Source organism: Humulus lupulus, chromosome 6 (genome assembly GCF_963169125.1).
Source record: "Humulus lupulus chromosome 6, drHumLupu1.1, whole genome shotgun sequence".
NCBI classification, from domain to species: domain Eukaryota; kingdom Viridiplantae; phylum Streptophyta; class Magnoliopsida; order Rosales; family Cannabaceae; genus Humulus; species Humulus lupulus.
This window is the reverse complement of record NC_084798.1, coordinates 161,577,892-161,649,980: the sequence shown is the minus strand read 5'-3', so window position 1 is coordinate 161,649,980 and position 72,089 is coordinate 161,577,892. Positions and strand designations below refer to the sequence as shown.

The 72,089-nt window shown below is 40.7% G+C and overlaps 2 protein-coding genes and 1 non-coding gene across 3 annotated transcripts in view; 1 reads left to right on the top strand and 2 right to left on the bottom strand.

The window, feature by feature from the left end:
• Positions 1-11,808: 11,808 nt before the first annotated feature.
• On the top strand, positions 11,809-11,915 carry LOC133787273 (small nucleolar RNA R71). The gene has a single exon (XR_009872303.1). It is a non-coding gene; the product is annotated as a small nucleolar RNA R71 (small nucleolar RNA).
• Positions 11,916-48,302: 36,387 nt separating this feature from the next.
• On the bottom strand, positions 48,303-50,002 carry LOC133785623 (uncharacterized). Its single transcript, XM_062224842.1, has 4 exons — positions 49,665-50,002; positions 49,272-49,556; positions 48,737-49,127; positions 48,303-48,590 (listed from the first exon to the last, which is right to left on the bottom strand). Exons 1-4 carry the CDS (start codon positions 50,000-50,002, stop codon positions 48,303-48,305), a joined length of 1,302 nt encoding a protein of 433 aa, XP_062080826.1.
• Positions 50,003-70,508: 20,506 nt separating this feature from the next.
• Positions 70,509-72,089, bottom strand: part of LOC133785622 (7-dehydrocholesterol reductase-like) — a 3,046-nt gene continuing 1,465 nt past the window's right edge. Inside the window, exons 4-8 of the mRNA XM_062224840.1 lie at positions 71,783-71,908; positions 71,615-71,679; positions 71,253-71,334; positions 71,089-71,171; positions 70,509-70,755 (exon numbers count right to left, since the gene is read on the bottom strand). Coding sequence (XP_062080824.1) covers positions 70,689-70,755; positions 71,089-71,171; positions 71,253-71,334; positions 71,615-71,679; positions 71,783-71,908 — 423 coding nt within the window. The 3' untranslated portion in view covers positions 70,509-70,688. The remainder of the gene's footprint in view (positions 70,756-71,088; positions 71,172-71,252; positions 71,335-71,614; positions 71,680-71,782; positions 71,909-72,089) is intronic.

The window sequence follows — 72,089 nt, the reverse complement described above, 5'->3', positions numbered from 1 at the left end:
CAAGAAGTTTCAAGACTTCAATCTTAACTACTTCTTTCATCGTTGGGTTCAATATTCTTTGAGGGTCACAACGTGGTATAGCCCTGTCTTCCAATTGAATGTGATGGGAGCAAATTAAAGGACAAATACCTTTGACATCAGTTATCATCCATCCTAATGCATCTCTTTGTTCTTGCAACACATTGATGAGTTGGCACTCTTGTGTGGCATTGATCTTGGAAGATATTATGACAGGAAAAGTGTTGTTAGCTCCCAGGAAAACATGCTTAAGACCCTTGGGAAGTTGGGCCAACTTTGGTTGAGAAGCTTTTTCAATGGAGGGTTTTGGTATTTCTCAATCTTGAGGGAGTTCCTCAAAGATTGGATTCCAAAACATGGTTCTTCTAGCCTGTGAGTATTTAAAGATTTCAGGGTTGATTTTAGACTCATCGGGCTCAGAAATTTCTGAAATTTGGAACACGTGATTAAAATGATTAGATGAGTATTTTTCTTTGACCTCTTTCAAAATAAGTGTATCGACCAGATATGATTGGAAACACTCATCGTTATCAGGTCGTTGTTTTCCAATGTGGAAAACATTCACTTCTAGAGTCATGTTCCCGAAAGATATTTTCATTAGACCACTCCTACAGTTAATGAGTGCATTTGTTGTTGCGAGGAAAGGTCTACCGAGAATGATGGGAATTTTGGACTCTATACTCACTTCAGATTGAGTGTCCAAGATGAGAAAATCAATAGGGTAATATAATTTTTTCTATTTGAATTAGAACGTCTTCTACTATTCCCTGAGGTTTCTTGACTGATCAACTAGCCAGTTGCAGCACCACAAATGTGAGCTTGAGTTCTTGTAGACCTAATTGCAAGTATATTGAATATGTCATGAGATTTGCACTTGCTCCTAAGTCTAGAAGGGCTTGACCAAATTCATGTTCCCCAATTTGGCATGAGATGGTGGAACAACCAAGATCTTTGTACTTAGGCGGTGTCTTACAGTCTATTACCAAGCTAGATTGTTCTGCCAAGAATGCAGTTTTCTTGACATGGTGCTTTCTTTTAATGGTACACAAATCCTTGATAACATTGGCATAAGCCGACACTTGTTGTATCACATGTAATAATTGCAAGTTGATATTCTCTTGTGATAAAAGGTCTAGGATTTCACCATGGTTTTCCAATACCTTTCTAGAGGATTTCAAAGCTTGAGGAAAGTGTAATGCCCTGGATTCCCTATTATGGTTAATGGCTGGATTAGTAAGCCGGGAGGGCCATAACTATTTAATTATGCCATTAAATGTGTTTATGCATGTTTATGAGAATTATATTATAATATGATGTTAAATGCATGCATGTGGGTCCACATTTGTTTACAGGGGTGTTTTGGAAATTTGGCCCGTTGAGGGTATAATTGTATATTTGTATGTGCGTTAATGATATATTGTGAGACCACATTATGATTTGGATTGGTTCGAGTATTTCGACATGAGACGATCTTTAAACATGATTTATCGGTTTGGTCATAACAGGTTTGAGCTCGGGGCTCGGGGTGAGTCTCGGGGTGTTACTTATGACTAAAGCGTTACTGAGGATTTTAGGGTAACGGGTTATGAGTTATTGGTGTTTGAGGATTTTGAGATTAGCGGGAATTGGGAACCGTTAATTATAATTAACGGGATAGGCGGAAAGTACCAATTTTACCCCTAGAGTAGCTTGGAAGGCTTTAGATGACACAAGGGCAATTTGGTCATTTTAGGGGTGGATATATGAGACTTTTATGACTGTAGAAGGTGGTAGAATAAACAGAACAAAAACAGGGGTTTGCCTCTTCCTTTCCCGTACATCATCTTCTTCACTTCTCTTTTGAGGGTTTTGAGTTCTTGGTGGAGATTTAACCAAGGGAGATTGAAGGGCTGGGTTGGAGCACTTGTTGAGCTTGTGTGGGAGGTTTAAAGCTAGTCTCAAGGTGAGTTTTGGCCATTTAGCACAGCTAGTACTCTGTTTTACCTTTGGTTTTTAATTCATGATTTTTGATGTGGGAAGTGAGAATCAAAAGGGGTTTTAGTGTTAGTTTGATTAGGGTTTGATGTGAGTGAGCTAAGGGTGTTGTTTGGGGATTTAATTGTGGGTTAGGAAGAGGTTTTATGAAGGTTTGAAGGACTGGTTTGAGAGGGAATCGCACAGGGGAAAATCTGGTTCGTGCGTGGGCGTTCTAGCTGGTCTGGGCTGGGCGCCACGACCCTTGGTGTCTGTCAAGAGGGAGCCCTTCTGTCTGAAGGGTGCGCCGCGGCGCAGCAGGGGAGGGCCGCGACCCTTAAGGCCAATTTTGTCAAAATGTGGTTTTTAGCTTGGGGATTCAAACCATAGGCCTCGGGGTTGGACCTAGTACCCGGTTGGGTAGTATTTGATGTCTCGGGGGCTGGGATTTGGTTTGGGAACCCTCAGTTATCATTTTTATTGATGAATTCTATAATTTGGTTATGACCAGGTGATCGTCAAGGATTTTAAAGGTTGATCGTTCTCAGGGGTCGTTCATATTATAATTCTCACTCGAACCAGAGGTAAGAAAACAGTGTATGAATACAGTTGCACCCTGTATAGGTATATGACATGCATGATTTGATATTGGGGCATGTTGGTTGGTATATGTGGACGTGGATTGTATATTAAATTATGATGTATGCTGATTACCTATTTAAGACACTGACTAGTCAAGGACCGATTCTAAAGTCGGGAATCTCGCATTGAATGGCTCTATGGCATTAATGCTAGACCGACACTGACTTAGCCTTTGTCACGTGGCTAAGGGACGTTGTCCACAGTTTTGACTCTAGAGTCGTGAGGAAGGTTATGTTGGGGACCAATCACCATGCACCTGTCCTGAACAAGCTTATGAAAGAATCACCGATCAGTTAAGCCCTGGTGACCTTACCGTCACATGGCTAGAGGGAGCGATGCTCATTATTGTGACTTTTGGCTATTGTCACCTATTTGTTGGACTGATAGTCCTGAATGGTTATTATGATCGTTGTTGATATTATATCATGTTTTATTATGTTTTCTTGCTGGGCCTTGGCTCATGGGTGCTATGTGATGCAGGTAAAGGGAAGGAAAAGCTTAACCAACCCTGAGTGGAGAGCTTGGGCGATGTGGTGTACATACAGGACCGCTTGACTGCCACGGTCAAGGAGTTCTAAGAGGGACTAGGGGTTTACCCTACTTTTGCCGCTTAGGCCGGCGGGGATTGTAAATTTGAAACTGTAGCGACTCTTTTGTATTATGGACATCTTGTAAACATTCTGAAAGGCTCATGAGCAGTTTATTTACTTAATGAAATGTACCCTTTCCTTTTTATTGGTTTTTCACCTTAACCTGTTAATAGTACCTAGATCACGTTTTTAACCAAAGGACTCGGGTAGCGAGTCAAATTTCCGGTTCACTGTTCACCGTAACTGTTCTGGGGTAACTAGGGTGTTACAACTTGGTATCAGAGCAATGCCAAGGTTAGGGTTCCTGTAGACTGGCTGGGTATGTACACACATCACCGAAGGCAAGCTCGACTCATGGTTTGGTAACTATCTATGGGATAACATGTATAATTGTTTAAATGTGATATATATGCTTTACCTGCGTGCATGAGATACAGTGTTGAGCTTGTGCCCTGAAATATCATATCTTCAGCAAATGTGTACTGATTAGTACTGAGATTGCTGGCATCTGCTTATTAGTATGGTTGTTTATGAGTTATTATGTGATCCATGCTCAGTGCTGAATGCCATGAACATGTATCTGATTGTGAATATTGAATGAATGTGGAATGTGATTATTATCTGTTTGTTCATGGACCGTAAGGCGGAAAGAGGTTTAGTTATTACTACCTGACTGGCCGTGTTGATTGTTGTTTCAGTAAGGTATTAGTGATAGAATGAACCCAGAACAGACAGGCACCTTAGCTGGCCAGAGTGGTCATGGTCAGAATAATGACAATAGTCAGGGTCAAGTGAATGACCAATCTCAGGTTCCACAGCCAGCACCTGCAAACTGGCAGCAGATGTTTAATGATTTGCAGGCTATAGTGATAAAACAGGGAGAGGAGCTTCGTCTCCTAAGACAGCAGCAAGTGCCTGTGGTCGCCAGTGTTGTAGAGGCACCTTCTGTGTCGGTGCCAGTTATTGGGCAACTGCCTGGGGTTGAAAACAGATTGGAACCTCTTTATGAGCGGTTCAGGAAACAACAACCTCCTGTGTTCGAAGGCAGTGCTGATCCAACCAAAGCTGAACAATGGATGAGCATGATTACCACTGTTCTTGACTTTATGAAGGTAGTTGGTACTGAGAGGGTGGCCTGGGCTGCCTATATGTTTCGGGAAGATGCCCGGATTTGGTGGGAAGTGGTTGGCCAGACCAAGGATGTTAATCTACTGAGCTGGGAGGAATTTCAGACCTTGTTCAATGAAAAGTATTACAATGACGCTATTAGAGCGGCGAAGGCTGATGGATTTATGAGGCTACTTTAGGGAAGCTTATCAGTAACTGAGTATGCCTTAAAGTTTGACCGTATGGCAAAGTTTGCCAAGGAGCTGGTGCCCACTGATGGGACCCGGAGAGAGCGTTTCTTACAGGGGCTACAGCCCAGGTTAGCCCGAGATGTGCGCATCACCACTGTGGCAGGAGTGACTACTTATGCACAGGTGGTGGAGAAGGCACTTACAGCTGAAACTGCAGAGATTAAGATCTGGCGTGATAATGCAGCCAGAAGGGATTTCAGGAGGCCAGGTCCTCCATTTATGGGTTCTGGTAGGGGTGTTGGCCCCAGTGATTAGAAGAGGAAGGTTCCTAATACCTTCCCAGTTCCAAGTCCTGACAGGAGACCTCGTGGTATTACAATAGGTCGTCCTGGGGGCAGTGAAGCCTGGAAGTCCTATCCCGAGTGTCCTAGATTCAAGAGGCATCACTTGGGAGAGTGTAAAGCAAGGGCCTGCTTCTCTAGTGGAGCAGTGGGTCATCTCAAAAAGGATTGCCCTAAGGCAAGAAAGGAAGAACCCAGCAAGGCAGACAGCTCGGCCCCAGCGCGAGTGTTTGCATTTACTCAAGCAGAAGCTGAGGCTTCCCCCTCAGTTGTTACAGGTCAGTTTCTTAGTGCAGGAACTGCTTATAATGTATTGATTGACTCTGGTGCTACACATTCCTTTGTTGCTAGTAGTGTTATTGATAGATTGTGTAGACCTTGTGATTTCTATGCTATGGGGTTTGGTACTTTGTTACCCACTGGGGAGCTGGTTGTATCCAGGAGGTGGGTCAGATCTTTGCCAGTGGTAGTAGAGGGCAGAGAGTTGTCAGTGGATCTTATAGAGTTGGTTATGACTGACTTCGATATGATACTGGGTATGGACTGGTTAGCCATGTATGGGGCAACCATTGACTGCAGAAGAAAGATGGTCACCTTTGAGCCTGAAGGTGAGGATCCTTTTGTATTTGTTGGTGCTGTGCACGGACCCCGTATTCCTATGATTTCTACATTGAGGGCTAAGGATTTATTGCAAGGGGTTGCATTGGATTCTTAGCCAGTGTGGTCGATACCACTCAGGTCGTGCCAGTGAGACCAGAGGATACTAGACTTGTATGTGGGTTTCTGGATGTGTTTCCAGAAGATCTGCCAGGGTTGCCACCACACAGAGAGATTGAGTTCGTTATAGAACTGGCCCTAGGGACGGAGCCAGTGTCTAGAGCACCATATAGAATGGCCCCAGCTGAGTTGAAAGAATTAAAGGTACAGCTGCAAGAGCTGTTGGATTTGAGTTTTATTAGACCTAGCTTTTCACCTTGAGGTGCGCCAGTTCTGTTTGTGAAGAAGGAAGATGGTTCTCTGAGGATGTGTATAGATTATAGAGAACTGAATAAGCTGACAATTAAGAACCGGTATCCTTTGCCAAGGATAGACGATCTGTTTGATCAATTGCAGGGTAAGACGGTATTCTCTAAGATCGACCTTCGTTATGGTTATCATCAGTTGAGGGTCAAGGAGGGAGACATACCGAAGACCGCTTTTCGCACTAGGTATGGGCATTATGAGTTTTTAGTTATGTCATTCGGGTTGACTAATGCCCCTGCCGCTTTCATGGATATGATGAACAGGGTGTTCAAGTATTATTTAGACCAGTTTGTGATCGTCTTTATCAATGATATTCTGGTATATTCTCAGACTGAGTCAGAGCATGAGCATCATCTGAGGTTGGTTCTGCAGAGATTGAGAGAACACAGATTGTTTGCAAAGTTCAAGAAGTGTGAATTCTGGTTGTCTCAGGTGTCCTTCCTTGGGCACATTGTCAGTAAGGAGGGGATTAAAGTGGATCCATTAAAGATTGAAGCGGTCAGAGATTGGCCAAGGCCAAAGAATGCTTCTGAGGTTAGAAGTTTCCTTGGATTGGCAGGGTATTACAGGCGTTTTGTGGAGGGGTTCTCAAAGATTGCTACTTCGTTGACTGAGCTGACACGCAAGGGTCAGAAGTTTGTGTGGTCAGACAAATGTGAGAACAGCTTCCAAGAGTTGAAACAGAGGTTGATTACAGCTCCAATTCTGAGTCTTCCTACAGACCAAGAGAAGTTTGTGATATACTGTGATGCTTCTCATCAGGGTTTGGGCTGTGTTTTGATGCAATCAGAGAGAGTTATAGCTTATGCTTCTCGTCAGCTGAAGGAGTATGAGAAGAGGTATTCTACTCATGACTTAGAGTTGGCAGCGGTGGTTTTCGCTTTAAAGATATGGAGGCACTATCTCTATGGAGAGAAGTGTGAGATTTATACAGACCACAAGAGCCTGAAGTACTTCTTCACCCAAAAGGACTTGAACATGAGACAAAGGCGTTGGCTAGAATTAGTGAAAGATTATGATTGTGAGATTCTGTATCACCCAGGGAAAGCCAACGTGGTAGAAGATGCTTTAAGCCGGAAGGGTCCTGGACAGATTCATGGTATTAGGCTGATAGCCAGAGAGTTAGCTGATGATATGACCAGAGCTAGTATAGAGTTACTGGTGGGCCAGTTGGCCAATATTACGCTACAGTCTACGCTGCTAGAGAGGATTAAAGAGGGTCAGTTGGGTGATCCACAGCTGATCAAGATTAGAGAGGATGTCTTGGCTGGAGCATCCAGGGATTATACAGTGTCTGATTTGGGGTTGTTGAGGTACAAGGGGCGGATATGTGTTCCGTTAGACACTGCATTGAGGCGGGAGATTCTAGATGAATCTCATACTACACCTTACTCTTTGCATCCATGCACCACGAAGATGTATCAGGATGTAAGATCATTGTACTGGTGGCCAGGGATGAAGAGAGATGTAGTAGAATATGTGGCTAAGTGTTTGACATGTCAACAGGTCAAGGCTGAGCATCAGAGGCCGGCAGGGTTACTGCAGCCTCTGGATATCCCAGAGTGGAAGTGGGAAGACATCACAATGGACTTTGTGGTGGGCTTGCCCAGGAAAGTTGGTCAGCATGATTCCATTTGGGTGATAGTGGATCGCTATACCAAGTCAGCTCACTTTCTGCCAGTGAGGACTACTTTTACTGTTGACCAGTATGCAGATCTCTATGTGAGAGAGATCGTGCGCCTCCATGGAGCTCCTAGGTCGATCGTGTCAGATCGGGACCCTACGTTCACTTCCAAGTTTTGGAAGAGTTTACAGACAGCCATGGGTACACAACTGAAGTTCAGTACAGCTTATCATCCTCAGACAGATGGGAAATCTGAGAGGACGATCCAGATATTGGAGGACATGCTGCGGGCATGTGTGCTGGACTTTGGTGGGTCATGGAGTAAGTATCTGCTGTTGATAGAATTCTCCTATAATAACAGTTATCAGTCTACCATTGGTGTTGCACCTTATGAGATGCTATATGGTAGGAAGTGTAGATCTCCACTCATTGGGATGAGACAGGTGAAAGGAGATACTTAGGTCCTGAGGCGGTTTCGAGGACCAGCGAGGCAATTGATAAGATTAGAGCTCAGATGCTTACTTCTCAGAGTAGATAGAAGAGCTATGCAGATCCCAAACGCAGGAACGTGGAGTTCCAGGTAGGAGACTATGTCTTCCTTAGAGTCTCGCCATGGAAAGGGGTGAGAAGGTTTGGGAAGAAAGGCAAGCTGAGTCCCAGGTTTGTAGGTCCATTTGAGATCCTGGAGAGGATTGTTCAAGTGGCTTACAGGCTAGCCTTGCCTCTGCCGTTGTCGGCTGTGCATAATGTGTTCCATGTATCCGCTCTTTGGAGGTATGTGTCTGATGAGAGTCATGTTTTGAGTTATGAAGATCTGGAGCTTGAGCCAGATCTCTCCTTTGAGGAACAGCCTGTTCAGATACTTGATCAGAAGGATAAAGTCCTCAAGAACAAGACAATACCTTTGGTTAAGGTATTGTGGAGGAACAGCAAGGTCGAGGAGGCGACCTGGGAGCTGGAGTCAGATATGCGGAGTCAGTATCCCGAGCTGTTCAGGTAAATTTCGAGGATGAAATTTCTGTAAGGAGGGGATAGTTGTAATGCCCCGGATTCCCTATTATGGTTAATGGCTGGATTAGTAAGCCGGGAGGGCCATAACTGTTTAATTATGCCATTAAATGTGTTTATGCATGTTTATGAGAATTATATTATAATATGATGTTAAATGCATGCATGTGGGTCCACATTTGTTTACAGGGGTGTTTTGGTAATTTGGCCCGTTGAGGGTATAAATGTATATTTGTATGTGCGTTAATGATATATTGTGAGACCACATTATGATGTGGATTGGTTCGAGTATTTCGACATGAGACGATCTTTAAACATGATTTATCAGTTTGGTCATAACAGGTTTGAGCTCAGGGCTCGGGGTGAGTCTCGGGGTGTTACTTATGACTATAGCATTACCGGGGATTTTAGGGTAACAGGTTATGAGTTATTGGAGTTTGAGGATTTTGAGATTAGCGGGAATTGGGAACCGTTAATTATAAATAACGGGATAGGCGGAAAGTACCAATTTTACCCCTAGAGTAGCTTGGAAGGCTTTAGATGACACAAGGGCAATTTGGTCATTTTAGGGGTGGATATATGAGACTTTTATGACTGTAGAAGGTGGTAGAATAAACAGAACAAAAACAGGGGTTTGCCTCTTGCTTTCCCGTACATCATCTTCTTCACTTCTCTTTTGAGGTTTAGAGTTCTTGGTGGAGATTTCACCAAGGGAGATTGAAGGGCTGGGTTGGAGCACTTGTTTAGCTTGTGTGGGAGGTTTAAAGCTAGTCTCAAGGTGAGTTTTGGCCATTTAGCACAGCTAGTACTCTGTTTTACCTTTGGTTTTTAATTCATGATTTTTGATGTGGGAAGTGAGAATCAAAAGGGGTTTTAGTGTTAGTTTGATTAGGGTTTGATGTGAGTGAGCTAAGGGTGTTGTTTGGGGATTTAATTGTGGGTTAGGAAGAGGTTTTATGAAGGTTTGAAGGACTGGTTTGAGAGGGAATCGCACAGGGGAAAATCTGGTTCGTGCGTGGGCGTTCTAGCTGGTCTGGGCTGGGCGCCGCGACCCTTGGTGTCTGTCAGGAGGGAGCCCTTCTGTCTGAAAGGTGCGCCGCGGCGCAGCAGGGGAGGGCCGCGACCCTTAAGGCCAATTTTGTCAAAATGTGGTTTTTAGCTTGGGGATTCAAACCATAGGCCTCGAGGTTGGACCTAGTACCCGGTTGGGTAGTATTTGATGTCTCGGGGGCTGGGATTTGGTTTGGGAACCCTCAGTTATCATTTTTATTGATGAATTCTATAATTTGGTTATGACCAGGTGACCGTCAAGGATTTTAAAGGTTGATCGTTCTCAGGGGTCGTTCATATTATAATTCTCACTCGAACCAGAGGTAAGAAAACAGTGTATGAATACAGTTGCACCCTGTATAGGTATATGACATGCATGGTTTGATATTGGGGCATGTTGGTTGGTATATGTGGACGTGGATTGTATATTAAATTATGATGTATGCTGATTACCTATTTAAGACACTGACTAGTCAAGGACCGATTCTAAAGTCGGGAATCTCGCATTGAATGGCTCTATGGCATTAATGCTAGACCGACCCTAGGGTCGAAGAACTTATAAGCGCTTGCCTCGTCTACGAACAGATGACTATAGCCAAGGTATATGACCCCGGTGACCATTTGTCACGTGGCTAAGGGATGTTGTCCACAGTTTCGACTCTAGAGTCGTGAGGAAGGTTATGTTGGTGACCAATCACCATGCACCTGTCCTGAACAAGCTTATGGAAGAATCACCGATCAGTTAAGCCCTGGTGACCTTACCGTCACATGGCTAGAGGGAGCGATGCTCATTATTGTGACTTTTGGCTATTGTCACCTATTTGTTGGACTGATAGTCCTGAATGGTTATTATGATCGTTGTTGATATTATATCATGTTTTATTATGTTTTCTTGCTGGGCCTTGGCTCATGGGTGCTATGTGATGTAGGTAAAGGGAAGGAAAAGCTTAACCAACCCTGAGTGGAGAGCTTGGGCGATGTGGTGTACATACAGGGCCGCTTGACTGCCACGGTCAAGTAGTTCTAAGAGGGACTAGGGGTTTACCCTACTTTTGCCGCTTAGGCCGGCGGGGATTGTAAATTTGAAACTGTAGCGACTCCTTTGTATTATGGACATCTTGTAAACATTTTGAAAGGCTCATGAGCAGTTTATTTACTTAATGAAATGTACCCTTTCCTTTTTATTGGTTTTTCACCTTAACCTGTTAATAGTACCTAGATCACGTTTTTAACCAAAGGACTCGGGTAGGGAGTCAAATTTCCGGTTCACTGTTCACCGTAACTGCTCTGGGGTAACCAGGGCGTTACAGAAAGGGTGCCTTTAGTGGAATTCTTATTGGCATAACATCATCTGGAGTGGACATTGACGTACTCGTTGTCTTAGTTAACGATGAAATCGTACTTTGACCACTTCGAGTAGAGAAGGCATTAACCTCTTTGAAATTTGTATCTAGAGAGGAGGGGGTTTGTGCCATGTGTTTCCCTTTTTGATGGATTAGAGGTAGAGCGAGAAGTCTACCATGCTCTTGAATTGCCAAAGTAGTATTTAGCTTCGTCATTTGGATTTTTATGTCTTTCATTTCCTCTATCATTTGTATGAAACATGATTTAAGCTCTTGAGTTGAGGCTATTTGTGTTTCCGCAAGCATTTGAAAGGTATTCTCAAGAGAATTACTTGACTGCATGTTATTTTGAGGAGTAATGTATGATTTTGGCAGTTGTTGGTTCTCAGGCCTCCATTGGCTCCTAGATGCTTGGTTTGAATCCTTTCAGCTTAAATTTGGATGGTTTTACCAACTGGGATTGTAAGTGTTTGAGAAAGGGTATAAGGCTTCTTGTAATCCTCTAAAGCATTGCATTGTTCCTCGGTTCCTCCTCTTAACTCACCAAGCGTTGGGCACTCTTGTGGTTGATGTTCCGCCCCTCCACAGATGAAGCATGGATCTCGTGTCTCTACCTTTGCAGCCATTTGGATTCCTCTACCTTCTTAAGATTTGAAAGCCTCGAATTATTGTCTCAATGATTCAATTTGGCTTTTGACGTTGTCATCTTCCCTTAATTGGTAGATTTCAGTTGATTGTGGCTTGTCCATAGGACTCGGTCCATTCCATGTGTAGGACTTTTCAGAGAGGTCGTCGAGCTACTAGAAAGCTCCATTGGGATCTTTTTGAAGGAATTCGCCATTGCACATCATTTGTATGAATTGTCATTGTCTAGTTGTGAGACCTTCATAGAAATAGCTGATCAGACGCCGACTTTCGTATCCATGATGTGGGCATTGATTTATCAAATCTCTAAACCTCTCCCAGACCTGATGGAAAGTTTCATGGTCTTTCTGGATGAAGGTAGAGATTTGCTTCTTAAGGTTGCTAGTCTTATGGGGCGGAAAATATTTGGCAAAGAATGCTTTTGTCATTTCGTCCCATGTTCCGATAGATCTAGGCCTTAAGGAATACGACCATATTTTTGCTTTGTCTTTGAGAGAGAAAGGAAAAAAATTTCAATCTCACAATGTTGGTGACATCAGCTTGGTTGTTGAATGTGGCCACCACCTCTTCGAATTCCCATATATGCACGTACGAAATCTCATTTTCCAACCCATGGAAGGTTGGAAAGAGGTTAATCATGCCGAGTTTGAAATCAAAATTTGGCATATTATTGGGATACATTATGCATGAAGGTGTGGCTGTACGCGTATGATGTAAATAATCCTATAGCGTTCTTGGTTGGACTTCATCTTGATGAGCCATCGTGGGTGGTTCAGGAAGTTTTGGTGAATTGGGTGAATTTGAACGAAAGGAAGAAAACGACAAACTAGGAGAGTTTTCTAAAGCATCTACCTGTTGTGTCACGAATCTCCCTAGTGCATCTTTATTTTGTGGCACAAATTTTTGTTATTATTATATATATATTTTATTTTGTAAGTATTATAAGCGCAAGTGCGTAGTAGTGTAATAAGTATACACCAAAATTGTTCCCAGGCCAATTGGAAAGGCTGCCAAGGCACCACTTTAGGCTCAAGAGCTTTTCTAGAACTCCCCGAGGTTCTTAGAAAAGGTTGGAGGGTAACGCTAACATAAACCTTATTTAATAACCAATTTTTCTAAGATAGAACAAGTTAGGCTTTTACTGATTTCCAAAATTACACAAATGTTCTCAATACTTTTTTTTATGCTTTAAAATTTTATGATTTTTCTTCGAAAAAAAACCTAAATCTAGAAAATGAATTCTAAACCTAAAAGTAAAATAAATAAAACAAATGAATAAATAAAAATAAAAATTACTAAGGAAAAATAAAATAAAAGAGAAATTGAAAAAAAATTAATTTACTATGCAAACCTTTAATTGTATAATTACCTCACCGGCAACAGTGCCAATAATTGATAGGTCGCAGTAGTAATCGGGTTATATCGTATCCACAGAGACGTAAAATACAAGTAAAAATAAAGATTAGTAAATTAGAAATAATAAACTTTGAAATAATGTAACTTTGAAAAAAAATATTTTTCTAAACACTAAATTAGCAAAATTGAGGAATTAGAATTAGAGAGAAAATATGGAAGGCATAAGTTCCATTCATCCAAACATATATATATTTTAATAAAATTAATTCATTCTACACCATTAATTATAGTTGGAAAATATATATAAGAAAGCTCGCCTTAAAATATGTTCTTAATTAAATTATACTAACTTCTAATTTTAAAAACCTATCATATTATATACCTTAGAGTGACAAAATACTAATGGCAGAATGCAGTAAAAAGCATATAATATAACAAATATCCTAAATTAAATCAAGAGCCTAAATTACATAAGAAGAGCATGACTAGTCTTATGTAAAAGACACTAATAAATTTAGAATAAAAATTAGAAGAAAATAAATTTTATTGTAACAAAGATATAGAAATGAAGAACAAAATAAAGAATCAATGTATTAAAAATATAATGTGAAACATGAACTTCACTCTAGCCTTTCCACAAGAGAATTTAGCATAAAATAGACATTGTTTTCACTCAAAAAAATGTAAAAGAGATGAAAGAAAAATAAGAAAAATAATGTTTTTCTCTCTAACTATACTCTCCACACTTAATTCCACAATCTGATCATTTTTTCCTACATTTGGCTCTCTATTTATAGTGGAAATTGGACCCAAAATGTGTAAAATCGTATACAAAATAGTGGGAAAGTAGCTACAAAATCTGATAGCAGTGGGGCAAGTGGTGTTGGGCCATGGGGGACAGCCGCCAGGTAGTGGGACGCGTGGCTGCAGCTGTTTGGCTTGGCTTCAGGCATGGCAAGAGCATGGGGGACAGCCACCATGCAGTGGGACATGTGGCAGGCTCAGGTTGGCTCGGTAGGCTGGCGTGTCAGGTGTGAAGTACTGCCCTTTGGCACACCCACATGGGGCCATTTTTTAAGTGAGCATGCCTTGGTGCTTGATCACTAGTCAAGTCGTGCACCAAGAAATCTCATGGGGTATGGTAGTGGCAATTTTGTAATTATGCATATGTCCCCCAGACAAAAATCATATATGTTACTGGGAAGACCTTGTATCCCTAGAAAGCTCCTTAGGGGGAGGTGACCTGGTGACTTAGGGAAGCACCATGGCCCAGCAGATAGGGGCAAAAGTTTTGTACTCCCTTGCCCTATCAAGGCTATATATTAATAAAATGATGTTTATCCATACTTGCCCTTGTATGCTCCCTTGTTGCCTATGTGTTACTTGTTTGCTATCTTCGTTGGGCCATTGCGTGCCACTTGCCTTATTGTATGCTTTGTGTTGTGTGGACATTCCAAGGAATGACTTGCTTTGTGCTTACTCATACTTCGTTATTGCCTATTGCATGTCCGAGATGTGTATATGGCTAACCACTGAGTTTGTTTGCCTGCAAGTGTGTGTTGTAGGCTGACTTGCTAGCTTGAAATGTGTTCAAGTGCTGCACGTTCCGTCTACTTGGAGTACCCAAGTAGCCGGCCCGTGACAGTTGGTATCAGAGCCAGGTTAGAGAAAGCTTGGCAAAAAACACTAATGGTGAGCAACACCCAGAGGATCGAAGCACTTGAGAAGCGTGTGGGGGAATTAGATGGCCTGGACGAAAGGGTCAGGGATCTAGATCATCAGATGCAAGCAATCGCATAGCTGTGCTAGAAAAGGAAAACAATGTTCTCCTATCCAGAATAATCGCATTGGAGCAAAGAAACACTCCATCAAGTACTTATGTTTCCCCTCGGTGGGAAGAGCGCATTGCGTCGGTGGAGCGCATGCTGAAAGAACAACAAGTTTCCATAAATGACACTACGGAAGACTGCAGAGAGGCAGTTGGCATGCTCAAAGAAGAAATGGCTGAGCTAACTGCAAAGGTAAATCTTACCATGCGAGCGGTTGGGAATGCACCTGCAACAGGGCCGATAGGTATGGAATATGGCCGAATTAAAGTGCCCGAGCCGAGGCCCAATAACAGGGCTAAAGATGCAAAGGACTTGGAAAATTTCCTCTTCAACATGGAACACTATTTTAGAGCCGTGCGGGCCAATTCAGAAGAAGGAAAGGTCGCCATGGCTACCATGTACTTGTCTGGGGATGCCAAGGTATGGTGGAGGACAAAGTAGGAGGACATAGAGAATGCACCATCACATCTTGGGTAGACTTGAAGAGAGAACTGAAGACGCAATTTCTGCCAGAAAATGTCACCTTCATGGCTCGAAGCCAGTTGAGAGAGCTTAAACAAGTTAGGGCAGTCCGAAAATATGTGAAGAAGTTTTCGGGACTAATGCTCGATATAAAGGACATGTCCGAAGTAGACAGGCTCTTCTACTTCCTCGAGGGATTGAAACCGTGGGCCAAGCAAGAACTTCAGAGATAGCGTGTGTCTGACCTAGCCACCGCTCAAGCTACTGCTAAACGCTTGACAGACTACACTCCGAAGAGCAGCCTGTCGAAAAGGGCTACCCGTCCAACCAGCTCAAATAGCGCTGGGAGTAAGAAGTCTGGGAAGTCATGGTTGGGCAAGAGTGGGGGAGAGAAGAGAACAACAGAGTCCAGCTCTTCCAGCGGTACAGATGCTGCTACAGGGAGGAAGCCGCTAGCTTGTTGGCTCTGCAAAGGACCACATAAGTCGGCAGTTTTCCCTTACAGGGGCAAGTTGAATGCCCTCATTGGCCAAGAAGAACAATGTGAAGAAGAAGAGGAGGATGAAGAGTACTCACACATGGTCGCTATCTGCATGTTGAATGCTCTCAAGAAGCATGGCGAAAAAGGGAAGAAGACTATGGGGAAGGGGCTAATGTTTGTGGATGCCACCATCAATGACAAGCCAGCCAAAAACGTGATGAGTGATATTGGTGCCACCCACAACTTCTTCTCAGAACTCGAAGCCAAGCGACTGGGACTAAAACTGGAGAAAGATGCAGGCCGCATGAAAGCGGTCAACTCCAAGGACTTGGCCACAACTGGAGTGGCTAAAGGTGTAAAAGTTAAAATCGACACGTGGGAGGGGCAGACTGACTAAGTGGTGGTCCATATGGGTGACTTTGATGTAGTTTTGGGAATGGACTTCCTAACTGAGAAAGGTGCCATCCCAATTCATGCCACTGGGAGTTTGCTCATAATGGGAGAGACTCCTTCAATGGTGTCCGCAAAGGCGAAACCACCCCCTGGTGTGAAGCTTCTATCAGCTTTACAATTTAAGAAGTGTGTGAAGAAAAAGGAGCCTACTTATGTAGCAGTACCCACCGTGTTCGAAGAAACAGTGGAAGAGATTGTTCCACTTGAAATTACGAGGGTCTTGAAGATGTATGGGGACATGATGCCAGATAAACTCCCCAAAGCCTTGCCACCAAAAAGGGGGATTGATCACCAGATAGAGCTGGTGTCGGGAGCAAAACCTCCAACAAAAGCGCCTTACAGAATGGCATCCCCTGAGCTAGAAAAGTTGAGGAAAAAACTAAAGGAGTTATTGGAGGCAGGCTTCATCAGACCGTTGAAGGCGCCATTTGGCGCACCTGTGCTATTCCAGAAGAAATACGATGGGAGCTTGAGACTGTGCATTGATTATAGGGCTCTCAACAAGGTGACAGTTCACAACACCTACCTCATCCCCCTGATCGCTGATTTGTTCGACCAGCTAAGTAGAGCCAAATACTTCACAAAGTTGGACTTGAGATCGGGCTATTATCAGGTGAGGATCTCAGAGGGGGATGAACCAAAGACAACGTGCGTTACTCGATATGGAGCATTTGAGTTTCGAGTAATGCCGTTGGGTTGACAAATGCAACTGCCACTTTCTGCACACTGATGAACCAAGTATTCAAGGAGTATCTAGATAAGTTCGTGGTGGTGTACTTGGATGATATCGTGGTTTATAGCGCCACGATTTAAGAACATCAAGAACACTTGGCTCAAGTGTTTCAGAAGTTGAGAGAGAACCAGCTATATGTGAAGCGCGAGAAATGCTCATTTGCACAGGAGAGTATCAAGTTCCTAGGCAACATTATGGAACGTGGCCGAGTTCATATGGATCTGGAGAAGGTAAGGGCAATCCAAGAATGGAGAGCCCCCACAAATGTGAAAGAACTCCGCTCTTTCTTGGGCCTAGCCAACTACTATAGGCGATTTGTGGATGGCTACTCAAGAAAAGCGACACCCTTGACCGAGCTGCTGAAAAAGGGTGTGACTTGGGCGTGGACTGACAAGTGTGCTGAAGCATTCAGGAGTTTGAAGGGAGCCATGATGAAGGATCCTATTCTTGCCTTGACAAATGTTAGCATGCCCTTCGAAGTACAGACAAATGCCTCAGATTATACCCTGGGAGGGGTACTAGTACAAGAAGACCACCCGGTCGCATATGAGAGCCGCAAGCTGTCTGAAGCTGAGAGGCGGTATACTGCCCAGGATAAGGAACTCCTCGCAGTTATCCATTGCATGCGAGTGTGGATACATTACTTGCTAGGGTCAAATTTCGTGGTGAAGATGGATAATGCAGCGGTTAGTCATTTCCTTACACATCCGAAACTGACCCCTAAGTAGGCTCAATGGCAGGAGTTCGTGGCGGAATTTGACTTTCGTTTTGAGCAAAGCAGAATTGGTACCTCTAAAGATCTTGGCTAGTTTGTCAGCTAGCATGGTGAACACTCCACTCAAGGAGCGCATCAAAGAAAACCTGGAGAAAGACCAAGTTTTCAGAACCATCTTGAAGCTCGTAAAAGAAGGCAAGACTCACCAGTTTTGGGTGGAGAATGATCTTCTGTGGGCCAAAGGGGGCCGCTTGTACGTTTCGAAAGCTGGAGATTTACAGAAGACATTACTAAGCGAGTGTCATGACACCTTGTGGGCAGGTCATCCAGGGTTGCAGAGAACGCATGCCCTTTGAAGAAGGGATACTACTAGCCACAAATGCGAGATGATGTAGTAGAGTAACCCAAGACCTGTCTCGTCTGTCAGCAAGACAAGGTCGATAGGAACAAGACACCTGGGTTGTTGGAGCTGTTGCGAGTCCCAAGATGAACATGGGAGAGTGTGTTGCTTGACTTTATAACCAGCCTGTCGAAGACAAGGGATTTAAGTGCGATCTTGGTGGTCATGGACAGATTCTCGAAGTACGCAACATTCATCCCGGTGTCGAAGTACTGTTTGGCAGAGAAGACAACACGACAATTCTTCAAGCATATTGTCAAATATTGGGGAGTGCCCCAGAACATTGTTAGTGGCCGAGATGGAGGATTCACTGGGACCTTTTTGTCCGAACTATTCAATCTCTTGGGGTCACAATTGAACATATCCTCGAGCTACCATCGACAGACAGATGGGCAGACAGAAAGATTCAATGGGATGTTGGAGGAGTACTTTCACCACTTTGTCAATGCCAATCAGAAGAATTGGCCACAACTACTCGATGTAACTCAATTTTACTTCAACTGTCAAAAGAGTTCTTCATCGAATAAGAGCCCTTTTGAAGTTGTTAATGGACAACAGACACTGTTTCCCCACACAGTGGACGAATACCGCGGTCAGAACCCGTGAGCCTTTCACTTCACAAAAGACTGGAAGAAAACGACAGAGATTTCCCGAGCTTATTTAGTAAAAGCATCCAGAAGAATGAAGAAGTGGGCAGATCAGAAGCATAGACCACTGGAGTTCAAAGCAAGTGACTTAGTGTTAATCAAGCTGAGGCCAGAATAGTTGAGATTTCGAGGGGACAAAGACATCAGACTAATTCATAAGTACGAGGGTCCGGTCTCAATAATCTCAAAAGTTGGCCTAACTTCATACAAAGTTGACCTACCAGCGTGGATGAAGATACACCCGATCCTTCACGTCAGCAACTTGAAGTCGTACCATGAAGATCCAGCAAATCCAGAGCGCAACCAGTCAACCAGAGGAGGAGTCATCATTCAGCCAAGGAGCAAGCGTCAACCTGAAGAAATCCTAGCGGAAAGGACGGTCACCACTGATCGTAAAAATCATAAGGAGTATCTGGTAAAATGGAAGGGGCTTGTAGATGACGAGTTCAGCTGGAAGAGGGCGGAAGACTTGAAGAGGCTCACGCAGAAGATTGAAGATCTACAACCTACTTCGTCGAGGACGCCGAATAATTGAGTGGGGGAGAGTGCGGCGTGCTTCCCCTTTGGCACACCCACATGGGGCCATTTTGTAAGTGAGCATACCTTGGTGCTTGATCATTAGTCAAGTCTTGCACCAAGCAACCTCATGGGGTAGGGTAGTGGAAATTTTTTAATTATGCATATGTCTCCCAGACAAAAATCATATATGTTACTAGGAAGACCTTGTATCCCTAGAAGGCTCCTTAGGGGGGGAGGGGGGTGACCTGGTGAATTAGGGAAACACCATGGCCACCAGCAGATATGGGCCAAAGCTATTGTTGACGCAGTTCTTCGCCAACAGGTAATTAAGAAAAGAAAGAGGAAGGGATTAGTGCTTATGTTGAACCGAAATAGATGAATGATCTTGGAAATCAAATGGTGACACAAAATACATTTTTTAGGTGGTTCAAAGGTTAAAATCCTTCTACTCCACCAGTCAGTATTATTGCTATATACTGGGTATTCTTTTACAGGGTATTTTTTACAATATAGAATCCAACCCCTTGTAACTCCCAGGGTCTCCATATTTATAGGAGAAGGCACCTGGGAAAATCAGGGCGTACATCTACCCCCCAAGCCTCTCATCGTGGTACACGACGTCGTGTAGGGTCACAGTAGGGTCTTTTAAGCTTCCCCATGAACTCTTCATATTCCACATTCTACGCAGGCGCCGAATACGTGGAACATCGTGGTTGGTGACGGTACGTCTTCCGAGAATCGCATTTAATGGCCTAGCCTATGCCTAGTCGTCGTTTCGTCTTTCGAGTGGAGCGCCTTGGATCCACATCAGGGCAATCCAACGGTCCTCCCCACATGTCCCTTCATGTATATAAAAGGGGTGGCCACCATACGCATGGGCCACCTTTTTATTTGAAATTTTCCAGAATTTTCTCTCTTCTTGCTTTCAAAAATCCCCCTTTTTTTCTCTTTCTGGTTACCATCTTCGGCGTTCCAGAAACTCAGGTGCAAGGGCTCCTTCAAAGCTTTGGAACCAACAACTCCGACGAAGCCCCAACCCAGGCGATTCTTTCATCCTCTTCTCAACCAGAACACTCAGTAAGTCTTCTGCCGTGCATGTGTTGAAATTATTTTTCACTGTAGCTTAGGTAAATATTTTACTGTAGCCACATGCAAGGGTTTGCTGGTTTTTGTGGGCATGAAGGGTGAAAGCCTTTTAGGTTAGGGTATTGTTTGTAGTAGAAAATCCTTTAAGAACACGGTTTATAGGATGCATTTTCTGGGGAAAATTTATGGGTAGGATTTTTGGTATGCTGGTTCAAAATATCTAGTATTTTGGGTGCAAAACCGGGTAGCTTAGGGGACACGCTTCACAGGCGGATTTGCCTTTCTTGCCTATTCGAACTTTCCCTCCAAGGAATAATTCTAACCTGACCCTCCTGACACACGGATTCCGAGTAATCGGGGATCGGTTGGGAGCACAGGCGTATGTTCATAGAACTGCGTGGTCTCACTCTCCACGGGCTGGGCTTACCTCAGCTCGTGTCAAGGAAACAGATTGTTCTCACATTTTTAAGTCGCCTTCTTCTAAAATTTCTTCTTTTTGTTCGCTAGGCGACCAGATGGGACCCAAGAAGAATGCTCCCAAGAAGCCTGTAAGCAGCTCGTCCTCCCGCCAAGACAAAGGAAAGGAGGTGATGGCCGAATCCCCTATCCCGAACTTCGGGCCAGCAGTGGAACAGGAGCTCGAGGTGGCTCCCGATGCGTTCTTTGAGGCGGAGAGGATCGTCTCAAAGATTACTGACCAGGCGAGGGTAAACAGAATATTCTTCTCCCACAACATCGAGCTGGGGAGAGCATCCGTGACTGCCCGACCTCTTGCAGAAGGCGAGCGGAGCTGCGCGCCGCTTGATGAGGCGTTCTCGGCCTAGAGCGACGAACATTTCAAGGCGGGGGCCTTCCTCTCGTTGGATCAGTACTTCGTTGATTTCCTCAATTACGTGAGGTTGGCCCCATTCCAGCTCCCCCCCCCCCCCCCAACTCTTATCGTTTGTTGGCGGGGTTAAGATACTTGTTCCTGAAACAGGAGTGGGAGGTCCGCACTCCTGCAGACATTCTTTATTTCTTCTGCCTCAAGGCCAGCCCGGAGCAGCGGGGTCGAGGTGATGGGTTTTACTACTTAACCCGGTTCCCCAACACGGCTGCGGTCATCGAGCTGCCCAGCCACCCCAAGGACTTCAAAGATCAATTCTTTATGTCGACGGGGTTCCGAAACTGCGAGCTGCACTACTTCAATCGTCCTCGTAAGTGCCTTTCAACTTTAGCTCGTAAGTTGAGTACCATTCAGCTCCTCCTGTATCCTTTTCTAACTTAGATTAATTCTGCAGCTATCTTCGCGAGGACAGAGAAGTCTGTGGTCCTCAGGAACCAGTACGAGACACTGGCGGGCTTGCCCCCCAGTGAAAAGGACTATCGTCAGCTCGTGATAGACGAGACGATGGTGGCCTGTAAGTTGTTCTTCCCAGGTGAGACTCTGAACCTGAGGAGGCTCCGGGCGCTTCCCCCAGCTCGTGATACCAGACCTTTCATCATGGAGGAGGTCGCGGAGGATGAAGATGAGGAGGACGAGGTGCCTCTCGTGAGGACGAAGAAGCAGGCGTTGGAGGTCGCCCAAAGAACGGACGAGGAGAGGATCTGGTCTGGAGCAGCCGCGGGTCCTTTTGGCCAAGGTAACCCATACATGTTTAGGAGCTTAGATAGGGCCACTGCCGACCCCTGGCTAGCTAGGTACAATCCCAAACAGATCGTCAAACACCATCGAAGTGACCCAGACTTATATGAAACCCTGCTCCACTGCGTCGACCAGCTCGTGCAGGATTACGAAAGTAGCCGCCCCAGGGGGACCATAGTTGTAGATAACACCCTAGCTTTTAGGTTGGTCCTATTCGAGGAGTATGGGACTAACCTTCGGTCATGGCCCTCACTCCGGGAGGGTACCGTAGCTCCAGGACTTAAGCAATATGTAGAAGAGTCTAGTCCTGAGCCGGCCTCGGATCCAGAACCCGCGCCAGCTCGAGAAGTGATTGTCTTAGATTCCCACGAAGAAGCTCCGGGGCTGATGGTTGTAACCGTAGACTCTTCCTCTAGCTCGGGGGTAGGATTCCCCTTTAGTAAATAAATATACTTGAATTTTGTATTTTTTCTTTTCTTTCCTTTGTTTTTGTATGACTGCTAACTTCTGCACTAACCATATCTTTGTTTTGACAGAAGAGATGTCTCAGTCCGGGGGACAAAGTCTGCGGGCTGTGCTCATTGGGCGAAACTCCTCAGCTGGGGCCTCTGGGCCCAAAATGAAGAAGCTCTGGACGTTGAAGAAAGGCGCCGGGACCCCATCCAAGTCTCCTGCCAAGGAGAAAGAGCAGCCCCCAGCCGCTCAGGTTGTGGGAACTGTTCCTCCTGCTGCAGGGGGGAGCAGCATGCCCCGACCCCCTCCGCGAGCTCCGGCCTTCGTTCGGGACACAGGGGCGGAGCTCGGGACTTTGGCGATCTCAACCTCCGAGGTGCACATCCCGGTTGACCCCCAGGACCTGGAGAAGATTCCAGAGGCCTTCCGAGGGACGATGTATGAGACGGCGAACTACGCCGTCAGCCACATATACAAATTCAACGAGAAGGAGCTCAGGGCCATCGAAACAAGGAGCTCGGTTGGCGTGCTGGAATCTTCATTGGGCATGGACCTAACGGTAAGCTGACCTTACCCTTTATGGTTTTTAATTATCATGCCTTGCCCTGTTTATCCTTTCTCCCTTCTTTTTTTTTTTCTAAGGCAGTTGCCTCCCCATTTTCGCAGAGCGCCATTGCCCTCCTTCGGAGCATTGCCAGGACCAAGGCCCAGCTCGAAGATATGCGAGGCAAGCACCAGGTGGTTAAGGACGCCTTGGCGGCCACGCAGGTCGAGCTGGAAGAAACCCGACCCAAGCTTCAGGAGGTCGAGGAAACCAAGGCCGCCCTTGCCGCCGCGCAGGCGGAGCTAGACGCCGCGAAGGCTGGGGCCGAGGAGGCCAAGGCCGCCCTCGCCGCTGCTCAGGCGGAGCTAGATATTACGAAGGCTGGGGCCAAAACCACCCTGGAAGCCGAGTAGGCGGCCTCCGGCACCGCCCTGTAGGACATGCTCTATAACTGCTGGGCCTACAAATTGGACGGCAACTTCTCCTTCTTGGCAACAGACGTCTGGGAGCCCTTGCTGGAGGGATTTAAAGTTCGCCTCGAGAAAGAGGCACCTTCCGAGGCCGAGGAAGCCTCCGGTGCAGCTGGGCAGGAGGGCGAGACGGCGACCTCCACGGGGCAGCCTGGCGAAGTTTAGGGCCTTCCTTTTTGCTCCAACTCTTTTATCTTTATTTTTTTTGTGTAACTTTTGCACAAGGTGTTTCCACCTCGAGACAATCCAATTATCAATTTTATTTTTAATTGACTTATTTCCTTGTCTTTGCGCACTTTAGTTACTATTTTGAAAAAACTTAGTTCGCGTTAATTTTTATCAATAACTCGTGCTCTTGAGGAAGAACAACAATCAATCGATTTAAATTAACTTCCAAGTTTTATGATCTGGTTATATCTAGGAACTTAATTTGAAAACTTAGTTCGTGTTAACTCTTATCAATATCTCGTGCTCTTTAAGAAAAGCAACAATCAATCGATTTAAGTTAACTTCTAAGTTTTATGACCTGGTTATATCCAGGAACTTAATTTGAAAGCTTAGTTCATGTTAACTTTTATCAATATCTCGTGCTCTTTAAGAAAAGCAACAATCAATCGATTTAAGTTAACTTCTAAGTTTTATGACCCGGTTATATCCAGGAACTTAATTTGAAAACTTAGTTCGTGTTAACTTTTATCAATATCTCGTGCTCTTTAAGAAAAGCAACAATCAATCGATTTAAGTTAACTTCTAAGTTTTATGACCTGGTCATATCCAGGAACTTAATTTGAAAACTTAGTTCGTGTTAACTTTTATCAATATCTCGTGCTCTTTAAGAAAAGCAACAATCAATCGATTTAAGTTAACTTCTAAGTTTTATGACCTGGTTATTTCTAGGGTACAGCTCAGTTCACGTTAATTTTTGTCAATATCTCGTGCTCTTTAAGAAGAACAATGATCAATCGATTTGAATTAACTTCTAAGCCTTTTAAGGCGACCTGGTTATATCCAGGTACCATATGCTCCCCAAGTAACTTGGAAAGGGTCTTTCATGGTTACTTAGGATTACACTTATAAATATGTACAATCATAAACGAAAAAGTTAATTCTCATTGCGTAATACATAAAAAGTGGCCTTTTAGGCCTTACAAGGGAATTATTGATAATATTTCTTCAAATGGATGGCATTCCAAGTCTGTGGGACTGCCCCTCCATCAAGCCGAGGTAATTTATAAGTTCCCTCTTTAATGACCTCGATAACTTGATATGGTCCTTCCCAGTTTGGTCCCAATACTCCATCTTTGGGATCCTTACCGGCTAAGAAAACCTTCCTGAGGACCAGGTCGCCAATGCTAAAGGCACGCTTTTTGACTTTTGAGTTGAAATAGCGAGTGATTTTCTGGTGATAATGGGCGAGCTGGAGTTGCGAATCTTCTCGTCTTTCATCCATCAAATCTAAGGAAGTGCAAAGTAGCTCGTGGTTGCGATCCTGGTCGTATGACTGGACCCTATGCGAAAGTACCTTAATCTCCACGGGGAGGACTGCCTCACTCCCAAAGGTCAAGGAAAAAGGAGTATGACCCGTAGGAGTTCGATGCGAGGTTTGGTAAGCCCAGAGAACTTGGGGGAGCTGTTCTGGCCAGACCCCCTTGGCTTCGTCTAGTCTCTTCTTGAGGCTCGCCTTTAGAGTCTTGTTGATGGCCTCGACCTGGCCATTCGCCTGACGATAGGCCACGGAGGAGAAACTTTTCACAATTCCATACCTTTCGCAAAATTCAGTGAAGAGGTCGCTGTCGAACTGAGTCCCATTGTCGGAAACGATTTTCTTGGGCAGCCTGAATCGGCAGATAATGCTCTTAACCACGAAGTCGAGGAATTTTTTGGAAGTTATCATTGCCAAAGGTTCTTCCTCAGCCCACTTTGTAAAGTAGTCGATGACCACCACGGCGTAGCGGACCCCGCCTTTTCCAGTAGAGAGGGAGCCAACTAAGTCGATTCCCCAAACTGCAAACGACCATGGGGAAGAGATCATCTTCAGCTCGACTGAGGGAGCTCGGGCAACTGAGGCGAACCGCTGGCACTTGTCGCATCTTTTGACATAATAGATCAAATCCTTAGACAAAGTGGGCCAGTAATATCCTTTCCTCAGGACCTTTAGGGCCAAGCTTTGCCCCTCAGCGTGATGCCCACAAAAACCCTCATGCACTTCCGCAGGATGGCCTTTGCTTCGCCTGGAAGAACACATTGTAGGAGAGGTAGGGAGTGCCCACGTTGGTATAGCACCTCGTCCACCATCGTGTACCTGGGAGCTTGATACAGAACTCGCCGCGCATCATTACGCCCTTCAGGTAGCTTTCCCTCGACGAGATATTCAAGGATTGGGGTCATCCAGGTCGGTCTAGCGTCGATCATCTTGACCTCCGTCCTGGCTTCTTCTACACTTGGTTTCTCCAAGAATTCTATCGGCACTAACCCCAAGGTCTCCGTCTCCCCGGAGGTGGCGAGCTTGGCAAGAGCGTCGGCGTTAGCGTTCTGCTCCCGAGGTATCTGCTCGATTGAGCCTCGCCCAAACGCGGACAGTTCCATTTTTACCTTTGCTAGGTAGGCAGCCATCTTGGGTCCTCGTGCTTAATACTCGCCCAGAACCTGGTTTACCATGAGCTGGGAGTCACTGAAACACTGAACCGAGCTCGCCTTCAGCTCCTGGGCTATCCTCAGCCCGGCCTGCAAAGCTTCGTATTCGGCCTCGTTGTTGGAGGCTTTGAATCTGAATCTCAGCGCCGAGTGTTACCTGTGTCCCTCAGGGGATATCAAAATGATTCCAGCTCCGGAGCCGTTCTCGTTGGACGAACCATCCACGGAGATGCTCCACGATGCCTGGGCCGAGGTGACCTGAGGTGAGTCTTCTGCAGGATCCTCCTGGAATCCTGTGCACTCTGCTACAAAATCGGCCAGGGTCTGGCTTTTTATGGCATTTCGTGGGGTGTACAAAATCTCGAACTGACTGAGTTCGATGGTCCACTTTAACAGACGTCTCGATGCTTCAGGTTTTTGCAAAACCTGCCTTAAAGGTTGATCGGTCATGACATGTATTGAGTGGGACTGGAAGTACGGCCTGAGCTTTCGCAAGGCTGTAATAAGGCAGAATGCCAATTTCTCCATCAACGGGTACCGGGATTCAGCTCTGAGAAGTCTCTTGCTGATGTAGTAGACTGGTCTCTGAATCCGGTCTTCTTCTCGAACCAATACGACACTAGCTGCATCCTCTGTAACAGCTAGGTAGAGAAAAAGAGGCTCTCTTGCTTTTGGTTTGGATAATACGGGTGGCTCGGCCAGATGTGCCTTCAGGTCGAGGAAAGCGCTTTCGCACTCTTTTGTCCACTCGAACTTCTTATTTCCTCGGAGCAGGTTGTAGAATGGTAGGCACATATCGGTGGATTTTGAAATAAACCGATTGAGGGATGCCACCCTTCTTGTCAGGCCTTGGACATCTTTGCGCGACCTGGGTGAGGGAAGCTCAAGCAACGATCTAATCTTGTCGGGGTTTGCCTCGATTCCTCAGGTATTGACGATGAAACCCAGGAATTTTCCCGACGTGACTCCAAAAGTACACTTCTGTGGATTAAGCCTCATGCCATACTCCCGTAGTATCTTGAAGCATTCCTCCAGGTCGGAAACATGGTTATCGACAGTCTTTGACTTGACTAGCATGTCATCAACGTACACTTCCATGTTCTTCCCGATCTGGTTTGCGAACATTCTATTTACTAACCTTTGGTCGTAGCACCAGCGTTCTTCAGCCCGAATGGCATGACCATGTAACAATAGACGTTAGTCAGGGTCATGAAGCTGGTGTGCTCCTGGTTGGCCAAATTCATGGCGATCTGATTGTGGCCTGAGTACGCATCCATAAAGGACATGAGCTCGTGGCCCGCCGTGGCATCCACCAATTGGTCAATCATCGGCAATGGAAAACAATCCTTGGGGCAGGCTTTATTCAGGTCGGAGAAGTCGATGCAGGTCTGCCACTTCCCGTTGGGCTTTGGGACCAGCACGGGGTTGGCGACCCAAATCGGAAACTTGGCTTCACGGATAAAGCCGCATTTCTTGAGCCGGGCTACTTCTTCCTCTAAGGCTTCAGCCCGGGTTGTTCCTAGGCGTCTTTGCTTCTGGGACTTTGCAGGAACGCTTTTATCCAGATGAAGGGTGTGCATGATGACACTTGGGCTGATTCCCACCATGTCCTCGTGTGACCACGCAAACACATCCAGGTTGTCCTACAGAGATTTAGTCAGCTCCGCCTTCCTCTTACTACAGAGGTTTTTCCCGAGCTTGACCATCCGTGAAGGATTCTGTAGATCGATGTTTATTTCCTCGAGCTCCTCAATAGCCTGGTGCTCGGATCTGTCCTCCCCTATTCGGGGGTCAATATCCTCACTCAAGACGATATTTTCCCCTTCGGCGCTCTGAGGTTTTTCAATCCCAGGATCAGCTAAGGGTTCCTGAGATTCCTCTCCACCATCTTGGATGGCCATTGCTAGCTACCCGGGTTTCGATTTTCCCTTCTTGGAAATGTTGTAGCATTCCCTAGCAACGATCTGATCGCCATGGACAGTGCATATTCCCGTGGAAGTAGGGAAGTTCATCACGAGGTGGCGAATGGAAGTGACGGCCTCAAAGGCTATGAGCGTGGGTCGTCCCAGAATTGCATTGTATGCAGCGGAGCAGTCGATGACCACGAACTCGAGGAGTTTGGAGACAGTCCGAGGTCCTTCTCCTAGGGTGATCACCAGCTCGATAGTCTCTATTGCCGCTGATCCTTCTCCCGAAAAACCATACAGCATCTTGGGGGTCGCCTTCAGCTTTGCGATAGTCAAACCCATCTTCTCCAGCGTGGACCGGAATAGAAGGTTGACCGAGCTCCCATTATCGATCAGCACCCTCCTAACCCTCCGGTTAGCGAGCTGAACTGCTACGACCATAGGGTCGTTGTGAGGGAACTGGACATGGTCCGCATCTTCTTCTGTAAAAATGATCGGTTGCTTCTCTAGTCGCTGCTGCTTTGGCAGGCGCTGGTCCGGGACGAACTCTGCTCCATTATGTGTCTTGAGTTCATTTACGTACCTCTTCTGGGCACCCCTGCTCGTGCTAGCCATATGCGGACCTCCAGATATTGTGGAAATCGCTCCTCCTATCCCGGGAGGAGGGACGTCCTGATCTACCCGAGACCCGGGCTGACTGACCTGGACTTCCAGAGTAGGTCGACTTGCTGGAACCTGGTTCTGCGCGTACTGGGCCAAGGGGCCGGCTCGGATGAGAGTCTCGATCTCATCTTTCAAATGCTTGCAATCATCGGTATTTTGGCCAACATCGTTGTGAAAACGGAAAAATTTGGAGGTGTCTCTCTTCCCCTTCTGGTGCTTCAACGGCTTTGGCCTCTTCCAGGGGAGGCGAGTAGAGTTAGCTAGGAAGATATTCTCCCTAGACTGGGTGAGCTCAGTATAAGTTGCGTAGACAGGCTTGAACTTGTCTGCGGACTTATTCTTCTTTGGGCCGTGCTGGTCGTTCTCGCCGTTCCCTTTTCTTTTGCCTCCACCGAGCTAGTTATTCTGTGTGACATTTTGGGTCGCTGCCACGTCCTCCGTCCCCACTCTAGCGGGCTACTCAGGGACCTGGCTGGTTCCTGCAGCTGAGGCTTCAGCCTCCTCCAAGTTGATCCATTCCTGGGCCCTATTAAGGAATTCGTTCACTGAGCTAACTCCCTTCCTTTGTATATCTTTCCAGAGCTCCCCTCCGACGAGGATTCCAGTTCTCAGGGCCATGAGCTTAAAGCTGTCATCCCTGTCTCTGGCTCGAGCAGCGACGTTCGCGAACCTGCTCAGGTAAGCCTTCAGAGTTTCGTCGAGCTGCTGCCTCACGTTGGCCAGAGAATCGGCCTTGACGCAGGCGGCCTGGGAGGCTCGAAATGCCCTTTTGAAATCAGCAAAGAATTCTTTCCAGGAGCTGATTGATTGCCTTTTGCTTTTCTTGAACCACTGCCTGGCTGGTCCAGTCAGTGTGGAGGGAAAGATTAGACATCTCAGCTCGGGGCCAATGTTGTGGGCCATCATCAGGGTGTTGAACATCCACAGATGATCCGATGGATCTCCGTCTCCATTGAACTTAGACAGGTGCGGCATACGGAAACCAGGTGGGTAAGCCGTTGCTGCTATGCTAAAGGCGAAGAGCTCCATCTCGTCCCCTGAATCATATTCATCTTTTTCTTTCTCTGACAGGAGCTTCCTCATCAGCTCCTCCATCTGAGCCAGGCGCTCGAGGGTTTGGTCCTGATTTCCTTGGTTATTACAGGGCTGTTCAACAGCTCCGGATCCATTGTACATATTTGGTGGGTTATTGCCCCTCCTATCTTGAGATAGGTTATTTGGGGCATTCCCGCCGTTAAGTACTTCGGACAGGGCTCCCCCTGAACGAGCATGGCTACCACCTCCTTCTAGCTCTCCTCTGTGAGAGTTAAGGCGATCTCGTAGGTCGCCCCATTGGGTGGCTTGAGGACTTTGTACCGAGCATAAACGCTGGCGCAGGTCTCCGCCAGAGAGGTCGCTCCGGCGACTGCCGGTCCAGTAGCTCCCGTTAGAGAGGCTCAGAGTCCGCCTTTGGTGGTGAAGATCCGAGCTTCCTCTCGACGCCCTGCAACGTCAGGAAGGCCCTGCAAATGGCGGGTCTCTCCTGCTACTTCTATAGGCCGGAATATCTTGGACGGGCCAAGGAGGAGATGGATATCTTATTGGAGACGGAGGATACCTGACTGGAGAGGCGATCCTGGTTCTGTCAGGACGGATGAGGTTAGGTGGGAGCCTCTCTGCCCTGCCAACCTGCGGGTCCCGCGCCTGGCGATCAAGACGAGGCGCAGGACGGCTGTTGGGGACGGGCTGATGTTGCGAGCCCTCCCCGTATCTCCTGCTAGAATTTCCTCGAGCTCTCCTGGACGCGCTCGAGGCTGGTTGGGAGCTGGGAGTTGAAGTTCTAACCGAACGGCTGTACTGCTGTTGTCCGGCGCTAGGCATTTCTCCGAAGTTTGCCTCTCGATGGTGCGATGAAGGAGTGGAGTTGGCTGTCGGAAGTCTGTCCGAGCAGATATGCCTGGACCGATTACCCCGGCGAGACTTAGGAGCCTCGCCTTGCCTCTCTCCAACGTTAGCGTCGGTTGTGAGAGGGGGTAGTTGGGCCAGCACGTCTTTGATCTGCTGATTAGCTATTGCTAGCTGCCTCCTTAGCTGAGCATTCTCCATCTCCATAGCCGTGTAATAACCTGGGTTTGGATTAGGTGGCCAAGGCGCCGAACTTCCAGTGTCATCTTGGCCCGCCGGCTGTTTTCCTGGCCGCTGTTGGACCTCAGGAATTTATTCGTCGGGGATGGCGACATGATGAGCCTCCTGCCCATCATGTTGTTCCGTCTCGTTATCGTGTCTGGATCGAGTAGTCACCATGGTTGGATGTTTGCGATAGCACCAATCGAACTTGCTCTCAATGAAAGCACCAAACTGTTGACGCGGTTCTTCGCCAACAGGTAATTAAGAAAAGAAAGAGGAAGGGATTAGTGCTTATGTTGAACCGAAATAGATGAATGATCTTGGAAATGAAATGGTGACACAAAATAAGTTTTTTAGGTGGTTCAAAGGTTAAAATCCTTCTACTCCACCAGTCAGTATTATTGCTATATACAGGGTATTCTTTTACAGGGTATTTTTTACAATATAGAATCCAACCCCTTGTAACTCCCAGGGTCTCCATATTTATAGGAGAAGGCACCTGGGAGTTGGTAAGAAGGTCATCCCGTGACCTTCTTACCTATCATGTCAACTCTATGACATTCATGATTAATTCCTAAACCTGACACATAAGTGTGGTCAAATCAATAGGTAAGGGGATAATGGGCCGCACGGCCCAACCCAGTCGTGGGTGTCTGAATACGCACGTTCATGCTGCGCGTCCGAAAAGTCAGGGATATATCAGACACGTGATGTCTGATATATGCACGTTTACCTTGCGTGGTTGACTTTATAAAGGGTCACAGACTCCAACTCTAGCTCGTACCACGAGCTGGATGCTTCCCTCGACCCGCGGCCTTCAAAATCTAGACTCAGTCCTTAAGAAATCTTGGCGAACCCTTGGCTACCTTGAGCTAAAGAGGTAGGATCTTATGATGGCAGCTCCGGTCTTGGGGATGTCCACATGGTAGTCATAATTAGGCCGTATCTCAACTCGTTAATCAGCCCGTGGGAAAATCAGGGTGTACAGCTGTGTACTCCCTTGCCCTATCAAGGCTATATATTAATAAAACGATGTTTATCCATACTTGCCCTTGTATGCTCCCTTGTTGCCTATGTATTACTTGTTTGCTATCTTCGTTGGGCCATTGCGTGCCACTTGCCTTGTTGTGTTCTTTGTGTTGTGTGGACGTTCCAAGGAATGACTTGCTTTGTGCTTGCTCATACTTCCTTATTGCCCGTTGCATGTCCAAGATGTGTATGTGGCTAACCACTGAGTTTGTTTGCCTGCAGGTGTCTGTTGTAGGCTGGCTTGCTAGCTTGAAGTGTCTACAAGTGTCGTACGTTCTGTCTACTTTGAGTACCTAAATACCCGGCCCGTGACATCAGGTGTGGCACGTGTGTGGTAGCTTCGGCTCGGCATGGCTTGGCTGGGCGAATGGCAGGCTGCCATGTGGCAGTGTGGGCAATTGCTGAAGGCTTGGGCCTAGTTTGTTTGGGCTTTGTTTTGGACCTAGTTCACCTTCAAAAATGCCACTTTTTCATAATTTTATTCAATTATAATTCTTTCTTTCTTCTTTATTTTTCTTTGTGTCACTATACATTTTATTTCCCGAAAATTGAACACAAATTAAATTAAAATTAATATTTTCCAATATAAAATATATGACAATAAATCCATGAAAATAATTAATTAAAAGTTGATTAATTTTAAACTTTAAGACTAATAAAATGATATTTTTGAGCGCTAATAACTTATCTAAATCCTTTAATGCTCCTAAGGGTAATTCTGTCATTTTCCATGTCCCGCTAATTCCACGAATGCTCCTATGAGTTCCCGTTTAATCCCAACAAGTCTAAATAATTTCTAGATTACTACTCATTACCCGGTAATTCCCGAACACATACTACATTCCTGAAATACCCCTAGGCTCCTCCCGAGGCAGGTGTTCGACCTTGTTGTGACTATTTAACTAAATTGCTCCCTAGGACCGTCTCGGATCATGCTTAACAGATATATCACCACTCACTTGTGGTATCAATCACAATAAACACATAAATCACATTTATGCTCTCAATGGGCTAAAATTATAAATATACCCCTAATAACCAGATGGGGCCCACATCCATATTTGATTCATCTAAACATGGATTTCTAATCATGTAATCATAAAATTCACATATAAACATAATTAAATCAATTACTGGCCTCATGGCACGCTACTCAAGGCCCCAAGCCTTATTAGCATGCTACAGGATGTATCCGTTTGAGCGATATATGAAGAACTATAAAAATTATGTCAGGAATAAGGCGCGCCCTAAAGGTTCTATAGCGGAGGGTTATGTTGCCGATGAAGCTTTGACTTTTTGTTCGTAATAAATTCAGGACGTAGAGACTAAATTTAATTGTCTAGAAAAAAAATGTGAATATTGTTATTCCTAAAAGACAGTTGTCAGTTTTTGATTCTCAATGTCGTCCCAATAGCAAAAAGAAAATCACATCCCTTGACTATCTTCATCTAAAAGGTGCTTTGTACTCAACAATTGCCCCAAAATCCAACCATATATGGAGTAAGTAGCTCAACACATATATGAATTCATTACAAAAAAAATCATAGCCAACTACTATCTTACCTTAATCCTTGTGTTATACAGTGCATGCCTTCGAGAAAATTCAAACATAAATCTTCAAAAAGATTTCCCTAGTTGGTTTAAATTGAAGGTAAATTATCGAAACTGTAGAATTCTTACGAAATTAAAATCGATTAATACTCATCTCATTGTGTGCTCTTTTTTTGTGCCATACTCTATACATTTGTCGTTTGCGACAAGTAGAGTCAACAGAGTGTATTGATGAATTATTTTATTTCGGAAACTGGTCCAATCAGAATGCATACTCCTACACTTCTTGCATTGTTAATAGTGTGAATTTTTTTGTATATAGTTGTGACGAAAGACGCACCACTCAAAATAGTGGTGTTTTGGTGCCAGGGACCAATGATTTCACTTTCTATGGCCAAATTGAGGAGATTGTAGAGTTATGTTATTCCCATGGTTACTACGTAGTATTTTTTCGATACAAATGGTTCAACACTGATGTAAGCAAGGGTCCAAAATGTGACTGAGAATAACATCACTAGTATCATGATTAATTATGAATGGTAGAAGAACGAGAAGTTTATTCTCACCACTCAAGCAAAACAAGTTTTGTACTTGGAAGATCCTTCAAAAAACGAAAAGAGAGGGCAGTAGAAGAAGTCAATCATCAAAGGATCTGTGATCGCCCAAGTATCGATGATGAGAATGAGGTTGATGTCGTGCATGATAGTACTTCATCAAATTTTGTACTCACTAGGGAATTAGGAGAGTTGGAGGTTATGCCTTTGATCGACCTGGTCACACTAGCATAATTAGGGAAACATCTAGATCTGTTTCGAATGTGGATGATGATTTCATCAATGACGATGATGATGACAAAATTAGTGAAGATGATTTAGAAAGTACATATGATGATGTAGGAATCAACATTAATGAGGAATAATATTTTCTTGTGATTATTCTTATTGTATGTTTAATGTGTATGTTTTAATTTCAAGACTTTTCAATCAATATATGACTTTTCTCAACAATGTTTGTTTTTCAATAGTTTCCAATGCATTACAAAATTTTTAATGTGGATTCCCTACATTATATTACTATTATTTTATAACTGATTTAAAATTAATAATTATATAAACTATAAAGATATGTCTGCTGTTGCTCGTTCTCATGGCAGTGATAAAGCAGGTGATCCTCCTCTAGATCCTACGCGAGTGCCTACTTCCTGTGAGACAGGAAATATATTATAATTAATCTATTTCTTATCAATAAATGACAAATCTTTATTATTTTATTCAATTTAATTTTATTGTTTAATTAAAATATGCAGCGGCTGCCGCGAAAAGAAGAGATTGGTATTGATCCAAAAATTTTCAACAACTCGTAGATGACAATAAAGGTCTGTTGACTCTACAATTTGATTTGAAGGAGGGAAGCTACAAAGCAGTTGGTGATTAGTGGACAATGTTCATGAGACTTATTGATCACCATGTTTTTTTATATTATCAACTTATTCACACATAATGTTTTTTATAATTTCAAAATTCTAACAAGTACGACTGTTTTTTGAAGAAATTTTTCATTTTTCCCCGAGCTCTCCCTGACTGGCAATTGGCATTGAGCGAGAGTTTCAGGATCTCTACAAGGATAGAAAAGGTCACAAGAAAAAACACTTCGATGAACATGGAGGGTATGATGATATCGAGACAGCCAGAAAGAATCCACCAGAGGACATGGACAACGAGAGTTGGCAGAAGTTGGTTGACCTTTTCACCACTCCACAGTTCATGGCACGATCAATGGCAAATGCTGCCAACAAAGAAAAATAGAAGTATCCAAGTCTCCATGGATCAACCTCTTATGCTTCAGCTCGATTTAAGAAGGTAAATAAAAAGATATAGATAATTTGAAATATTTCAGTTATCTTAATAATAATTTCAATATTTAACTGATATTTTGTTACATTTTGTTTTCTAAAGATGAATCTTCGGACTAAGGAACTGCCCAACATTATTGATATGTTCCATGACATGCACAATAATTTGATACGTGGATGGGAGAACACGAATGCTAAGGATGCATATGTAAATAACTTTCTAAGTTTAGTATATATGTTTATTATTGAATTATATTATGTATTAGTTGTCTTGTTTCTAAACTCCAAGATGCATTGTAGCAAAGTAGTCCAGACACAATCTGAATCCCAATCTGAATCTTTAGGAGGAAGTGCCTCTGTTGATGAGACACGAGTCGTCTCAAAGGTACTTGGTCAACGTCGTGACCACAACCGAGGTATTGGACGCAAGTTGAAGGGAACTAGTACCTTTGCCTTAGGCGCCACCAGATCCTTTTCACAATCAGAGGAATAACCATTTATGTCCACCACAATCGGCCCTCCAATGGTACCAACTGAGTTTTTCTAGTCCATAGTTCAACACTTCAGTCAAGTCATTATGACCTAGAACAACAACTTCCAATAAATGCAACAATTTATGCAAGCTACAAATCCGAACATCCAAGCTCCACAATTTCAGCCTGTGAAATTGGACAAGAATATGACACAGTCCATGATGGCGAACTTTCCAGGCTTGGGCCAATTTCCACCACAACAGCCACAGCCACAACAACAACGATAGTAGCTCGACGATGATAACGAATTTGGGATTAATTTAGATTACATTTAGTTTGGTTATATTATTCTTTTAAATTTATTAATATTTTGTGTTGTTTTTTTATTACATTTTGGAGACTATACTACTTATGTTTGTACTAAGTTGAACAAAATTAATATTATACTAATATCATTTTAATATTAAATATTATTTTATTAAAAACTAATTGGTTTTATTAATTAATTAATATTTAATATTTTATTAAATAAATTTTAATTAATATAATTTTTTAATTATATACCTACAGTAACGACATGTCGTCGCAGTAGGGTGCTCGCTGAACACGAAAATATGAGATTTCGTGACCCTATGGCAACGGCATGTCATCATAGCAGATATATAATCTCAGACACTTTACAGCGATGACATGTCATTGTGGTAGATATTGGCGGTCCACGGACCTTCAGTGATGACATGTGGTCGCTGTAGAAGTTTTTGAAATTCAAAATTTTCAAATTTTGCAACCATCTACAGCCAAAAAAAACAAAAGATTTCCTACTATGACCGACATGTAGTCAATGTAGTAAAACCCTACTACGATGACTGCATTTTGTCGTCGTTGTAGGTCCCTACACATACGGACCTACAATGACGATGACATGTCGTCGCTGTAGGTCTACAGGGACGATTTCTGGATCTACAGCGACGACAAAAGTCATCGTTGTAGACCTATTTTCTTGTAGTGACAATTTGTCCTAACATGTTTCTACACTTTGAACATCTCAATATCACATTTAAGCATGCAAAACTAACAATCAAAATCATTAAACAACCCTAAGCAGAAAAAAAAACTTTATGGTACTCTTAGCATACTAACATGAAAATGGCACAATTATCAACGTGCTCGTTACTCAATGTTTTAAAAATAAAATAAAGAAACAAAACACAACTCATAACCCTAAAATAACCTAGGCCGAAACACTATATGTCCCAACAACAAAGAATCTCTTGCATGTTTCTAAAAATATAAAAGACAAACAATGTCAACATTAATCGACCATATAATAATAGGATGGCTAACCTATCATCATGGATCAAATCATAGCTTATATGAGAACAAGACTTTTCATACTATAACTTTATTAAGATCTGCCATAACCAATAATGGAATTCTTTGATAAGCAAAACCACAAAACAAAACAAAAAATTAACCATCATCGTATAAACATATTTTCTCTTGAAGAAAAAACAAACAAGAATCCAGGTAAGAAAACAACAACATTAAGGATATAGATTCCCATTACCACTCTTATTAGAAATCAAGTACCCAAAACAATGGGCATCCTCATTGAACGACCTAGGGTTGTCGAAACCCACATTAAGAAAAGAGAAGAAAAATCTTACGATGGAGGGGAAGGAACTTAGACTTAAAGGATAAAAAACAAAGAACCAAAACCAAAAGAAGAACACATACCTAGAGATCCTTGAAACCTTTACCTCTTCTCCTCCTTTCTCTCTTTTTCTTTCTCTTTTTCGTGCTCCGCTTTCTCTCTTTCGCTCCAAGATTCGACAGCCACCGAAATGGGTCTCCAAGGTTCACATTCTCTTCTATTTATAACCCCTAGTGACCTAACCCTAAGAAAAGTACTCAAGTGTGAGATGCTTAAATCCTATCCTACAAATTAAGATAAATCCCACAATTTCCTCTCCTTACACCTCACCCAAACCTTATCTACATGTAAACACAACCTAAAAGATAAGCCTTGTCATCTTATCCCAAAAGATAACAATCCATTTTCCTTTCATTTTTATCTTCTTAATTTTTAAAAAATAAAAATAAAACAAACCCACACACACATACAATTCGATACACAAACACACACATGCACACACACACACTTACTAAATAAAAATGCAACCTATTCTAATCACATAATGTGGTCACACTTAAAAAAAATGTAACACTAATAATTAAATGATTATGACACAATTATTCCAAATAATCAATTAAATTATGATTCACACAAAACATACATTTCAATTATTTTCTAAAAATCAAACAATTAACTAAAACATAACAATTAAACAAGTAAATTAAAAAAAAAATGGATGACTACAAGACTGGATTCACTGACTGGAAGAGAACCAATAGTTAATTCTATTAAAGGTCCTTCCTTTGCTAGTCTATTAATTCTATCCAAACCAATATGCCCTAATCTCAAATGTCATAGATATGATTCACTGTCGCAATCAGTCTTTTGACGATTAATAGACCTTGGGTTCGTAACTTTAAATATTTCAGAGTTGTATACAAATCGCTCTTTTGCCTAGAGTTTATACAGCCCATCATCAGATTTTGCATGACATATTTCAATACAAGATCTTGAGATAACAATCGAATTATTATTGAAAGAAATATCAAATTCTTGTTCATGCAACATAGAAATAGAAATTAAATTTATAGTAAATCCAAGAATAAAATAAACATTGTCCAAAATAAGAAAATTATTTTTATCAAATTCTAAATGGGCAGTTCCAATTGCTTTGGCAGAGACGACTTGACCACTGCCAACCCTCATAATAACCTCCTCATCAGCAAGCTCCCACGAAGAACTAAGAATTTGTAAAGAAAAGCAAACATGGTTAGTGGCACTAGAATCAACAATCCAGGATGATGTATCTTCTACCAAACAGGCTTCTAAAACAAGTACATCATATTTACCTTTCTTATTCTCTTTTAGGTGTGAGGGATACGTAGGACAGTTTCTCTTCCAATGACCCTCAACCCCACAATGAAAGAATGTCCCTTTGGGTTGATTTTTCTTGGAAGTTTTGTTATCCTTATTCTCTTTGTTCTCCTTGCCTTTAGATGAATTTTTAGGCTTAATTTTCGTGTTTGTCATTGTTCTTTTCATTGGATTTATTTCTCTTCTTATTTTCCCTTTTGAAGAGGATGGTTTAGAATCAACAACATTTACTTCTTCCACTATTGAATTACTCATATTGAGTGGTTCAAAAGTCTGCAACTCATTTAATAGCTGAGTCATATTATACTCCAACTTGTTTATAACATAGTTGGTAGTAAATGTGGAAAAAGCTAGTGTGAGTGATTCAAGTTTCAGGCTAACGTGAGTCCTCTCATCAATGGTTTCTCCATGAACTTCCTCATCATGCATTGTATTGATCATGTTTAGAACATGTTTTCTGACAGAAACTCTTTTCTTCATTTTCATGTATATATAGGCTCTAGTAGCCTCATGTCTACATTAATCAGACCACTATCCAAACATGGCTTGAAGAGACTCCCATATTTCATATGCAATCTCCATGTCTTCATGCTTCTTTCTTAGTACATGTAGCATTTAGCCGTTTTGTTGGACAAAATCCAAGCATCATACTTCTCCCTATCAGTTTTGCGAGTAGTGGTAGCATGAACCTCAGGAAATTTCTTAGTGAAGACAAACTTGTGGTTCTCACAAATCAACACAATGTTCATATTTGATTTCCATTTCATAAAATTATTACCAGTGAAATTTTCATTTGCAAGGAAACTAGTAACAGGGTTTGAGTTATTCATCATTGCTTAAATAAATAAACAAAACAAAAAATAAATTCGACATATATTATGAATATTAGTAAGTTTTTGGAATAGTAAATACGATGCATGAATGCAACAAATTTAAATAACACATAAAAATAATTATTACTAATTCCATAATAAATTAATTTATAAATTATTGGACCAACCTTAGTGTTTACCGAGATTTTCGGAAACTATATTAATGAATATTAAATAAGATTAATGATATGGAATGTGGAATACAAAAACAAGGATTTTACGTGGTTGGGGCGTTAATGAGCCTTAGTCCACGAGTCAGTTGTATTAGAGCATGGAAAGTCATTTACAATGGAGTTTTTCCCTATGTTTTGACAGAGTAACTGTCTGTAAGTCGAAGAGCGATCCCTTCCCCAACGCTCTATCGCTTGTATTTATAGGCCCATAGGAGCACTGGGTTTGGGCCGGGCATGACTCGGGCCCACCAAAGATATGGATACCCTTGGCTTCTCTGGCGGAAGCCCAGTACAAAGGATAAAAATACAAAAGACTAAGAACTATTAAGGCCCAATAGGGCGGCCCAAGGACTATATTTCGCCTGAAAAAATGGGGCTTTTGGTCTGGGCACTCCGAGTAACGAGGCAGATTCAGGGGGCAAAGCCAGTCAGTGCACTGGCAGCGCAGGTCTGAACCAGCGGCGTGCAATCCCGAGGTGGCCTTTTTCGTAGGTGAAAAGTGGGGACAACCCCCACGCGTCGTGGGGCGACTTTAGGGTCACGGTTGCCTTTTCTTGCCAACGGGGAGGGCTTGACCCGGGTTCATTTACCTCTGTCCCTCTCCGTTTACCACAAACTCAGACCGTTTACAGGCTCCGGGACCGTTTTGCATACACCTCGGTCGTAATCCCAACTGGCCATACGTCTCCCGGACTATCGTCTTGGATCATCCATCCTGGACACCGTCTGGATCTGGATCCCACTTGGGTCGTCATTCCCGATCATCCCCCTGCTAAGTGGGCCTGGGCTAGGCCCAAATCCAATTGCCCAAAGTATGGGCCTGGACCACCGTCTCGGGCCCAAGGCAGGAAATGGGGATAACACTTAGGTATGTCAAACTAATCTCAAATTAATTTTGAGACAATTACCAAATCCATAAGTGAAAACTTAAAATCAACTATTTTCTCTTTTGACTTACGAACAACCGCTAGTTTGGTCAAGGTTAACTAGTCCGCTCGAAAGCCTACTTAACTTTGGTGAGTGTATCCCATTATTTTAGATTAATGCCTTAACTCAAGAGTGTACCTTAGGGTCAGTTAAACTTGAAATACATCATTCAATCCTGTTGTTTGAAGAAGTTAACCTTGAATAATATCACAGTCAAAAACCCTCCTTAGGGGGACGCAAAAAAAGGTGCCTCGAGAACCATTCCATGAAACATCAGCGTTAACTAATAATGGAGACCATAGGAGTTATTGTTATGACTCCTGCTCCCACTCACTATTTTAGAATATGTGTTTTCTCAAAACATTTTATGCTTTTAATTAATTAAATTAATCAAATTAATTTACCAAATGATATTCCAATAATTACTAATCTCATTAAGCATTTAATCATTAAATAAGATATAATCAAACTACTAAATAGGCCCTTAAACTATCTAGTTAATAAATGCTCTAATTATTAAGAATATCATTTGCCAATCTAATAAAATTAATTATAAAATAGGTCTTGAAATTAACACTTAAAATAAATTTACCGCTTCGTTCAAGATTAATTATATGACTTATTTAATGCATATAATCAAATAGAATGGCGTAACCAAAACATGTTACTACTCGATATGAGATGCATGCTTTAATTAAATATTGTGTGGGTAATATGTATCACATGTTATAATGCATAACAATGTTACTAAACACATTTAATACATTCAACCATTTAAATAAATAAATACAATAAATAAACGTGAGCCGAGTGTTTTGGGTATTTTCAGAAAAATTACAACACTTGCAAAATAGACAATGAAAATGTAAATACTATCTAAAGCCTAAATAAGATCATCTATCATCATTATTTGGGCCTTCAAAGTAATCTTTGTCCACTTCCTCCTTTATCCATTTTAATTTTGAATTAAAATAACTTTAATTATCTTAAATTAATTTTAAAAATAATTTAACTTGAGTTTTAAAACCCAACATGTTATTAGGCGCAATTTGAATTTGGACTCAAAAAAATTAATTCAAAATAAATAATTTTAATGGGATTAGTGAAAAGCCCTAATGGATAGCATGCTCCCAATTAGGGTTTTTGGGGAAACCCTAATTTTTTGGGCCACTGGGGTTCGACAACCCTAGCATCATGCGCATGGAGGAGGCTCGACACCAAGTGCTGTGTGTAAGGCTCAGAAGAGGCAGGCGGGGCTTTTAGGAGCTGCCTGGTAGTGCATGCTGGGGTCTCGTGGTGCTCGGCTGGGGCCAATTGGCCTTGCTACGTAGGGCTAGGGAGGAATATTTGAGTAATTTTTAAAAAATATAGAAAAATAAATTACAAAAATCCTATGCCCCAAATGACGTATATTTTTCAGATCTGGAAAAATTAACAACAATTCCTAAACCCAAAATACCATATAATTAACGACTCTTAAGAATGCATATTATACCCACACAACAATTAATGTATGCAGAGTTTAATGATCGTTCTGGTACCAATTGTTGGTAAATGTTTTACCATATGCGCAGCGGAAAGCATTGGGGGGGGGGGGGGGGGGTAGGCCTAGAGATTTCAAAAAAATATATATTTAAACAATCTTTAAATAATCGGATCCATTAATATGCAAAACATTAATCAATGAGAAAGAAAAAGATGAGGATTTACCAGTTGTAGAACAATCAAGAATCCTTGCTATAATTTAGTAACTCCAACGAACATCCAATCCAAAGAAGCCTTTTTAATACTCAAACACGATCTTCCAAGATGTATCTCTACACCTCAAGATGTGTGTGGGAATGTAGAGTAATGTGTGACAACCCGAAAATATATAAGACCAAAATTATGCAAAAAATTAAACACTTTTACTTTACTTTATCTTATCGAAATTCCATATAAAAAAACTTTAAAAAGTCGTGTGTGAACACTTTTAGTTTAGCATACTTAAATACAAGTAATTGTCCCAAAGAGTTATAAAATAGTAGTTATCCCAAAAGTCATATCGAGTTTCAACTTTATCTTTTAAAAATGGCGATCCATCAAAACCATCCCAGATCAGGCAACATGTACATATCCACAAGGAGACTCTGACGCTCACCATTCCATCTTGCTCTTACCTTCAACATTAATAACTAGGTAAGCAACAAAGCTTAGTAAGAATAGACTTACAACACAAGTATACTAAATCCTGATAACGAGATGACCTAAGGTAGTTACCACTGCCGGTCACTATGTATTGGATAAGTTCCAAGCCTATCACACAATTTTCACAAATAATAGCCATATCAGAAACTAAAACTTTGGTTGTACCTAACAACCAATTTCACACATATCATAAAACCTGCACTCAAAACAATCCCAAAACATTCAAAATATATAATTACACAATTTAATCAATTCAAACAAACATAAAGGATCCTGGCTCCAACCCGAATTCACTCTTAACGCCCTGGCTCCAACCCGGACTATATTACCACTGCCCAGGCTCCAACCCAGACCATTTCATTTTTGTCCTGGCTCCAACTGAGAGTATGTCTTACCCTCGTCCTGGCACCAACTTTGACATTATCTTACCATGCCCTAGCTCAAAAAAAAACTATATTTTACCATGTTCTGGGTCCAACACAGACGGTATTACACTAAGCTTTTGGCTCCAACCCGAACCCACTTACCATTAAGTTGTTGAATGCATAGGCATTGGAAAGGTGATATCAAGAATATCCTGGTCTTAATGATCCAAACAAAACTAGTGTAATCTACTACTACAAGCACACACTAGTATATTCATGTTATAGGCAAGAAAGGTAAAGGCTAACTTACCTGGATTCCTTAGATTCCAGCAAAATCATTAATACCGCTAATCGTTTTCCCTTGGCAGTTACTGTAATTAATACAGTTACTCGGATTAAAATATGGAAAAAACTTATAGCTAATATTCTATAATAGTTGTACTCAATCAATACTCATAGACTCTATACAGTACTCTCCTACACACTTCATATTGTATAAAGGTCGAATCTTCATTTTGGTCTTTAAATTAGTGTAGGAATCCGTCCCAAAGTAACATGCTCTCCATACCATGTGAATTAATATTTCTTTGTACAGAAACTATTTTATTTGATACTTATGTACTATTGTTTAGAATCAAAAGAGTTAACAAAATCTCTTTTTAGAAAAATAGAAGGGAAATTGGACCCTTAATTTATTCAAATGGTAAAAATCTTATTTCATTTATCTCAAACTGATTTAGATTAATTTAATATCCTATGTCCTTAATTAATTTCATAAAAAGAACAAATTTCAATTTTTCGCATTTTTTATTTTTTTAACTTTTAATTGAGCGATAAGAGTCTATTTTCAAACCTTTCCCATATCTCGATTTTTTGGCTAAAACCCCTAAAATTGTTTCCAATTATTCCTTGCCATAAGAGCAGGAGCTAGGAAAAAACCTCGTGTCAAAACTCGTTTTAGGTTGGGAGAACCAACCTCCCAAATACTTCATTTAGTTATGGTCAGTATTTTACATTTTCCATATTTTAGGGTAAACTTTACAAATTTATTTCTCCTAAACCGTAACGTATTTTCATCTAATATTTTACAGGGACATTTATACATATATATAATATCGTCCTATAAAATTTCATAACTTTTAAGATAGTATAACGCACTCATATATTTAATGAAATCTAGGCAGTGCATGCTGCCCAGTATTTTTTTTTTTTTTACAGATTTGCATCACAACGCCAAAAAATGCATAACTTGAGCTTAAAAATACCATTTTATGATTTTCTAAAGCCTAACATCAAGTAATCTAAAATTTCTACACAAATACATAATTTATTTTCACAAAAAGAGTTAAAAAAGAGCAGTCTGACCCATTGGAAGTTAGACCACGAATTTTGGTAGCATGCATTTTTACTCACAACAATATTACCAACCATTCTAGCATAAACCTAGGCCACAAGCATGCATGCAAATCATCATACCAAAATAAACCCATTGCTACATGCCAAATGAAGGATTAACCACAAAAACTAAACATGCAACTCGGATTTACCAATCATACATAAAGTTAACCAAAAATTACAAGATTTTTACCCTTTGTTGTTCTAGGTTTTGGGTTATTGTTCTCCTAAGTTTCGAATCCCCCCACTAGCTTCCAATACCTTTAAACCTTCTCCAAACACCACAAGGTCAAATTATATCACAAGAAAAGGAGGAAATAATAGATAATGATTGACATCTCAAACCCTAAAGAAATTACCTCTTTTGGTGCTCAAGGTTGCATGCATGCACTTAAAGGGGCTTGCACGACTTGGGGTTGCTCTTTGAACCTCTAGACCATAGAACCATGGACAAGAATGAGTAAGATCAGAGAAAAAATAGGAGATAGAGGTGTCATAGGATCGACATGTAGAAGGAATAGAAAAGGTGGATCTTTTTTTTTTTTTATTAAAGGGTTTACCTTATGAGAATTCGAAAAGCTTTGCCTACACCACCTTTCTTTCCTTCTTGGCTTATGGGTGCTCTCCTAATCTTGGAGCTTGCATTACCATGGGATAAATGTGATCCAACTCCGAGAAGAATGGTAGAGACATTCGGCATAAAGAAAGACAAGAAGAAAGAGTGAAAGGTGTTACCTTGAACTCGGTTTCGCTTAGAGTTGTTAACAAACTCAAATGGAGTTTCTCCTTGGGAGAGAAAGAGGGAGAGACGAAGTGCGAGGGAGAGAGAGCAACTCTGATTTTTTTCAAAGTTGGAAAATGAAAAGAAAGGAGAGGGAAGGAGTGTCTCGGTTTTGGGAAGGAAAGAAGGAAGAGGGAGTGTCTTTGTTATTTGATTGGTTCTAGACTAACTAGGAGTAGGGTTTCACTACTTTGCATGCATGAGTGACACCTCATGCATTTCAACTCCCCCCATTGGTCGAACCCTACACTCATTTATTTATTTTTATTTCTATATATGTATATATATATTAAAACTAATACCTCAAATAATGTCCAAAACTAGCTATTACCCAAAAGTGGTATTGGTGCCACTAAACCACTAACCACTAATACTTGGGGTAAGATACTAACATATGGTAAAGTTAAAATGATAGAATAAATGTTACACCAATATTTACATGTATCACATTTATTTAATTTTTTCCCAAATAAATTTGTGGAATTATTGATTAGAAAATTTTCACCATTTATGCTTAATTGATTGGAATTCAAACCTCAAGCAATTTCTTAAAAGTTATTGCCTTAACAATAAATTCCCCAATTGCCTAAAAATATTATTAGGCCATAGTATTTTTTTCTATTTTATTTAATCTGAGACTTTTCTCCCATTAAGGTTTACCCCTTGGTCCAAGACAAAGTTTTTATTTGCGAAACGACTAGAACATTCACCAGATCATCTTAGCAGCTATAACAAATCACGAATTGTGTCAAATTCATATACTATTATTAAAAATAATATTTCACAAAATCTTTCACCGACCCGGACCGGCTACTAGCATGTGTTAAAAACACAAGACATCACAATACCTACAATTTATAATAGTTTTGTCCTCGTAACTCAAAACGAGTGGGGATACAACTTACGCATCTTGGCTTCCATCTCCCAGGTCACCTATTCAATGTCATGTTTACACCACTGCACCTTCACCAAAGTTATCATTTTTTTCCTTAACGCCTTGTCTTTTCGATCAAGAATATCTACTAATTTTTCCTCATAACTCAGGTGAGGATCCATGCTAAGTTCCTCGTAACTTAGCACATAGGTGGGGTCGTTCACGTACTTCCTCAATGTTGACACATGGAACACATCGTCAGCTCTATATAACGTGGGGGAAAGGGCTAGTCGATATGCCACCTCCACAATACCTTCCACAATTTCAAATGGTCTGATTACCTAGGGCTAAGCTTGCCCTTTCTCTCGAACTTCATGGCCCCTCGTAGTGGAGCTATTTTTAACAATACTTTGCCCCTACTTCAAATTCTAAAGGTCTCCATCGATGATTGACATATTTACGTTGTGGATCGATAGAGGTCTGTAACCTCTAGCGGATCGACCTAATGTCCTCCATAGCTTGGTCTACTTCTTCTGATCCCAAGAATTTTCTCTTATCGGCCTAATGCTAGTGGATTAGAGATCGACACTTTCTCCCATATAGTGCCTCATATGGAGCCATATTTATTGAGTCGGGGTAGCTATTGTTGTAGGCGAACTCAGTTAATGGAAGTTTTACACTCTGTGAACCTTGAAAATCCAACACGCAAGCTCTCAGCATGTCTTCCAAGGTTTGGATAATTTGTTCGCTCTGTCCATCCATCTTTGGATGGATGGCAGTACTAAACTGGAGTTTAGTTGCCAATCCAATTTGAATTTTCTTCCAAAATGTTGATGTAAATTGTTAGTCACGATTGGACACTATAGAGATGGGAGCACCATGTAGTCGCACTATCTCAACAATGTATAAGTCTACCAACTTATCTGCACTGTCCGTTATCTTAATGGGTAAGAAATGAGTGAATTTGTCAATTTGTCCACAATAACCCAGATCGCATCATGCCCTTTTAGAGTGTGTGGTAACCCGGTGACAAAGTCCATGGTGACCATCTCCCATTTCCACTTAGGGATATCTAGCAGCTGTAGTAACCCTGCTAGTCGCTGATGCTCTGCCTTGGTTTGCTGACACGTCAAACTGTGTGCCACATATTCCACTACATCTTCCTTCATTCCCATCCACCAATAGTATCTTTTTAGATCCTGATACATCTTATTTGTTCCCAGATGCAACGCGTAAGGAGTATTATGAGCATCATAAAAGATTTGTCTCTTGATCTCCTTATCATCAGACATCGTATTCTACCCTTGTAACCCAACACTGCATATTTCGAGATGTGAAACCCTAGTTGCATGTCTTTCTTAGTCAAATGCACGAGCCATTGGATCCATGAATCTGCGAGTTGTCCCCCTTGGATTGCTTCCATGATCGTGGGTTGCACTGATAAATTTTTTAATCTACCCACTACTATTTCCAAATCCAATTTGGAGATATAGGTTTGTAGTTCTTGGGGGTATTCATTCATTGTCATTTCATACGCCATTGGTTGCCAACTCAACATATCAGCTATTTTGTTAGCCTTGCCTGGATGGTACAATATATTGCAGTCGTAATCGCTAAACAATTCCAACCATCTCCATTGTCCTATGTTTAACTCTTTCTGATTGAAGAAATATTTCAGACTCTTGTGGTCCGTATATATGTCACAGTGGATCTCATATAGATAGTGTCTCTAGATTTTTAATGCAAACACTACTACCACTAACTCCAAGTCGTGTGTTGGATAGTTTTTCTTGTAATTTTTCAGTTGTCGAGAGGAATATGCAACCACCTTCCTGAGTTGCATTAATACGGGGTCAAGTCCCTGACCTGATGCATCACTGTAAATGGCATAACCCTCTGTGCCTCTTGGGATAGTGAGCACTAGAGCAGTCGTTAATCTGGTTTTATCTCTTGGAAACACTATTTGTACTTGTCTGACCACTCAAACTTGATGTTCTTCTGGGTCAGTGCAGTCATAGGCGTCGCTATTTTGCATAAATTCTCCACAAAGCGCCTATAATACCTCGCCAAACCCAAGAAACTACGACCTTCCTATGCATTTTTCAAAGCCTTCCATTGTCTTACCACTTCGATCTATCCGGGTCGACTCTAATTCCATCTTCTGACACCACGTGCCCTAGGAAATACTTACTTGAGTCAGCCAAAATTCTCACTTGGAGAATTTGGCGACAAATTCTTCTCACGTAATCGTTGTAAGATCAGTTCCAGGTGCTTGGCGTGTTCTTCCTGGTTTCGCAAGTATACGAGTATATCATCTATAAATACTATCAATAATTTGTCCAGATACTCACCCAGTACCCTTTGCATAAGTTCCATGAATGTCACGGGTGTATTAGTTAGTCCAAGAGACATTACCAAGAATGCGGTATTGGGAATATTCGATTCGTTCACCTTCAATTGGTGGTAACTGGATCTTAAATCGATCTTCAAGAATATTGATGCTCCCTACAGTTGGTCATATAGATCGTTGATTCTGGGCAATTGGTACCGGTTCTTGTCGTTACCCTGTTAAGTTCGCGGTAGTCTATACACATCCTCATGGAGCCGTCTTTCTTTTTCACAAATAATACCAGGGCTTCCCATGGAGAATAACTTGGCCGTATAAATCTTTTATCCAGGTAGTCTTGTAGTTCTTTGAGCTCCGTCGGTGCCATCCGGTATGGTACCTCTGAAATAGGTGCGGTACCTGGAATCAACTTGATCTCGAACTCAACTTCTCGGTCTAGGGGTGTCCTTAAAAGAAGGTCAGGAAACACTTCCAGAAATTTGTACACCACTGCTACCTCGGTTGGTTTTATCTTAGTCTCTCTATCCTTGTCTATTACGTTCACCAAGTACCTGATACATCCATCGTCAAATAGTCTCCTTGCCTTCGAAGTGGAGATCATAGCAAATTTCTTCTCTGGAGCCGTGCCTTGAAACACAAATTGTTCTTCCCCAGGTGGATTAAAAGTAACCTTCCTATGTTTGCAATTCACCACCGCTCAGTATTTGGTTAGCCAATCTATACCAAAGATAATAACATATTCATGTAAAACTAATACTAACAAGTCCACCATCAATTCTCGACCTTCTACCTAGACTTGTACGACTCTAACCCAAGACCGTACCAATATGTCCTTTCTCGAAAGTAAGGATATACTGCATATAATTGTCATACGCTCTAGTTTTCTATCTATATTTTCAACAAAGGATGCAGCAATAAAAGAATGAGATGAACCAGTGTCCATCAATGCATATGTTGAGTTATTAACCATAGGAAGCAGACTTGACACCATGTCAGAAGTCCCAGCTCCTTTATCACCCTGGGTGAGTGCGTAAACTCGCAATGCAGCTCCAATTGGATTTGGTTGGTCTTTCCCTTCCATCTGACCAAGATTAAAGCAATGCCTGGAGAAATGTCCATGTTTTCCACAAGTGAAGCAATTACTGTTGTTAAATTCACCTGGGTGGCATCAGTTGCATTTGTTACATTGTGGCCAATAATTTTTCTCTCGCCTTGATAGTTTATTGAAGTTTGAACTTCGGTCTGGCGGATCCATTCTTCGTTTGTTATTCCCACCATTGGAAAACCTAGAGCTCCCTTGAGTATTGGTCTTCCCCATACTTCGATTGCTTCTGGATGCAAACCTCGTAGAAGGTATGCTCTGGTTATTAGAGTATCTTCCTTGGTCATTTGAAACATATGCTCGTTCTTCAGCTCTGTAGGGCTCCTTATTCTCTTGTACTAACCATGATTCTTGGCGGATTTCTCGCTCTACGACTTCATCATAAGAATCCAGGCTGGTCATCCCAGTATCCACGAACTGAGCTATCTCTCTGTTTAACTCCTTCATGAATTTATGTACCCGGTTGGATTTAGTGTTTACCAGATCCAAAGCAAATCTTGAGAGTTGGTCAAACTTGCACACGACTCCTGTACACTAGATGACCCTTGTACCAAGTAGGAGAACTCAACCACTTACCGATCTATCACTATTTGGTTATAGTATTTAGCATTGAACAAGTTTAAAAATTATGTCTATTCCAGCTGTGCAGCATTACACCCCTTCTTAGCGATGTCCCACCAAATCCAAGCATCCTTTCTCAACATATACACCGCACATATCACCTTCTCTCTTTTAGTGGACTCAACAAAGTCAAAGATCCTTTCCAGCACACTAACCCATTCTTCTGCCATTAGGGGGTCCGAAGTCCCTTTGAACACGGGTGGGTTTTGTCTACCAAACTGTTCAGAGATCGATGTTGGCAATTCTGCTTTGGGTGAATCCGCTAGCAGATTTACTCCTACTGGTGGGTCTTCTTGTGATGGTGCTTCCTATTGTTCTAGAATGTCTTCCTGGGCTGCTAGGGGTGCGGGGTGTTTATTCACCTCCGGAAGTGTTTGGAACAATGTCTCAAACGTTTGAGCATTCACCGCATTCTGCTTATGTAAAATCCTTTTCAGGTCCTCCACCTGAGCAGCCAAATCTGGTTTCGGATGTATTCCTTGTCCACGACCTCTTCCTCTGCCTCGGTCGTGACCTATATCTTGGCCATCTGCCGCTCTCTACGTTGGGTCTTATGGAGTAACAACTCGACCTCCCCTTGCATGAGTGTTAGAAGTCGTCTCAAGCCCCTATACAACATTTATAGTAGGGAAGATTACTAACATAAAAATAACTGAGCATACAAGTTTTTTTTCTCACACACGAAAAACAATAAATGATGTACAACTCAAAACAGTTAGTCATAACATTCAGGGGTACAACCTAGAAATACAAAATGATCATGGCAGATTATGCCACGAAGTTTTAGTTAGCAGAACTATAAATACAAAAGAGAGCCGTAACTACACGTTAGATTTCTACATACGCCTGCTACAACTATACAAAATTCTGCAACGTAGTAGGTTTGGAAAGTCTTAGTATCAACAAGACTTTCACAGCAAAAATCTCATCCATCCTATCCATTAGCACATCGAGCTCTATATCGGTATCCTCGTGGGTCTGATCGGGATCTATTTCCTTGCCTCAAGATATGTCCTCATCCAAGGAGATAGACCAATCTATTGTCCAAACTCTATCTCAATATGCATACGGAATTCATCCCACATGTCATACACTAGCCTCCAACGTCTGTGTCGAAACCATATCTTTGTCGAGCCTCTCAGGCATGTGCTGACATATCTCACCCTGAGTCATGCAACTGTGTTAGCCCTACCAAAGACCAATGTCATGTGATGTTTCGATCGCCAAATGGCACGCCGATGCTTCTGATTGTACTTAAAGTGTCGAGGATTCTCATCGTTAAAGAGGCTGTAGTAATCGATCCTGGGCATATGGATCATGGGTAGGTCCTCTATCATAGAGTCACCTATCTTAGTGTAATGACCCACTAATCTAGACTATTTGGACCATTAATGAAACTATACATAAAACATACATTTTTACGAAAATACCATAATTTTATTGAGTAACCTGTAAAATTAGAGTTACTTACAAATAAATAGAATACTAAGAAGGATATGGGATCCCATTGTCTTTAAAAACAAAACATGATTTAAAATAAAAGACATTACATAAATGGTGCGGAAAATACATGTAAAAAGACATAAAACAGAAACTACATCCTCGAATCGAATAACGCTCGGCCCCTTGACTCCATTCACCATCGATACACATCCTCTAAGCGTCACGAATCTTTCCGCCTCTAAAGCTTATTTCCTGCACATAAACAGAAAGGAATGAGCCTAATGCCCAGCAAGGAAAAATCTAACACATAGTCATACACATCAATTTCATAATAATGTAAAGACATATCATAACACATAATACACTTATTATAATGGCCATTATTACTTGGGGTCCCATAGACTAAACAAGCTTATGCCCATGAGATTAGTGGGGTCCTACCAGCTAAATAGGCATATGCCCACAATCTTTTTGGGGTCTTGTTAGTCAAATAAGGCATAAGCCCAAGCCTACAACAAACACATGTATAACATATTCATAACATATCATAACATAACACATAAGATAACATAAACATAAACATATAGATTCTAGCCTATTTTCCTTACCAAAGTTACCGGGATATAATGGACTGAGTTAGGACTTTTGGAACACTCCTAAAACCATATGAGAAAGAGTGAGTCTTAAGAAGAAGAAGAGATGAAAATGAATAGGAAGACTAAACCATTAAAAGAAAATATGCTTACCACAACTTATGTGCTTAAGAACTTGGATTCCCTAACCAAAATAAGAATGAGGTTAGGAAACTGAGTAGAAGACTAAGAGAAGGGAAACATAACATAAATCAAATGAACTAGAGTTTCGGGTTTACCTCAAAGACTTGCAAGATCAATCTAACCACAACCGAAATACTAACGAATCTCACTTCCCAAAGTGTTTGATAAGCTTATGATGTTTAAGCTTATGATTTTTCCCCAAACCAGGTGTTTACACTCTCACACTTACTTAGCACTAGCAGCTTCTGAACTTAGAGTAAAAGGTGAAGAAATGGCTGGGTACTAGGTCCTATTTATAGAGTTTGGGAATGAAAATATCGTGATTTTACTTGAATAAAAATAATGACTTTTTAGGTGAAAATCATTTGAATAATCGTTCAGCAGAGGCTGAAGACTCGTTCAAAAGATGCTGGACTGTTGAAGGAGTTTGAATGGCTGAAAGGAAAAGAATTCAAAAACGTTTGAACATATGCTGGAGGAGGCGATATATCGCCTGGGCCAGTATGCCCGAGGCCAACTCCCACGTTGTCTCTCGTTCAAAACTATTACTCCATAAGACTTTGACTATAGGAAAGCTCTTGGACCGTAACTACTTCATCCCTCTATCAAGGATGCTAACCGGTCGTTCCTCGTAACTTAAGTCTTTCTGGAGCGCTATGGTATCGTACTTGAGGACGTGAGATGGGTCTGACACATACTTGCGTAACATCGAGATGTGGAAGACGTTGTGACTATCGGCTAGTGCTGGCGGTAGAGCTAGTCTATACGCAACTGGTCCCACTTTATCCAATATCTCAAAAGGACCTATGAATCGGGGACTGAGCTTGCCTTTCTTCCCGAACCGCTTGACACCCTTCATAGGAGATATCTTCAGGAAGACTTGATCTCCAACTTGGAACTCCACATCGCGTCGCTTGGTATCCGCATAGCTTTTCTGTCGGCTTTGAGCAGCAAGCATACACTGTCTAATAAGCGTTACTGCTTCTTGTGCTTGTCTAACAGCTTCGGGCCCTAGAAGCTGCCTTTCTCCTACCTCGTCCCAGTGCAACGGTGATCGGCACCTTCTTCCATATAGCAACTCATAAGGTGCCATTCCGATCGTCGACTGGCAGCTGTTGTTGTATGAGAACTCGATCAGTGGTAAGTACTTGTTCCATGATCCTCCGAAATCAAGTACACATGCGCGTAGCATATCCTCTAAGATCTGAATCGTACGCTCAGACTGCCCATCTGTCTAAGGATGGAAAGCTGTACTAAGGCTTAACTTAGTACCCATAGCTTGCTGTAAGCTTCTCCAAAATCTTGACGTAAATATTGATCCTCTATCTGACACTATCGTCTTGGGGATTCCATGCAATCGTACAATCTCCTGGATGTAGATGTCTGCATGTTGGTCTGCCGTATATGAAGTCTTAACAGGCAGAAAATGAGCCGACTTGGTTAGTCTATCTATGACTATCCAAGCAGAATCATGCTGCTTATTCGTCTTTGGCAGACCCGTCACGAAGTCCATGGCTATATCGTCCCACTTCCATTCCGGTATGCTAAGCGGTTGCAATAATCCTGCAGGCCGTTGATGCTCCGCCTTCACTTGCTGGCATACAAGGCACTTAGATACATACTCCGCTATGTCCTTCTTCATCCCTGGCCACCAATAGACTGCCTTGATGTCATGAGTCATCTTGGTAGACCCTGGATGAACCGAGTATGGGGTGCTGTGCGCTTCTTCTAGGATCGTCTTCTTGATACTCTGATCGTCTGGCACGCATACCCGATCCTTATATCTCAATAAACCTTGACTGGATATTGAGAAATCTGTAGTCTTGCCTTCTCTGACTGCATCCGTGTATGCTGCTAGCGAGTCATCATGTCTCTGACCATTCCGTATGTCTTCTAGCAGATTTGATTGGATAGACAAGTTAGCCAGCTTGCCTACAACCATTTCGATTCCGGCACTGATCAGCTCCCGCTGTAGCGGTTTTTCTATTCTGGATAAGGCTGCTAAGTTCCCATAGCTTTTCCGGCTGAGTACATCGGCAACTACATTTGCCTTTCCCGGGTGGTATAGGATTTCGCAGTCGTAATCCTTTACTAATTCTAACCACCAGCGCTGCCTCATGTTGAGCTCCTTCTGCGTAAAGAAGTATTTTAAACTCTTGTGGTCCGTATAAATCTCGCACCGTTCTCCGTAAAGATAATGGCGCCAGATTTTTAACGCAAAAACCACCGCTGCCAACTCCATATCGTGAGTTGGATAGCGTTGTTCATACTCCTTTAACTGGCGTGAGGCGTAGGCTATCACCTTGTCATTTTGCATCAACACGCATCCCAATCCTAGCTTTGATGCATCGCAGTAGACAACGAACTTATCGTTGGGTGTTGGGACACTAAGTACTGGTGTTGAGCAAAGCTTATCCTTAAGCAACTGGAAGCTTTCCTCACACTTATCATTCCAGTTAAACTTTTGTTGCTTCCGGGTCAGGTTGGTGAGTGGAGTGGCTATCTTAGAAAAGCCCTCTACAAACTTTCTATAGTAACCTGCTAGCCCTAAGAAGCTTCTTACTTCTGATGCGTTCTTTGGCTTAGGCCAATCCTTCACGGCCTCTACCTTCGATGGATCTACTGCAACTCCATCTTTTGATATGATGTTCCCGAGGAAGGCCACTTGTGAAAGCCAAAACTCGCATTTCTTGAACTTCGCGTAGAGTTGGTGCTCCTTCAATCGCCTCAAAATCATCCTCAAGTGTTCCTCGTGCTCCACTTCATCCTTGGAGTAAATTAAAATGTCGTCGATGAACACAACGATGAATTTATCCAAGTAGTCTTTGAAGACCCTATTCATTAAATCCATAAACGCGGCTGGCACGTTAGTAAGACTAAAAGACATAACGAAGAACTCGTAGTGTCCATAACGAGTCCTAAAGGTTGTCTTAGGAATATCTTCTCCCTTTACCTTGAGCTAATGATACCCGGACCGTAAATCGATCTTAGAAAATACAGTGGCGCCTCGGAGTTGATCAAACAAATCATCAATCCGAGGTAGCGGGTATTTGTTCTTAATTGTTACTTTATTCAGCTCACGATAGTCTATGCACATGCGCATACTTCCGTCCTTCTTCTTCACGAATAGTACCGGAGCTCCCCATGGTGAATGACTTGGCCTAATGAAACCCAAGTCTAGGAGTTCTTGTAGCTGTGTCTTTAACTCCTTGAGTTCCATAGGTGCCATCCCGTATGGTGCCTTAGAGATAGGCTCGGTGCCCGGTACTAATTCTATCGTGAAGTCTATTTCTCTAGTTGGCGGCAATCCTGGCAAGTCATCGAGAAATACATCTGGAAATTCTTGTATGACTCGAACATCTCCAATCTGAAGTGATGTCTCCTTCTCCACATTCGTGATGCTGGCTAAGAATGCTTGACATCCTTTCTCCATCATTCTCTGAGCTTTGAGAGATGATACTAACGGGGTGCGTAGTCCTGAAGCTTGTCCCATGAAACATAGTTTCTGGCCGTCAGGAGTATCGAATGTCACCTTCTTGCGTCTGCAGTCGATCGTTGCGCCATGCCGTGCTAGCCAATCCATGCCTAGAATGACGTCGAAGTCTTTGATCACCAGCTCTATCAGGTCTCCTTCTAGTTCCTTGTCCTCAATCTTGATTGGTATGCCTCGTACAATTCGTGATGATAGAACTACTTTGCCCGAAGGCAACTCGGTTGCAAACCTAGTTCTAAATCTTTCGCTAGGTTTGTCTAGTTTATCTATCATTCCTAACGAAATATACGAATGAGTGGCTCCCAAATCAAATAATACATGACATAATTTATTGAGGATGGAAACCTGACCTGTGACCGCCTTGTTGCTAGCATCCGCCTCTCCTTGGGTTAAAGCAAAAACCCGAGCAGGAACCATCTTTTCATCCTTCTTTCCATCTGGCTTTTGCTGAGGACAATCTTTCTTGCGATGCCCCTCTTGACCACAATTGAAACACTCCTTGGTGTTGGCACGGCATTCTCCGGGGTGCTTCTTCTGACATTTGGCACATGGCGAGTATTCCACGTAGCCCGACCTATTTCCCTCATTATTTGGTCGTGCCCTTTTATTGTTGTCAGCTTGCTTGTTGTCAGGATGCCTTCTCTTCTGTCCGTTACCGTTGCTGTTGGACTGATTGTTGCCGCTATTGCTAGACTGATTGTTGTTCCGACTGGCCTGAGGTTGGCTCTGCTGTTTGGGTTCAGGCTTGCTAGCTTCTTCTTTGCTTACGTTGGCCTGCAACCTTTCTACTTCAATTGTCGTCTCGAGAACGTCAGCATATGAAGTGTTTCCCGGGTTTGCTAGCTTCACCCCCATCTCGATCTTTGGTCGGAATCCTCTCACGAATTTGTTCACCCTCAGATAATCGGTTGGAACTAACTCTGCCGCGAACTTGGCTAAGCGGTCAAACTGACGAGCATATTCCGCCACTGTTAAATTCCCTTGCTTCAGATTGGTGAACTCCTCAACTCTCGTAGCAAGAACCACTGAATTGTAGTACTTCTTGTGGAAGAGCTCCACAAATCGGGTCCACGTCATGGTGGCAGTATCGTGGGATTGCTGGACCAAATCCCACCATATCCTGGCATCTTTCTTGAGTAAAGACGAGACGCAGGATATGCGGTCAGCATTACTGAGGTTCATGTGGGCTAGGATCGGCTCCACATTCCTTAGCCATTCTTCTGCTTCAAAGGGGTCCATAGTCCCTTCGAAGTTCGGAGCGTGCTGCTTGCGGAACCTCTCGTACACTGGCTCCATGTGCTGTACAAGATATGGAGCGTAGTTCGTCATAGGCCATCCCCCATATGGACCAACTTGTTGGGGTGCTGGGGCCATTTGCTGTGGTTGCGGCTGCGGCTGTGGCGGAGGCTGAGGCTGAGATTGAGCCTGTTGGCGTTGTTGCTGCAGAAGTTCCTCGACCTGCTGTCGCAGTCTGGCAATCTCTGCAGTGTTGTCAGCTGGCTGTGCCGGCGCGTTGCAGCGAGCAGTAGCACGCACTCCCCTTCGGCGAACAGTAGGAACCGCATTGGTCGCTGGAACATCGTTGGAGGCGTTTCCATTGGTGCGTGCAGATCTTCGGAGAGACATCGTAGCAGAGTTCTAACAGTTGAAAGAAACATGTTAGAACTTTTCCTAATAGGCTCTAAGGCAAAAACTTATTCTAAAACAAACATATCTCGGACCTATTTATTATGACTTCTTATGAAAAATTATATAGGTCTTTATTTATAATTAGAGCGGGTTTCTATACTTAGAAAAACAAGTCATCTTTATTTTCTAAGTGTGTTTCTAATCATCCTATATGACTTAATTCTCAGGCTCGAAACTTATCTTTGTTCCAAAGTTAACCATATTGAGGGAGGGCTGGGATCAGTAAAATCGTTCCCACTACTAAGGCCCCCTAACTCTCAATAAGGAAACCAGGTTCATTGATTTGTATCCACCCTCACCGAACTTAGTCATTATTCATTTTATTTAGTTTTTATTATGATTGCGAAAATAGAATCAAACTCACACATGATATTCAAATAGCATGTTATTCATTTGGAAAAAAACAATTTCACTTATTACAATCAAAAGTAAATAAAACAAATAAAAACTACTAATCTAAAAATCGGGATCTTCTACATCCGATCCGTCATCTAACATATCATCATCTATTTGTTCATAATCATCATTGTCATGAGCATCAAAACGTCCTATAGAAAGGTTGGTGAGAATCCTATTCTTTTGCTCATTGGTGAACTGAAACTCAATTTTTGCGGTGAACCTAACTAAGAGGAAATAGTATCTCATTGCTAAGGGTAGTTCATCCTCCTCATGCATCTCTTCCCATATCTCTTCTAATGCTGCTATTACAGAATGAAAATCTTTAAACAACCTAATTACTAATACATATTGCTCCGTTGATCTTAACATTATTTGTTTAGCCTCTTGAAGGCCACCTATCTTTTGGTGAAACAAAAGCAACCTTCGAGTAATCCTTTCTAGGGCTCCTACGGTGTTTCTTGGCTCCCTTATTCTTTTTAAGGCCTTAATGGCTCGAATATCTTGGTAGGTTAAAGCTCCGTTCATTCTTAACTGAAACATAAACACTAAAGTTGTTAGCTATACACATAAGTAAAGTAACTTGTAACTTAAACACTTACTTGGCGGTCCGATTCGGAGCTTTGAGCATGTGTATCGAGTAGAACTTCATGCGAAGGAACCGTTCGCTCTGATACCAACTGTAATGACCCACTAATCTAGACTATTTGGACCATTAATGAAACTATACATAAAACTTACATTTTTACGAAAATACCATAATTTTATTGAGTAACTTGTAAAATCAGAGTTACTTACAAATAAATAGAATACTAAGAAGGATATGGGATCCCATTGTCTTTAAAAACAAAACATGATTTAAAATAAAAGACATTACATAAATGGTGCGGAAAATACATGTAAAAAGACATAAAACAGAAACTACATCCTCGAATCGAATAACGCTCGGCCCCTTGACTCCATTCACCATCGATACACATCCTCTAAGCGTCACGAATCTTTCCGCCTCTAAAGCTTATTTCCTGCACATAAACAGAAAGGAATGAGCCTAATGCCCAGCAAGGAAAAATCTAACACATAGTCATACACATCAATTTCATAATAATGTAAAGACATATCATAACACATAATACACTTATTATAATGGCCATTATTACTTGGGGTCCCATAGACTAAACAAGCTTATGCCCATGAGATTAGTGGGGTCCTACCAGCTAAATAGGCATATGCCCACAATCTTTTTGGGGTCTTGTTAGTCAAATAAGGCATAAGCCCAAGCCTACAACAAACACATGTATAACATATTCATAACATATCATAACATAACACATAAGATAACATAAACATAAACATATAGATTCTAGCCTATTTTCCTTACCAAAGTTACCGGGATATAATGGACTGAGTTAGGACTTTTGGAACACTCCTAAAACCATATGAGAAAGAGTGAGTCTTAAGAAGAAGAAGAGATGAAAATGAATAGGAAGACTAAACCATTAAAAGAAAATATACTTACCACAACTTATGTGCTTAAGAACTTGGATTCCCTAACCAAAATAAGAATGAGGTTAGGAAACTGAGTAGAAGACTAAGAGAAGGGAAACATAACATAAATCAAATGAACTAGAGTTTCGGGTTTTCCTCAAAGACTTGCAAGATCAATCTAACCACAACCGAAATACTAACGAATCTCACTTCCCAAAGTGTTTGATAAGCTTATGATGTTTAAGCTTATGATTTTTCCCCAAACCAGGTGTTTACACTCTCACACTTACTTAGCACTAGCAGCTTCTGAACTTAGAGTAAAAGGTGAAGAAATGGCTGGGTACTAGGTCCTATTTATAGAGTTTGGGAATGAAAATATCGTGATTTTACTTGAATAAAAATAATGACTTTTTAGGTGAAAATCATTTGAATAATCGTTCAGCAGAGGCTGAAGACTCGTTCAAAAGATGCTGGACTGTGAAGGAGTTTGAATGGCTGAAAGGAAAAGAATTCAAAAACATTTGAACATATGCTGGAGGAGGCGATATATCGCCTGGGCCAGTATGCCCGAGGCGACCGTGCATCGTCTCGTGTTTTCCGTATCTTCGTGCTGTGATATATCGCCCCCTATAGCTGCGATATATCGGCACACGCTGAATATTTAAACACGAAATTACACATTTTTAGCTAAGTTTGAATGGAGTAAACAGCCTTGACTAAGCCCTCAACGTACTCAAAGCTGCTGAATGACCCTATAACATTCAAACTTTACTCCTTATTAAATTTAATCCTCAAAAATACTTAATCCTTAATCACCATTCATAACATGTGCTTAAAATCCTATTGGTTGATGTCTAAACCTTATAATATAATAAATATAATCCTCAATATCAGTCACATTAATCAAACCTTAGGTTATACTTAATATTCTTAAACTATAGATTAAACTTAGAAAATCTATAAGTACTACTATGAGTGTCCAAATAATTCCCGGTCTGAACCAAAAATCCACAGTAACAAAGATAATACTATACATACTATAATACTACTAAACAATTAGCTAAGTAAAGTTCTTGGACTCTACACTTAGGCATCTTAGCAATAACCTACAATTTATAGAATCTCTGTTAATTAAAACAAGTAAAGTCAAGGATTCTAAAAGACAATAATTACAGTTAGTGTCGGTCTATCATGCAGAGTGTGCATGTGGTTTTTTTTACAGAATTGGCTCAACTTGAGCTCTGATACCACTTGTGACAACCCGAAAAATATACAAGACCAAAATTATGTGGAAAATTAAAAACTTTTACTTTATTTCATATTATCAAAAATCTATACAAAAAAAACATTTAAAAGATCGTGTGCGCACATTTTTAGTTTAGCAAACTTAAATACAAGTAATTATCCCAATGAGTTATAATATAGTAGTTATCCCAAAATTCAAATCGAGTGTTCAACTCTTTCTTTTCAAAATGGTGATCCATCAAAACCATCCCCAGGTCGGGCCACATGTACATATCTGCAAGCAGGCTCCAGCGCTCACCATTCCATCCTTCTCTTACCTACAACATGAATAACTAGGTAAGCAACAAAGCTTTGTAAGAATAGCCTTACAACACAAGTATACTAAATCCCGATCACGGGAAGACCTAAGGTAGTTAACACTACCAGTCACTAGGGTATTGGATAAGTTCTAACCCTATCACACATTTTTCCCAAATAATAGCCATATCAGAAACTAACACTTTGGTTGTACCTAACGACCAATTTCACACATATCATAAAATCTGCACACAGAAAAATCCCAGAACATTCAAGATATATAATTACACAATTTAATCAATTCAAGCAAACACAATGGTTCCTGGCTCCAACCCGGAATCACTCTTAACGTCTTGGCCCCAACCTAGATTTTTTCTTAGCATTAACTGGCACCAACCATGACTATATTGTACCATTTTCTGGCTCCAACCCGAATGGTATCACACTAAGGTTTTGGCTCCAACCTGAACCCACTTACCATTAAGCCGCCGAATGCGTAAGCATTGCAAAGGTGATATCAAGCATACACTAGTCTGAATGACCCAAAAAAACTAGTGTAATCTACTACTACAAGCACACACTAGTATATTCATGTTATAGCCAAGAAAGGGAAAGACAAACTTACCCAGATTCCTTAGCTTCCAGCAGAATCCTTAATAGCGCTAATCATTTTCCCCTTGCCAGTTACTATAATTAATACAGTATACTTGGATTAAACTATGGCATATACTTATAGCTAATATTTTATAATAGTTGCAATCAATAAATACTCATAGACTCTATACAGTAGTTTCCTACACACTTCATAATGTATAAAGGTCGAATTTTCGTTTCAGTACCATCGGGATCGCTCCCAAAGAAACATGCTCTCCATATCGTGTGATTTAATATGTCTTCATAAAAAAACTATTTTATTTGATACTTATGTAGTCTTGTTCAGAATCAAAAGAGTTAACAAAATCTCTTTATAGAAATATACCATAATTGTTTCCTCATTTATGCTCTTTTTGAAAATAAGGGCAATTGGACCCTTAATTTATTAAAATGGTAAAAATCATATTTTATTTATCTCATACTGGATTTAGATAAATAGGATAGCTTGTGGGTCAAATGGGTTAATTGCATTTATTTAAAGGGCGTCCGGATTGGGGATTATGTTTTGCATCAAGATACTAGCTGGTATTGGAAAAAGCTAGTTAAGGTGAGCAAGTTACTGCCTGAATCTGATATAAATGATGCTGTTTGTAAGGGGAAAATTAAACTGAACAAACTATATTTGCACTCTATTTTTGGTTCCCCTAGAACAAGTATGAAGAACATTTGGTGTAAACTCTCAGTGCCCAAACACAGGTTTATTCTTTGGCAGGCTTACCACCAGAAGCTGCTTACCAGAGATCTTTTGCATCACTGCAATATTCCAGTTATCTCTCAAAGCTGCCCGGTTTGTGAGACTTAAATGGAGAGCCATGCTCACCTATTTTTTGACTGTCTGTTTTCTAGGAAAGTGCTTCAGGTAGTTGCAAAATGGCTGGGGAATCTTATGTGGCCTAGGAACTTCCAGACTTGGTGCTGCTGGCTGGAAGAGCCTAGTAAAGATGATATGTCTCGGGTTGTTGCAGCTTCATTGGCTGCTTCAATTTACTTTATTTGGTAAAACAGAAACAAGTGTTGGGTGGAAAGCTGCTGTTTTTCAGTGGCCTATGTTGATGATCTTATTAGAAACTCAGTTAAGGCTAGAGTTAATAATCTTAGTCGTAGGAGGAAAAATCTGACTTTGAGGGAGAAACTAATGATACATTTTTTCTCTAGATTGTAATTGAGGGGGAGTTTCTACTCCAGCCTGTGTTTGTAGTAGTTGGTTTATCAATATAATTTTCCATTTCTTGATAAAAAAAAAACTGGATTTAGATTGATTTAACATCCTTTGTCCTAAATTAATTTCATAAAAAGAAAAAATTTCCATTTTTTCGAATTTTTAATTTTTTGGACTTTTAATTAAGCGATAAAAGTCTATTTTCAAACCTTTGCCATTTCTCGAGCTTTTGGACAAAGCCCTTGAACATTTTTTCACTTATTCCTTGCCATAAGGAAATGATCTAGGAAAAAATATCGTGTCAAAACTCGTTTTAGGTTGGGAGAACTAACCTCCCAAAACATCATTTCGTTATGGTTAGTATTTCACATTTTCCATATTTTAGGAAAAATTTACAAATTTATTTCTCTCCATAACATATTTTCCTCTTAACTTTTACAGGGATATATACATATATGAACTATGGTCTTATCAAATTTAATAATTTTTAGAATAATATAACCCACTAAAATATTTAATGAAATCTGGGCAGTGCATGCTGCCGAGTATTTTTTTTTCTAGATTTGCATCACAATTCCAAAAATTCCATAACATGAACTGAGAGCCAAAAAATCTAGGCAAAGTTCTACACTAAACAATTAATTTTCACAAAGAGAGGCAAAAAAAGTGCAGTCTGACCCGTTGGAAGTCAGTCCACGAATTTTGAAAGCATGCATTTTTACTCACAACAATATTATCAAGCTTTCTAGCATAAAACTAGGCCACAAGCATGCATGAAAATAATCATACCACATCGAACAAATTGCTACATGATATATGAAGGATTAACCACAAAATTACACATGCAACTCAAATTTACCAATCATACACAAAGTTAACCAAAAATCACAAGATTTTTACCCTTTATTGTTCTTTGTTATGGGTTGTTGTTCTTCTAAGTTTTGAATCCCACCACTAGCTTCCAATACCTTCAAACATTCTCCAAACACCACAAGGTTAGATTATATCAAAAGGAAAGGAGGAAATAATAGAGAGAGACTCACATCTCAAACCCTAAAGAAATTACCTCTTTTGGTGCTCAAGGTTGCATGCATGCACTCAAAGGGGCTTGCACGACTTAGGGTTGCTCTTTGAACCTCTAGACCATAGAACCATGGACACGAGTGAATAAACTCAGAGAATAAAGAGGAGATAAAGGTTCCATATGGTCGGCATGTATAAGTAAAAGAAAAGGTTGATATCTTTTTTTTTCGAATTCAAGGGTTACCTTTTGAGATTTTGAAATCCTTTGCCTAAACCACCTTTCTTTACTTCTTGGCTTATGGGTGCTCTTCTAAGCTTGGATCTTGCATTACCATGGCAGAATGTGATCCAACTCAGAGAAGAAGGGTGGTGACATTTGGCATAAAGAAAGACAAGAAGAAAGAGTGAAAGGTGTTACCTTGAACTCGGTTTCGCTTAGGCTTGTTCACAAGTTCAAATAGAATTTCTCCTTGGCAAAGAAAGAGAGAGTGTCGAAGTGAGAGGGAGAGGAAGAGACGTTGATTTTTTTCAGAGTTGGAAATGAGAAGAAATGAGAGGGAAGGAATGTCTTGGTTTTGGGAGGGAAATAAGGAAGAGGAATGATCTTTGTTATTTGATTAGTTCTAGACTAACTAGGAGTAGGGTTTCGCTACTTTGCATGCATGAGTGATACCTCATGCATTTCAACTCCCTTCATTGGTTGAAGTCTACACTCATTTATTTATTTTCATTTATATATATGTATATATATATATTTTAAACTAATACCTCAACTAATGTCCAAAACTAGCTATTACCCAAAAGTGGTATTGGTGCCACTAAACCACTAACCCTTAATACTTGGGGTAAGACACTAACATATGGTAAAATTAAAATGACAGAATAAATGTCACAGCAATATTTACATGTATCATATTTATTTAATTTTTTCCCAAATATTCTTAATTGATTGGAATTCAAACCTCAACCAATTTCTTAAAATTTATTGGCTTAAGAATAAATTCCCCATTTGTCTGAAAATATTATTATGTCATAGTATTTTTCCTATTTTATTTTATTCAAAACTTTTCTCCCATTAGGTTTACCCCTTGGTCCAAGACTAAGTTTTCTTTGTAAAAAGACTAGATCATTCGCTAGATCATCACAACGGCTATAACAAATCATGAATTGTCTCAAATTCATATAATATTATTAAAAATACTATGTTAAAAAATATTTCACCGACCCGAACCGGCTACTAACGTGTGTTCAAAACACGGGATGTCACATAATGGTAGGAAAATTTCTGATTCAAAAGATGTACTCAACTCATGAGATTTCGGAATATGAGGTCTGAGACGGTTTATTAGGGATATAGATAAAATAATACAATATATTTTCCTCTCTGTTTAAAAGACTTAGAATTCTCTAGAATCTTGTTGAAACTAATTTTTATAAGATAGATTTATAAAAGAATTAATTAAATTCAAAATTTAAAATTCAATTTATAAATCATTTATTAAATAAATAAAAGAAATATCCAAGACCCAGTCTTGGATCTAGTCACAATCCAATCACAGTGGCTGCACTGTAATTAGAGTGTAGCATATCCAAATTTCAGGGATGTGTCTTAACAAAATTTATTTAATAATTATTTAATAAAAATTTATTCAAAAATATCTAAAACTGATAACTTATCTTATCATATTAATTAAGGAATAAATATCATTTCAAATTCAAAACCAATTTGAATTATCATAAATATCTCTTCACATTAATTAAATAAATAAAACTAATTAATTCAAAATTAATTATCTTAATTATTTAAATGTTATTTTTTAAAATGTAGATTTTATTTAAACAATAATTTTCAAAAATTATATTAATTATATTATTAATTTTAAAAATTAATATATTAATTAATTAATTTATATAAATTACATATTTGACCCTAAAGAACAAATTTCTTCAAAACATGTCATTTTCCTTATTTTTTAAATTTCAACTCTTACCTTGAATAGTGTCAATAGAGTCATCTCGATGACCTATGGACCTATAATTTCAAGCTCCAATAAATTTATATTAGTAATTAAAAATATTTAATATAATAACTTTAATTTATTAATCTCAATATTTTTCCACAAAAAATATGAGACTACACACTTGTAATTATAGACATTTACTTATTTTGTACTTTTAAGTATAAAAAGTACCCATCGATTTAATTACTACACATCATTCATCCTCTACTAATGGTTCATAATTAAAGTAGAAATTAATTATCATTTAACCTCTTTAATTATATCTTATTTTCTTAAGCACCATTAACTTTACTAGTGAAAGTTAATTAATGAATTGATTTATGAATTTGAGCTCAATAACCTTTAAGTTACAAAAGTCAACCCTTAAGAGAACTATTATTCAATTCTTCTAAAGTTATAGATTCAATATATGTACATTATGTCCCCAGCCATTTACATCAATGAGTTCCCAAAACAAAAGTTTTCAACCTAATCATTATTGACAAACCATAACGAGTGAATCAAAGAATTCATATGACATAAAGAGGAGTTCATAATAACATCAGGATTAAGATCAATTTGTATATGATCATCTTATTGATATGTTAAATTAATAATTATAAATTAAACGGTATTATTAAGTATTAATAACTTATCGGGTCTCGTTCATGTATAACCACTTTATACAAAGTACCTCTACTAAGATGTCCTACTACATCAGTAATCCTAATCTAGATTACATGTATTAATAATACTAGTGAACCGTACTTACAGTATTTAGTCAGAAGATTCCATATAACTTTGTTTTACTACGAATTATTTAATTTTTTTCCCTACAATCTTATTTATCTCGTACCAATACAAGATTGTAGTCACAATATTGAATTTGAGAATTTTCTGATATTTCATATAATATTATTCTAATAATAATAATAAACAATAAATATATGCAACAAATTAATTTCAATTATTTATTTCATAAAATATTGTTCAGTACATATGCTTTATAGGGCACTAATCCCAACACAAGTGAGCAACCAAGGCTCTTTTTTTTCTTTTTAAATCTATGTTGGCCGAACCCTAGGTCTCAATGATAAAAGGGAACTTTCCCAAATTTAATTCTCATTATTTTTTCCTTTGAATTAAAGGAAAAGATATCAATAAGTCAAATAGGGAAACAAATTCCCTTGGCCTACCATTCCTTCTACCACATGTCTAGTCTCTCCCTATCCCATCTTATCTAGTCAAGGTTCAAGTTTACCCTTCTTGCACCCTCAACTTATTTGGCGTGCACTATCACACACACAAACAAACACACATGCACAAATTAATAAAATAACAAATATTAATTAATAAATTATCCACTTAAAAATTAAAATAAAATAAAACAAACATTTCAATAATCATAAAATCACAATAAACAAACTATTAAATAAAAAAAAAGTGGTTCTCTACAAAGAAAGGTAAATTTGATTTAATTATTATAGAACCTTGTTTAGTGGAAGATGATACATCATCTTGGATTGTTGATTATGGTGTCACTAACCTTATTTCCTTTTCTTTACAAATTCTTTGTTCATTGAGGGAGCTTGCTGATGACGAGGTGACCATGAGGGTTGGCAGTGATCAGGTCGTCTCTGCCAAAGAAGTTGGAACAGTTCGTTTTAATATCTAATAAAAATAAATTTCTCATTTTGGACAATTTTTATTTTATTCCTGGATTCACTAGAAACTTAATTCTGTTTCTATGTTGCATGAACAAGGTTTTGGTATTTCCTTTAGTAATAATTTGATTGTCATGCAAAACCCAATGATGGGCTGTATAAATTGAGGATAAAAAATGATCAATCTACAACTCTAAAATATTTAAAGTTTCTAATTCAAGATCTATTAAACGTTAGAAGACTGATTCTGATAGTGAAACGTATCTATGGTACTTGAGATTGAGACATTGGTTTGGATAGGATAAACAAGTTAGTAAAGGAAGGTCCTTTAAGAGAATTAAATATTTGTTCTCTTCCAATTTGTGAATCCTGTCTAGAAGGCAAGATGACCAAAATACATTTCTCTCCTAAAGGTTCAAGAGCCAAGGAACCACTCCAACTTGTACACACTCACGTGTGTGGTCCATTTAATGTACACGCAAGGGGAGGGTTTGAATACTTCATCACTTTTATTGATGATTATTCATGATATGTTTACCTATAATTAATTAAAATGAAATATGAAACTTTTGGGGAATTTAAAGAATTCAAAGCAGAATTTGAAAAACAGTTAGGTAAATCACTAAAAGTTCTTTGATCTGATTGAGGAGGAGAGTACATGGATTATGAATTCGAGGACCATTTGCCTAAGTATGGAATTCAACCACAACTCACAACACCTGGAACACCACATCAAAATGGTTAGATCAATGATGAGCTATTCATCATTACCATTGTCATTCCGGGGCTATGCAGTTCAATGTGCAATGTACATATTGAATGTTGTTCCATCCAAGTCAATCCAGAAGACAATATTAGAACTATGGAATGTTTGTAAACCTAATTTGCACCATTTTTCGTATTTGGGGGTGTCCATCACATGTGTTGAAAGGAAAGACTGGAAAGTTAGACTCACGAACCGAATTGTGCATGTTTGTAGGGTATTCCAAAGAGACTAAAGGTGGTATATCTATAGTCCAAAAGAAAATAAACATATGTATCGACAAATGCCACTTTTCTTGAACATGAATATGTTAATAACCACAAGCCTCGCAATAAAGAAGTACTGGAGGAAATAGTCTCAGATCAAGTAAATAGATCACCAACTATTCACAATGAAAAACAACAAAAAGAAGCCACAAGTTCTAGTTAGAATAAGTGAGAGCCTCATCGTAGTGGGAGGGTTGTTTGTAGGGCACTAACTTTTTATTTTATTTTAATTAATTTTGTACTTTATTTTATTTGTAATTGTTTGAATTGTTTGGTAGATATTATGTGAATTTAATTTGTTAATTATTTTATTTAATTATTTAATTTTTAAGTTCATGAGTTTGGTTGTGTGCACCAAGGTGCATTGTTAGAAAAGATGCACTTGAGCACTTGTTTGTGTGCATGTGCATGGTTGCCTAATTTCTTTTTTATTTTATTTATCTAAGAAATTGAAAAGGGAAGAGATAGAGAGAATGGTGTGTGAGGCTAATGGGAAACCATGGAGGGCTTGTTTCTATTTTTGGGAGGAGTAGACATAAGTGGGGAATCAAGAAAATGGGGACAGCCTACTATTTGATTTATGATATTATATTGTGAGTTAATTGGCAAAATAAAGGGGATATTAAAATGGGGAATTTTTCCTTTTCTTTTCCTAGCTATAGGGTTCAGTCAAAGGGGGGGCTTTATATAGAAGAGGATAAGAGTTTGAGAAGCCCTAGTGGCTGTTGTGCAAAGAGAGAGAAAAGAAGAGAGAGAGGGAGCTTGTGGAGAGGAGAAAGAAGGAAAGAATAAGGGAAAAGAAGGATTCGAATTGCCTATGGTATATGGGTTTAGGTTGATTTCATTTTTTTCCTCTTTTTCATGGTTCTAAGTTTGGTGGAATTCATGGTGATGCTAGGATTTAATCTCCCAAGAGCATATGGGAGGTGTTGGCCTAGGTTTCGGCCTACAAGGGTAAGATTGTTCTTTTGTCCCTTATGTTGATTGATATGAGAATTTGGTTTGGTTTTTCTAATGGTTTGGTGATGATGATAAGGTGTTGAAGGCTAGCAATCAAAGAGGGTGGCCATAGTTATTTTTGAGTTCTTTGATTTCTATAAAAGGAGGTAATGGAACCTCTATCCTTATAATTGTTCTTATTGTTGTTGTGATCTCTTTGGATATAATCTTGCTGTGCGTTTTATTGGTTGATCGGTTATGTTCTTTTATGTTGAAAATTTGTTTTCTTTCTTGTAATCCATAAGATCATGAAAGGAAATATGCATGATTATGTATGAGTAGTTTCTTTAAAGTATTTGCTATGAAGTTTGTATTCTACACTACAAGAAAAAACAGTATTCATAACACTTAAAAAGTGCTATCTGGGACTATTGATAGCACTTCTGAAAATGCTAACGTAGCCCATGTTATTAAAAGTCCAGTCTTTTCTATAACATTTTTTGAATGTTATGTTCGGTGTTATCTTAAACTATTCAATAACACATTTTTAGGTGCTATAATATTCAAATAATAACATTTAGATAGAGTCTTTGATTATAAATTTGAAGTTTAATCTTGTATTTTTTTCATAACACTTTTCAACTGTTACATTTGATTATTTTGATAACATTTTTAGTTTGTTATACTATATAAACCATAACGATTTTTTACGCTTATAATATGCTTTTAAATCATAACATATAGTAATAAAATTTTAAATTTTATTTTGATAAGTATACTTATATGGTTTTTTTTTAATTAAAAGATTTTCATTATTGTATTTTGATAAAAAAATTCAAAATTAATCATAAAATGTAATTCTCAATAGATTGATAAACCATAAGTATTACATTAAACAATAACTAATTCAAACCATAAATGTGTCTACTTCATGAGATCTTAGTTCTAACTTAAGTTTGAAAGCATAACATAATAAAGTTTTATAATCTTGAACAATTTTTACTTCAAAAATGAAAAATAGAAACAAAACTTTATAGTAATTTTCCTAAACAAGAAAAGTTTTTGGTCATTGAAGATGAGAGAAATACAACATCCATAAAGTTGACCATTACAAAAACAACAATAACAACAACATGATACCAGCCTGCTATCATTTAATTTGGAAAGGCTGAATATACATGCCATTCTCAACATAGAACAAACACTTGTGCAACATTTTCTCAGTAAATTCCGGGGATGACCCTGTACCGAACCTTCTCGCAGTACAATTTCCAGTATTTTCCATACCTACAATAACAATCACATGTCAAGATTTTATGCCTTTATCTGTATGAAAACGCGTAAACCATTATTCATTTCATCTACTTATTTATTTTTCTCTACACTGGCATCGGTTTGTAAATTGTCTACACCTGTTGGACCAGAAACCACTAACATGATCAGAGTTTGTCTCTCCCATACAAGCAAATAAACTAGTAGCACTCATAAGGTAAGTTTTAACTAATGAATTACCTCAACTTCGGGATCTATTTGAAAAACTAAATTTGGAAGGTTTACCTTTGCAATTTTTAAGGGACATATAATTTTTCATAAACAAATGATGAGATTGTGTTTGCTTACTTGGATCGGCACCGATCATCATCCCTTTTCGCCCGGTCGAGGAGAAGGATTGTAAGAAACACCACATAAAAGTAGGGTAAAGCCTGCAGGACAAAAGTGATTCAATTCAAACACAACTTCTAACAACATAAACAAATCTAAACCCCAGAAGGAAAATTACTTACGTGGTTAAAAAGAGCTGGAACAGTCCAGAAAAATGCAGCTAATATTTCTGGGACATAGTGGAAATGTCGAGCTAATCCCCACCTGCGTGAACCAGAGAACTTTGTTTTTAGAATTTTAGCATTTGACAAATTAGGACAATGGCTCATAGAAATAGAAGAAGAAAGCACCCTCTATCAGAAAACCAAACCATCCACATGGTTAGAATGCTCATTTTATATACATAGTGTACCCATTTCAAGGTTTCCAACATCCTGTTGGAGCAAGTAGGCCAACAACAGCATGCTCACCCCCCGCATTCATAACCAAGAAGAAAAAAAAATCCAGTTAGTTCATATTTACATGGCAGAGCCTGAAAACGTACCATCCCGAAGTTAAAAGAGTGCTGCTTTTTGTTTCCCTAGTTGTGGTAGTGTAAGTGGCAGTTATCTGTGAAACAGAAAGGGAAGAATTATGTAGGATTTAGCAGCAGATATACAAAAAATTGTATGTATAATGAGAACCAAATAACGAGTTTCAGAGAACCATATACCTTTGATGGAGCTTTACCCCAAACCAAAGCTTTGCCATTTGTTCTGCGAAACTCTTGCCTTTGCCTATCACAGTCGTAGTTGATGTATATGCAAAGAATGCCTGCTACTAGGATGTAGAGTGCCAACTGTGACAAAGCAAAGTAGACAACTAAAATTAAGAATTAATTTAACAGGGACAATGGGGAAATAGGACAGAAAAGAAAGTATGGTTGGTTGCAAAAAAAATCAAGTCTACGCTCATCTCATGGGCTTGGCAGCTTACAAACAAAGTTACAAGCATTCAACTTTTGCATTTGGCTGGTAGAA

Excerpts from the sequence above, each read along its gene's own strand:
- LOC133785623 (XM_062224842.1), bottom strand. The coding sequence starts at position 50,002 with ATGAAGGAGTTAAACAGAGAGATAGCTCAGTTCGTGGATACTGGGATG. Across the intron at positions 49,557-49,664 it reads AACTTCAATAAACTATCAAG|GCATTGCTTTAATCTTGGTC; the intron begins GCGAGAGAAAAA and ends ACATTTCTCCAG. Across the intron at positions 48,591-48,736 it reads ATTCTCCATGGGAAGCCCTG|ATCGATTTAAGATCCAGTTA; the intron begins GTATTATTTGTG and ends ATATTCTTGAAG.